Source organism: Hydra vulgaris, chromosome 01, assembly GCF_038396675.1.
Source record: "Hydra vulgaris chromosome 01, alternate assembly HydraT2T_AEP".
In the NCBI taxonomy this organism is placed as follows: domain Eukaryota; kingdom Metazoa; phylum Cnidaria; class Hydrozoa; order Anthoathecata; family Hydridae; genus Hydra; species Hydra vulgaris.
The window spans coordinates 70,825,467-70,892,500 of record NC_088920.1 but is presented as its reverse complement, the minus strand read 5'-3'; the positions used below and the strand labels follow the sequence as shown (position 1 = coordinate 70,892,500).

Genomic DNA, 67,034 nt, shown 5'->3' with positions numbered 1-67,034 from the left:
AAAGAAACAAAAGACTCTGATGCAGATTTTTTAATTGATTCATCTGTAAAAAATGTGCTTATCAACCAAGAACAACAAAATACTTGCAAAGTACGCAAATGCAACTAGAAAAGTTTCATTGGGCCTGCTTGGATTCAGTGTTTTACTTGTCAATGATGGATGTGTGGTAATTGTAACAATAACAGCAAGAAACGTTTTTATGAATACAAATTATGTGAAGTTAATTGTTAATATCTTTTACACTTTCTTTGATATATTAAAATTTTATTCCATGTTCTTTGCAATACAATTGCTCAACAAGCAATAATTGTTTTTTCTACTTTGTTTAAACATGAATGAAATGAATTTTTTTAAATATCTAATAAGTTGCTTTTTATTGAGTTTTTTTTTAAAGTAAATTAAATACATAATACGGTAGATAATTAATTAAGTCAGGAGAGGGATGCTGCTTTACCTTGTTTTACTAAAAAAAATTATCAATCTATTTTTTTAAATGAAATTTATTGTGAGTAATTTTAATTTTTTAAATAAAAATATTTTAGGTTTGTCAATATGAGGACATGGGTATGTCACTTTACAATGAAAATTTCTTATGACATACATTTCTACCATATAAATAGCTTTTTCGATTTCCCTAATGATAAAAACTTCCTATACTGCTCCACTGTCTTGAAACTTACTTGTGTCCTCTCTTCTCCTATTAATTTTTTAGATTTGTCTCATTCAGTAATTTTTTTGTCCCATTCAATGAGTAGTTCTTAATGAATGGGACAAATGGCTTGGTCCAATAAAACTCCCTTTTTTACCAATAGGCCTTTGCGGAACCGATTTTATGTTTTACTATATGATAGTGCAATAGTTAATTGTTATCAAACTATTTTAATGTATAAATTAAACAACTTTATCAACTTATAAAATTTATTTTACGAAAACTGTCCCATTCATTAAGGTTCTCCCCTAAATAATGATTCCTACGCAAAACGATTTGTAAATACTCTACTTCAGAACAGTTTAAAACCTGTAATTAACAAACCAACGCGCGTAACACGCAATACTTCTTCAATTATTGATAACATTATCACTAATATTGCCATGACTTGCCAAATCAAAAGTGGAATATTAAAAACTAATATCAGTAATCGTTTTCCAAATTTTCTTATAAATTACTCTTTAATTCCTGAATCTAAAAATTTATTTGCAAGATATGTAAGACAAATAAACAACCAATCTATTATAAAATTTCGAGAATTATTAACAGAGATTGAATGGAACCTTTTAACCGAGTGCAATGATGCTAATGATGCATACAACTTATTTTTACGGTTGTTTTTTCCTAAACAATACGAAAGATCCTTTCCAAAAATTAAAAAAAAATTCCAAAAACTTTAATTATCCGTGGATGACAAACGGTCTTAGAAAATCATCCTGAAAAAGCAATGTTTGTATGAAAACTTTTTAAAAAATAAAACTTATAACAATGAAATTAAATACAAAAAGTATAAAAATTGTTTTGAAAGAATAAAAAAGCAAATAAAAAAAAGTTATTATTCTAATCTCTTAGAACATTCAATAGGAAATAGTTAAAAGACATGGAAAGTAATTAAAGAAGTTACAGAGAAAAAACAATTACAAAAAAAACACCACTATTCCAAATTGATTAAAGCTAAACTTAAACAGACAAATATTTGAAAAGAAAGAAATAGCTGAAAACTTCAACAAATTTTTTATAAACATAGGAAAAAAATTAGCAGCAGATATAACTCCTGGAAATAAAACATTTCAATCCTATTTTTAAAAAACATACTATGTAATGGATGTAATCGGAACTGTCTCTAAATGAACTTCAAGCATCCTTTAATGCGCTTAAAATAAATAAAAGTGCCGGGTTTGATGATAATAATGTTAATGTTCTAAAAGATGTTTTTGATGTTATTAAATTACCTCTTTTGTTTACCTTCAATCTTTCAATAACAACTGGTATTTTTCTTTTTCAATTAAAAATAGCAAGAGTAGTCCCTGTATACAAAAATGGCGACGATTCAATACCATCGTACTACAGACCTATATTTATCTTTTCTTGTTTTTCAAAGTTGCTTGAGCGTATTATGTATAACAGACTGTATAGTTATCTTGAAAAACATAATATCTTATACAGAAAACAGTTTGGTTTCCGAAAATGGCATTCAACACATCATGCAGTAACTGATTTAGCCAGTCAAATTCTGCATGGGTTTGCTAAAAAAAGTTATACTCTCGGCTTGTTCATCGACTAGTCAAAAGCTTTTGACACTGTTGATCATAAAATTCTCTTGTACAAACTAGAAACATATGGAGTAATAAATGACAACTTAAAATGGCTGCAAAGTTATCTTAAAAATAGAAAATAAGGAGTATCTTATGATTCAACATGTACAAAGTTAGAAACAATAAGCTTGGACCCTTACTATTTCTGATTTACGTAAATGATATCTGCCTATCTTCAAACATGCTTAATTTTGTTCTTTTTGCTGATGACACTAATCTTCTTTATATCCATTCCAATATGAAAACAGTTTTCTTTACAATAAATCGTGAGCTTGAAAACCTTAATGACTGGTTCAAACAAACTCTCTTTGAATATCAGTAAAACTAAGTACATTTTCTTTCATCGCCAATCTAAATCCGATGATTTATGAAACTTCCTCAGCTAATAATAAATAACAATATAGTAAACAGAGTTTCATCACTTAAAATCTTAGGAATAATATTAAACGAACATCTTAAATGGAAAAATCATATTATGCTGGTTGAAAACAAAATTTCTAAAACTATAGGCATTATGCATAAAACAAAACACCTTCTAAGTAAAAAATGTTTAATAGACTTGTATTGCTCTTTTATCAATGGCTGCTTAAGTTATTGTAATATTGCTTGGGCAAGTACTTGCCCTTCAGCATTAAAAAATATGTATATTAAGCAAAAACAAGCCAGTAAAATTATATGTAATGTGCATAAATACGCCCACTCCAAGCCGTAACTCCAGGAAAATAAAGCTCCTAATGTATATGAGGTAAACGTGTTCCAAAACTTGTTATTCATGTTTAAATATCATAATGACATGCTTTCAAAATCGTTTAATAACCGATTTCTTAAAATTAATCAAAAATAATTAACGAGGTGCTCTATCCTTAGTTTTAATTTACCTAAGTCAACTCTCAAAACATCTGATTACTCAATTTCATATTGAGGGCCTCGTCTGTGGAACATATTTCTTAATGAAAGTATGAAAAGTATAACTTCAATAAATTGTTTTAGAAATATAATTAAGCAGTATTTACTTGAATTAACAGACACAAACATATTTTTGTATTTTTAATTAAAAATTTAATTAAATTTAAAAAAATTTAATTAAATGAAAAAAAAAAAAAAAATCGTGTAATATTTATTTATTTATTGCAGTTTGTCGTGTTCTTGTTGTAATAATGTATAAACTTGTTTTATATAACGAGTATTTGTAAATTTATACAATGAGAAATTCGTAAAAAATATTTTACGCTTACTATAGGGGCTTGGTGACAAGACTTCTGTCTTCTACTTGCTCCTGTCGTTATTAATTTTTTTATTTAAATTTTATTGATAAAAATTGTCAAACAAGAACGTTGTAAAATGTTTATAAATGACGAATAAATGTTTCTAAAAACATTTTTATGAATTAAAATAGTTTTTAATAAACTCATAAAAACTTTTATAAGTATTTTATAATCATTTAAAAGTGTTTTTTAATTATCTTTAATTTATTAGGAACTTTTGACTTGCATTTTTAACTTTAATCCTACATATCGGCTTCAGATTTTGCTATTTTTACTAGCGGTTCATCGATGCCTACTTTTAACCGATGCCGATGCCGATGGGTACAGGCCGATATCGATGCATCGGCCCTTAAATCAAATAAGTAGTATATATTGGATATATTATATGTATATAAGTAGTATATATTGAATATGAATTATATACTGGAATGGAAATGCTAGATTCCATTTCAGTTTCAATGAAAACAAAATTTTTGTCTTATTAATTAGAGGTAATACTTTTAAATGAAAAGCTCGTTTTCTAAATATTAACTTACGTCATTCTGTTTGAATTAAAACGATTTCGTTTTTTTTTTATTAAGTCATTACTTCTAATAATTAGCAAATTTAAGGCAAATGTTTGTACGAAATTTAATTATGTAAGATTTCTTATATTGAATGTTTATTTATTATACGCTTTTAATTTAATAATAAACTTGTTTTTAATTTAACTTTAATGTAAATATAATGAAATATTTTAATAGTAAAGAATAACTGCAAGAGTTTCAAATCAATTAGTTTTCTCTTTCAATTCTCATTCATTCAAAGTTTATATAAACTTTTATTTTCTCAAAAAATAACTCTGCTTATCGGAGAAATGATATGCGTAGACATTTAGCCATATTCTTTAGTTACAGATCAAGGATTTAACAAACTAATAATGCATCTTGAACCTCGGTATACCATGCCCTCTAGAAAACATATGACCGAAACTGTTGTTTCTCTTATTTATGAAAAAATGAAAATACAAATTATGAAGGATGTAGCAAAAGCGGATTTTTTAAGTTTCACCACTGACGGATGGACTACACATCACAATACTCTAAGCTTTTATTCTTTAACAGCACACTGGATAAACTTACAGGTACAAAGATATCAAAATTTCTAAAGGATTCTTTAAATGAATGGAAAATACCAACTAACAAAGTGCACTTTGTCCTCTCAGACAATGCTGCTAGTATGAAATTGGCCATAAAAGAAGCTGGTTTAGAAAAAATTCTCTAAGTTGCGCAATCCATACTCTTCAACTTTGTATAACCGACAAGCTTTTTAAGTAGCAAACAATTGTGAATGATCTTATAACTAAAGCTAGAAAAATTGTCTCACACTTTAACCATTCTTCGTCCTCCATGGACATACTACATGAAATTCAACAACAGCTAAAGTTACCCCTACATTCACTTATACAAGATGTAGTCACGAGATGGAACTCAACATTTTACATGCCAGAAAGGTTAGCTGAACAAAAAACCTCACTAACATTATTTTTTATTAGAAATCAAAAGTGCAATGCCTCAAGTCTTACAGAAGACCAATGGTTATTGGCTGAGACGCTTATCTTAGTTTTAAAGCATTTTGAGGCGGCTACACTAGAGATGAGTGAAAACAGGGCATCAGTGTCTCAAATTGTTCCATTTATAGTGTCAATGGGAGCGTACCTAGCCTATGCTTCAGAAAATGCAGGTGAAATAAAAACTATAATAGAAGAGTTAAAATAAGATTTTATTTCAAGGTTTTCCAGCTATGAATATAATAAAAACTTGAACATTTCTACAGTTTTAGATACAAGATTCAAACTGAGTGATGTCATATCAGATGAGGAGAAAGAGACTATAAAATCAAATATTCTAAAACAATACATGAACGTAAATAAAACGGATATTACAGAGAGCCTTATAACTACCGACAACTTAACTCAATCAGATGATGAAACAAACGCTTCATCTGAATCAACCCAAGTATCTAGCTTTCCACTCAAAAAATTAAAAATGGCAGAAAGCATATACAATTTTTATCAAGTTTTAAAAATACTACTTGAATAAACAAAATCAACGAAAGCGAAGAACTGTAAAAAAACTTTTAATAGAGGCACGAATTAATTTTGAGAAAAAGGAAAAAATGTAAGTTGTAATAATTTTAAAATAAAAACTTTGCTAACATTTTGTTCTTGTCTAATTTATATTAAATTATTAAGGAAAAAACGTTATTCCAAATTATTATAATAATAATAGTTATGGAAATAAAATAATATTGATAACATTCATTAATGGATAATATTTTAAACAATAAAAATTAGGATTTTTTATTATAGAGTTGACGAAATAAACTTTTACTTATCACTGCCTAATCTGCATCAAAAAGAATGTCCTTATAAATGGTGAGGAAATTACAAAGAAACATGTATAAAGAAACACTCTAGTAGCAATAATATTTTAGACCTCTCACACCTAGCAAAAAAATATTTAGGAGCTCCACCTTCTTCTGTGTTCAGCATAAGATTGTTTAGTACTGGGGGAAATATTTATGAATTGACACAGTCCCGACTAACTGCAGAACATGGAGAACATCTAGCTTTTGTGCATGCGAATAGGCAATTTTTTGGAGAAATGGAAACAAAAAAATAGATTCACAGCTTTATATAACATATTTTTATGAATTTTCATAACATTATGAAAATTTATATTTCTTTCTAACATTACACAATTTGTTCTATTATGCTTAAAATATGTTATACTTTATGTTTATATTTTTTAAATTTGCATTTCTTGATTTTGAACTTTTTGCATAGTTTGGATCCATAAGTTGTATAATTAAATAAAATTTAAAAAGTACTCGAAACAATCGGCATCGGCCGATAGTTATTAAGGCCGATGCCGATGCATTGGCTAAATGGTCGATGCATCGGCAGGCCGATGCCGATGCATCGATGCACCCCTAATTTTTACAAATGGTGGGCTATTGTTATAAATAAAAGAATCGGTTATTTGCTTCTCAAAATTAGCCTAAATTTTATCTTTTTTAAAGCAGGTGTGGTTTTGAGACATTATTTTCAGACTAAGATTGAGTTTAAAATTAGTGCGACTGTATTTACAGTAATAAAACACAGATTTTTTTTCTTAAAAACTTATAATGTACTAATATTAGTCTTGATTAATTAGAGACTTGGTGCTCAAAATGAACTGAACTTGCGTTATTGAACGCCCCTGTGGTAGTTTTTGGTAACGGAAAAAGTATGTTGCAGATATTTTACAAACTCAATTTTTTTCCTTAATAAATAAAACTTGATATTATATTCGTTTATATAAACTCAGCACTTCCTCGCATTTCAAACAAGATTTTTAACTGCATGAAGTTGGTACATCAAAACATGGAAAACTTTGAAAAAGTCAACGTTTCCTGAAACTTCAAACCCCAATAACTTTTAAACCGCTTTGAATTATGGTCTCAAATTTTCAGGTTTTTCTTATGAAAAGATTTAAAGATATCCCTGAAATTTTAAGAAAATTCATTTACTCAACTATTTCAACTTGCCTCATTGTTATAAAAACAACTCTTAAAAATGCTATTTTGTTATTATAACAGCAAAGTGTTAATAAAAATTAAACTATAACAATTATAGAATTTTAAAGCAACAAAATTAATCGATTAATTGTTTGTTAATTAATCGATCAACAATTAATTTTTATTAATCAATTAACCGTTTACCACCCCTACCCATACGGAAAATTTTCATGGAAAATCTATGAAAAAAACCCATGGAAAAACAATGGAATTTCTATGGGTATTTGGAACACGTTTCATTAAAAATCCATAGATTTTCCATGAAAAATTCATTCCAAATACCCAAGGAAATTCCATAGTTTTACCATCCATGAAGAAACCATGGAATTTCCATAGGCATTTGGACCACTTTTCAAAAGAAAACTCGTGTTTTTTTGATTTAAGGGGTCGTCCATAAATTACGTCAAGCAATTTTTGACCGTTTTTGACCTCCTTTCCCCCCCCCCTCCCTCGTCACAAAAAACGCACCTAAAAAATAAATTAAAAAAAAAAAAAAAAAAAAAATCCAAACACTTAAGAAGCAAGTTTTGTACAAGTCGTCAAAAAACCAACAAACCATCCTACCCCGGCTTATAGCATGACGTAATTTATGAACGACCCATAATGTTATTTCAATTGTCATATTAAACCATAAAAAGTTAAATTTATACTTGAGACTTTATATTCAAATATATTTGCGTGTTTTTTTCGTTATTCGAACTTTTTTTAAGAATACTTGAATAATTTTAAAAATGAAAAGATGTGTTAAGCTTTCCATCAAAATAATAAAATGAAAATTTAATTACTTTTGAATTTGTTTTTTTATACTTCTCTATAATAAATAAACATTAAAAAACATTATACAAAAAAATCGCTAAAACCGTTTTTTAAAACCGACGGTTTTCATTTATATCGGTTTTGACAAAAACTGCGGTTTTCGGTTAACGGTTAAACGGAAACCCTAGTTTTAGTTAATAGCAAAATCCATTTCTCTTATTTAGATTGTTCTTAAGAATTAATTTAGTACCACACTCAGTTCTTTAAGTTATAGTCGGTTTTTTTACGAATTTAGTCGGCTAGTCGGGTATTTGACACAATTCAGTTGGGTGAATTCTCACAAGGCCCTTTTTTTTTTTTTTTTAGTAAGGAACCAGTCGGTATTTTTTAAGAGTTCACCCCCCCCCCCCACCTCATTTTTTTAGTAGATTCATATCTACTAATAAAAGTATGTATTAAATAGAACTATTTTTTTATATTAAAAACTATATATATATATATATATATATATATATATATATATATATATATATATATATATATATATATATATATATATATATATATATATATATATAATTTACTTTTAAAACAAAATTCTAAATAAATACAATGAGATCTTTTCTTAGAGAGTCTATTAAATCTCATTGATTCACTCAAGCGTTAAGTATTTACAAAAATTTACGTAAAAGAAATTCACATAAATTTGCCTTTAAACAATCTAACATATCAATTGAATATAAAAAAGTATTTACAAGTAGCTGTTTAAACATATTTATTTAATATTTCTCGACCACTTTTTAAAATTTTTTTCTCAAATAATTTTTAGACGCTTCTGTTTTGTAAGTGTCGATAAATTCTTTTCATAGAATGAACTTCCGGATTATGGATAAAAATAAAATATACCAGCGTATTTTTGACGTGCACGTTTTAGCATATCCTACAATGAGCACAAAGGCTTTTCAAGTAGAACTGATTCAGAATTAAAATGAAATAAAAGTTGATAAAGTTTACAAATCAAAGCGGATCATTGGTTGCAAGAACTAAACGCTCTTTCCACAAGCAAAAAAAGGAACACTCCCAACATTTCGGGCTGAACAAACGTTATCTACTAATAAACCTTCAACTATAAATGTGCATAACAAAAATCTTCCGACTTCGAATTTGCAGTTTGATAAAAAAGATACCAATATTGTTCGTGATAAATTCGAACCTGAACTTAGTACTGCCCACTCAGAAATATAGAATTGCCCCAGCCCAACTGCAATTGCAGACACAGAATGAAGTTCTGAGTTCTGATTTAGTCGGTTCGTACAAGCGACAAAAATGTCCAATGCTTTTTATACGAACAAGATGCTGAATTGAAAGAAAAGATAAAGAAAAAAGACTATTTAGAGCAGTTGAATAAAAAGAAAGCAAACCAGATAAGAGTAAAAAAAGCAAGAGAGCTGAAGAAAAGAAAACTCATTTCATCGTTTGAAAATAATCCAGAACTACGCATAACTCTGAATGTCAGAGACAAGCCTGATAGGCCAAGGTTCAACAAAATTAGCCTTTACTATTTGAAACTCTTGTGAATACTGCTATGCGTGGATCAGCATCACATGAAAAACGAAATAAGGATATATATAGAAGCATCAAAATGTTAGACCAACTGACCGAACAGTTGAAAATGAATGGTTTCACAATCAGTAGAAGTGAGTTTTACCTTCGTTTCTTACCATAACGCAGTTCATCTCTTGAAGGCCAGCGTCATGTATCAACAGTACCAGTAAAATTAATTAGAGTACAGAGTGGTCAATATGCTTAACACATCAACAGCTTATTTTTTAACTTCTGCACCACCTGGCAGTGATGGAGACGCAAATCCATATGATTGGATGAAGAAAGATTTTGTAAATTTTTTAATCATTTTGCAAAGAACGCACGGCCTTCAAAGGAGCATCTAGTTTTGCTACTGGTTACAATCACTTTTCGCACTTATCATTGATTGCACTAGACTATTCAACAACAAATGGAATTATCATGTTAAGTTTTCCACTCCATTGCACATTGAAGTTACAGCCACTCGATAGAACTAGCTATGGAATGGTATAAAAAGAGTAAAGTGAAATTTGTGCCTAAAACAGAAAATCCTCCAAACTTCACAGAATTGAGAGTTGAAAAGTACTGAGCTATTATTAAAATAAAAATGAAAAAAATAAAAAAGCTTTGCAGAAACATTAAAGATATAAAAATATTATTTAAAAAAGCATCAAATAGTTTTGATTCTTATTCTGTGCGCAAGCTTATGGGTACCACTAAAGCAAAAGCTCAAAATTTTATTAGATTCCCACAGGAATAATTAATTATTTTTTTTTAATGTTTGATCTTCTTATATTATTGTATTAAAATTGTTACTTGGTTCGAAATAAAAATTAAGGAGTACTTTTTTTTAGTTGTTTTTCTATTTTCACATTTATTTCGTGTACACGCTTTATTTAAACAAAAAAAAGCAGTTTTCAATTTAGCTATAACTTTTTTTTTAGATAGTATAAAATTTATGACTGATTTAAATTCATTAGAGAGTTTTGTCATTATTTACTTGTCAGGGAGGGCAATAAGAGCAATTTAATTTTATATAAAAATTTTATACTCTAATTAAACTAAAATTTAAAAAAATAGATACAAGTATCTCATATAACTCTTACTGTTGCTAGTAATTCAAAATGTTTTTTGTGTAAGCTAATTTTAAAGATATATGTTTAAAATGTGTAAGCCTTTATTAGACGGATCAGAGATTTTTACCTTAAAAAAAAAAAAGACATTCAAATTATTTTTTAATGTAAAAATATTACTCATGCAGAATTTGGTAAACATAAAAAAGTACAAGGGGCCGGTTTGTCATACGCCATGGAGGGGGCCAAAAAGGTCTTTTAAATAAAAATATTTTATTTAAAAGACCTTTTAAATAAAAATATTTTATTTAAAAATTATTGGTGCCTATGATGGCATACTTAACTTTGAAGCTTCATTATTCAGTATCCTGAAGACCAATGATAAAAGTTTTGATATGGATACATTCCTTGTTACATCTAGAACAATAATTACCCTGGGAGTTTTCATCAGTTTTATTTTTTTTATAAGTTATTCTTATTGTAAAAAAAAGCACAAGTATGCCATCATAGGCAACCACTGCTCCTATGATGGCATAGGGGAGGATGGGGCTAGTTAGGATCGAGGGTAACTTAATGATTTCATTTAACCTTAGAGTCTTCCCTCGGAAAAGCCAGAAATTACTCGAAACCATCCTAATTTACCATTTCATGCTACACACCAGCATTGTAAAATTTTGCGCATGCGCATAGGATATATTGCGTTTTACGTATATTTTGGACCAAAAAAAAATTTTGGAGTATCGCTTTCTTTTAACTTTACTTAAAAATAAGTTTTTCTTATAAAAAAATAAGGTTTTCCCAACTTGTCAATATTTCAACACCCCCAACTCGTCAGTATGCCATCATGGGTAAAAGTCATCATTTTCATTAAAACAAGCTGTGTCTGCTTTGTTCAAAAGATAAAATTAAAGTAACTATTCCACTAAATGCACAAAACTTGAATATAAAATGCATGAAAATTTCATTTCTGCACAGTTAATAGTAAAATCACAATCTTAAATATATGAAGGAAATAAAACTACAACAGCACATCCCAAAATCGATTTTTGTTGATTATAAAAACAATACTTGTGCACAAGGGACGTTTTTTCACTAAAACTAATGTAAAGTCAGTATAGTCATGTAGGTCTAATCATTTTTTTACCAAAACCAATTTTAATGGAAATATGACCGGTATGCCATCATAGGCGCTATGCCAACATAGGCGCCTTTCCCCTACTTTTTAATTAAACACTTAAAAGCCCTGGTTTCAGCAAATTTTTTCATAAACTTTGAACAAAACTAAAAACTGCCTTAAAAAACGGCATAACATTTAAACGATATTAAAAATCAAATTATTAATGGATATAAAATAGCTGTAAATCCTAGAAATGTATTAAATTACTCCCTGATTTTCTTTTTTACATAACTGCGTTAAGTGCTTTAGTTTAGACTATTCTAAAATTGATCCTATTGCCCTCTGATCTTATTAGCCATTACGCTTTACTCCATTTATTACCCTATTTAACTTTGAAATTGTTTAAGTGGATCAAACAATTAAGATTTTTTGCTCATTTTAATGTGTGTTACAAATTATTGACAAAAGTTACATGTTCAATTTTTTTTTATGGTTACGTTTTATATATTGATCATTGTAATGTTGCTAATTGTTGGCAATAGTCACAAATTGTATTTTTAAATGCTATTTAATATATAGCATAACATATAAATATTAACATATATTATATATGTTAACAATTTTTATAACAAGATGAGATAGTTTAAAACTAAATAAACAAATAATATTAAAAAAAAAAAATTTTCAAATGTGTTGAACATCAGAAATTACACAGTTGTTGTAAAATTTACAGCAACAATTTACTGTAAAATTGAACATGGGTCATTCCATGTCAAATCACCAAATGGTCTTTAGGGTACCACCTCAGACGAGGAGTGTTCCACCTCAGAATATACTCTATCTTATGACATACTTTTAGTCTTTTGAGCGTGAGACCTAAAAAATAGCGTAAGTTATGCTATATTGCAAAAAAATTAAAAATAAAACAATGCTAAAAGAAGTTTATGTACACATTAAAAATACAAGTACACTAGTTTTATTATCTCTGATTGAAATAACTTATAATACCGTCATAATCATTATTAGCAAGTTTGCAGTCACAATCGCTTCTACCTTTGATGGATGGGGCACTAATTTGACAATTTTCTTCGTCAAATGGACAAAAACTGACATAGTTGTGCATCATTAGTTCTTTTTAAGTTTATTTGCATGAACTTCTCATTAACATCTTGGTTTTTTAAATCTTACAAATCTCAAGCTCAAACTCTATTTACCTACAAAGTGTAATGGTAGTTAATGTTTGTTTTAAAGCTAACTATCGATTTGAGTTACAAGTAAATAATTGTATATGTATTTAGACGTATTTGTATAGAATATAAAGACATACTTGTAATTATCAAGAGAATTAGTTTTCATACAAGTTATGTTGAAGTCATGGCAATACTTATTACAGGCCTTCCCGTCGCGAATCCGTATTTTTGATTGGGGGCAGACAATGCTACGGAAAATATAAAAAAACGGCTGAAAAAATAAGCGAGCTACATTAATTTCAGTTAATTTATTAAATTTAAAAGGAACTGTTCCAATGCACAAAGTGTCTAATGCAGTGTTTATTAAATATCATAAAATTTTAATAAAACAAAAAAAAATAATGAAAAACTACATTTTTCAGAATAATGAATGAATTTTATATAAAAACGAAATCACAAAAGAAAAATAAACAACCTTAAAAATAATGCAAAAAAAGCTATTAAAATAATCATTAAATATTAGAAAATGTTATGAAAAATGTACATAGCAATATTTTTTAATGCTTTACAGATAATTTTAAAACCTTTAATGCAGGTTCCTTAGAGGACTTAGGTGAAATAAAGAAACAATAATTTTTAAGAAATATGTTTGACAATATAACACCATGTTTCTTTAGCATGTTCAAGTTATAAATATCTGATATCATCATAAATATATTGCACAACGACTTTCTGCATGTCTTTTTTTTCTCAATTTCAAAAATAATGTAACAAAAAAAATCCCACTGGACACAGCAATCCAGAGGTACACTTAATCCACCTCTGTCCATAGTTTTTGTGTAGTCTCCATACAACTGAAAATAAAATGCAGTGTCAGTCAACAATTCATTTTCACTGACATCGTCTTTTCTTGTAACATAGCCTGCAATATAAAACAGAGTCATTTTTGTACTCAGGGACAAAGGTGCTTCTAGTTCAGGCAATTGATTAATTATATCACAAGATTCTTTACTTCTAAAATAGTCACATTTTTGACATAAATGTTCAATATCAGTAGTGTAATCTGAAACATCAACTTTTAGTTCCAATAAAAGTTTAGCTTTTTCAATTTTTAATTTTTTGACAACATTTTGAACAGTTATAAAATATGTTCCGCCTGAACCTTGTCTAAACTTACTGAATGCTTTTTCAATATAATCTGTTGAAAACTATCCTAACATAACATAAATGAAATTGTTTTTTAACAAATATTTACACATCTCTACTAAGCCATAACAAGTATGCCAAATTGAAGTACTTGTATCTCTAGTTAAGGATTTTATTCTACACCCTTGTTTACCACTCATTTTAAGAGCCATATCTCCGAAATCAAGTAAATATTGCAAATTTATGTCAAGTTCTTCCGAAATAACTCTTTTACGAGAATCTAAAAATCGAGTATCATCGTAAATTTCTTTTACACTAACTATTTTCCAGAATTTAGTAACTTTTTCTAAAAAACAAATGGTCTCATTCATATTACAAGGGTAGATAACTTTTGAATAAGTTTTGAGAGCAGCTATAGTTTCATCACAAAACACTTTTAAACAGTGTGATACATTTTGTCTTTCAAAGGGTTTTGGATGTATAGCTACAAAATTTAGTCTAGATAGTTTAATTAGCTGATCTTTCTCAAAATCAAATAAACATTTAAGGTCACTCCATTTAGCAGTCATTTTTTGATTTTTTTCAAAATGCAATTCCTGTGTTTTTTCTGTTATCCAGTTATTTCTGATCAAAAAGTAGAAAAATCCCACATTTTGTTAACCAAGGTTTTTCTTCAACTCTCTCAAATAAATTAAAAAAAGCTTGATTTGGTTGATTTCCATCACAAATAACTGAAATAACTTTTACATTGCTAGACTTGATTAAATTAATAACATAGCATACTTGCTCAAACAAAAAAGAAGCATCCAAATGACAGACAGGTATCATTTTGCACAAAAAAGATGGTCCACCTTTTAAACATTCAACCATGATACCCAAAACAGTATTTGCTAACAACTTAGGATTATTTTCAGCTTTTCCAAATAGCGAACCACCATGGTAGAGAAGAAGAGACTTTACATAAACCTCATCTACCAATATTATACAATTTCTCTGATTCTCCTCTATATTTGAATATAGAGTGCTGATAAAATAATTATCTGAAACATTCTTCGTCCTATTACATTCTTCGTCCTATCGTCCCGTTTTTACACTTGGAAGTTTAAATCTTTTCTTAACTGATTGTATAGACTTCGAGATGTTGAAAAATAAGAATACGATCTGATGATTGTTTCTATATTATAAATTTTTTTACCTACTTCTGATGCATTCATAGATGCAATATGATCTTGTAATATCAATCTTTGATGATCAACTTCAATGTTGTTCAGATAGCGAGTTGTTTCTTCCACTCTTGACCAACAATCAAGAGTGGTAATATGGTTTTTAGCATGGCTTACTATATAACAGGCCTTGCCAACGTGCGGCTTGCGTAAAAACTGGAGGCAAGATAGTTTTATGTTTGAAAAACTAACAAGCAGTTTAACAAAATAAATACGGGGGTGGTTTTTTTTGTAACAATAATAATTATAAAACATTAATAAATAATTATTATAACATTAACAAAGTAATTTTCATTTAAAATTTTGTTTAATAAAATTAATTTAAGTTGGATATATATATATATATGCATAAATTTAATATTTGCATAAAATTTACAATAACACCCGTAATCATTTTAACTAACTTCTAAATTAAAAAAAAGAGTTAGTTGAGAGGTGAAGGATTAAGCAAAGGATTTAATTTAGTATTTAAAAAATGGTTCGTCGATGTTGTGTAACAAATTGCAATGGCAATTATAATCCTCAGAATAGAGTTAAAACATTTAGACTTCCAAGAAACAGTGAAGAACGAAAACGTTAGATTGTTATAATACCAAGAGATAATGTTCCTGATACTTTTAACACCGTAGTATGTGAAAGACATTGGCCAAAAAAAATTATTCAACTGTTACTGATTATGGAAAGCTGAGACCTCGTGATGCTCCGTCAGTATTTGGTTGTATAAAGCCAAGCTTAGTTCCTATTGTACCCATGCCACTTAGAAAAACATCAAATAGTCTTAATAGTGTTCGCAGGCAAGAAGAGGACGAGTTAGCAATACTTAATTCACAAGAAAAAATAGAAAGTATTATTGTTTTATATGAAAAGTTAAAAACTAATGAATTTAATTTAGCTATTATTTATTATTTATGCAATGATATAATATATATTTAGCCTTTAGACTTTTTAAAGGAAAGCGCTATTGCTAGATTTCTTCTTTGCATATATAAAGATCTCACTTTTGAAGCATTTCATTGTGGAGTTAAAATTAGTGTTATGACTTTATCATCTAACCGAGTTTATATTCTGAACAAATTCCTCATATCCAAGAAGCATTAAGATTTTTAAATTGTTGTGAAATAACACCGAAAAAAGAAGATGTATATCAACAAATTTTGTCAATGAATAAAACATGTATTGGGGAAAAAAAGTATCCAATTGAAACAATTGTGCGAGCATTTGAGTATTTTTCTCTTTCACGATCAGCCTACAATTGCATCAGAGAAGATTTTGAACTTCCAAGTTTATGTAATTTAGGAAGAATTACATTTAAATGTAAATCTTTAGATGATACCACCTATATCAGACAAATTTTTTCTAATCTTAGAGATGATAGACAAAAAACCTGCATTTAACTTCTTGATAAGGTTTATGTTAAACCAATGTTGCAGTATCATGGTGGCATAGTATTTGGTAAATCAGTAAACAAACCTCATCTCTTAGCAAACACAGTACTGAGCTTTTTGGTTGTAACATTGTTTAATGGACCAAAATTTCTTTACAAAATGTTACCAGTCCGAGAACTTGATGCTGAGTTTCTTTTTGAACAGACAACCCTCATTTTTGATGCAACTAAAAATAATGGGGGCAATGTTGTTGCTATTGTCTGTGATGGTAACAGAGTCAATCAGAAGTTTTATAACTTTTTTGAAAAAAAAGAAGCATGGTGTACTAAAGACAATATTTTCTTTTATTTGATTATGTTCATTTATTAAAAAGTATACGTAATAACTGGATCACAGAAAAAACTCAAGAACTTGAATTTTATATTAATGGAGAAAAAAAAATAGCACGGTGGGTTGATGTTATTAATTTGTACAAGCTTGAAACGAAAAACATTGAAAGACAAAAAGTTATCACTTATCTGCAAGTGTTTTGCGATGAAACATTGTCACATTAAAAAGTGATCCAGACCTGCATGAAAATGAAGAGACGATTATTTTCATCCCTAAAGTTGTTGAATTTTGGAAAATTTGTAATGTTCACAGTCCATATGCAGACATTTGTTTGAAAGATTCTAGCTGCTATTGCTTCTGCTAATGATGACAATTTAAGCAAACTTTCTGCAATTGGTGATTTTGCAATACAAATGAAAAAAACAGAAAAAGGAAAAAGAGTCAAGTTACTAACAAGAGACACTGCTAATTGTTTAGCTAAGACCTGTTATGGTTTGGTTCAGTTGTCAAAATATCTTTTAGATACAACTCATCAGGCGTATATTATTAGGCAACTTTACAACAGATCCATTAGAAAAGCTCTTTGGAAAATTAAGACAAGGCTCAGGAGGAACTTATTTTATTTCCGTTCTACAAGTTCTTGAAAAAATAACTATATACTGTACAAAGTTGCTATTAAAGTTTGAGAAAAGTTCAGATGTGTTAGCTAATCTAGGTTCAGATCACTCTTGTCCAAAATGTAAATTTTTACCAAGTGAGGGTATTTGCAACGTTATTGACCATTTACCTGCTCTTTGTGATTCATTGACTGTTGGTATTGAAATGTCATTAGTTTATATTGCTGGGTACATTATTTGTGAAGATGAAAATCCAGATGACACCTTTTATTTCTATGAAGTGTATGGAAATTTTGTAAAGGACATAAATCGAGGAGGTTTAACAATTCCTGGTGACAAAGTCTGTCAATGGGCAACTTACTGTTACATTCTTTTTTATGAAGTATATAATGACACTTGTCCGTCATCACTGTGTAACCTCCTTATGATGCTATCAGAATTTTATTCATTAAGTATGCAAAGACATCATGGATTAACAATGACAAATATTTTATTTAATAATTATTGTCGACTCTATTCACCTCGTTCCCACAAGGAGCCAAAGCAGAAGTTGATAAAACTCAGCACAAAGTAAAATTTTTGCAACGTTTTTAACAAAAACTGTAAAATAGTGTTTAGTAAAATATCTAAAAAGCTTGTATTTACTTTTATTCTCTAAAGATTTTATCTCTTTTTTCTCAAAAATTTATTTTTAATACTTAAAAAACCCAATAATAAGTTTTGTCGTAAATGCTAATATTAAATTATAGCAAAATATAAATCTTTGTATACTAAATTGTTCAAACATAATTAGTTTTAGGTACATTTAAGTTAATTTAAAATTTTTATAAATGTTATTCGTTAGTTATATTACAATGTTAGTTATAAACAAAATTAAAAAAAGAAAGAATTATCAATTCATCTTTTCACTTTTTATAAGTTACTTTTAGTAGATATATCATACAAATATTATATTCATGTGAAAATCACCTAACTGAAAATGTAAACTACTGCAGAGTAATATTTTTAATCTTGCCTCCAGTTTTTTACGCAAGCCGCGCGTTGGCAAGGCCTGTTATATAGTAAGCCATGGTTTTTAGATAATGAAGAAATAAAGCAACGTACACCAGCATGAAAACTTTCAAATTTAAAATTGCTTGAGATATGAACAGCAAACATAGGTATACAGTTAACATAAAAGGAATTTGATTGGATGTGCAAAACTTCATTTATAACAAAAGTTATTACAGGACAAACAAATTTATGATTTTTAATATCTTCACATAAAGAAATGAACATAAACAAATCACTTTTTAAATATTGTGACAACTCATCAAGCTTTTCATTTCTGATAGAAGACAACACTTTAGTAGTGGACCTTGGTTTTAAAAGTTGAGTTGGTATAACACTTGATGGAATATTAGGAAAAATTGAAGGAGGTTCGATTGGTCTATCTTTCCCATTGACACGAGCTTTTAAAAAATTTTCTGGAAAATGTCTTTCACAGACAACAGTATCTGGCTTATTTGGAAAATTACTTCTTGGAATTGAATTTAGCCAACGGTTTTGTTCTTCTTCATTCGAGGGAAGCCTATAAACTGGTACTTTATTTTTAGTGTCGTAGTTTCCTCTACATCCAGGAATACAGCATTTTTTAACCATTTTGTGACTATCAACTGCTCTCAAATCGAAACTATAAGACTAAACTTTACGTAACATTGTCCGCCCCCAGTCAAAAACATAGATTCGCGACGGAAAGGCCTTTAATAAGTATCGCCTTGGTTACATTGAAATCAGTAGGAAGTCCGCGGCATTTTTTTACGCAATAAAACACTTCACAAATTTCGTTTTTGGTAAAAAAATAAAAATTTTTAACCAATAATTGAATACTTACAACTAGAAGACTTAACAACAACAAAAAATTTTTTTTAATGTTTAACTTGCAAGGTTTTATTTGAAGGGTCACTAAAGTCAATCTTGCGTTTCTTAATTACATATTCTTTTTGACCAATCGTCTAGCTTTAGTTTCTCAAGCACCTAGGATGTAATAGATGTTACTTAGCACCTTAGATGTAATATATGTTATTTAGCAACTTAGATGTACTTAGACATTAGCCATTAACTTTTGGGGTGTTGAATCTTGGGTGTTTGTATTTTTGCGTCAAAATGGTGGCGCTGTTAAACATGTTTCAAACTGCGTTCGATTTTCTGTATTATAAGTATTGCAACATTTGATACTTTTGAGCAGGAGTGGTGTTATTGTTAAATTTTAATGTTGTAAATTGGAAAAATCAAACGTGAATATCTACAATTTAAAAAATTGAATGATTAACTAATTAAACTACTCAATTTAAGTAGGTTGAACCTTTTTAATTGTTGGTTGAACCCTTCAGTAACCCGTTGAATAAATTGTTTTTTTTTTCAATCCAACTCGAATTGCATGTTGTAAACACGATGTATGGTCCCCTAGCCAACAATCTTTGTATGGAAGCGATGTTGATTTGTAAACTGTTGGTGCCGTTGACACAGTTACCGACTCTGTAATTAACTTTTTCATCGTTACCATCCGATTTTAAAGAGCGTTTAGCATCATGCCTACAAATTATATATTTTTATTACGAAAATATCAATAGCACTTTGTTAGTTTCTACTATAAGTTGCACTAGTATTTCAGGTTGTTTGCATTTTACTTGGGTTTTACGAAAATATAAGTCATTATGGCGTTTTACGAATGCAGAAGTCATTTTTTTTATAGGTACCAAAAATCTTTTATAATTACTTTTTTAATTTTGTAATGATAGTTATTAATGTCACTAATTAAATGTAATTAGTATATATTATTATACAAACTAATTAAATGTAATTATTTATTACTATAAATTATATTTTACAGTATTAATTGTTATAAAACAACTTTTTTGTTTACTTTTACCATAACTTACTGTTTTAGTAATATTAAAAAGTTTCGATTTTCTAAATTCTTTATTCTATAAATACTCTTCCTAAAAGAAATGTGTAATGTATTTAGCCATAAGAAATGTGTATGTATTTAGCCATAAAAAACTTTTTTACAAAATTAGACTTTTACAAATTGTATATACACGGCTGGGGCAAGAAGAAGACAAATTCAGTCTTATCGCCAAGCCCCTTCAAAACAAGAATATAAATAACAAAAAAAAAGTATTACCGTTATCACAATGTAATATATGCATAAAATACATCTATAAATGCAAATATAAAAAATACTTTTTATATATAATTTTATTTTTTTTCAAACTTTTATTTATTAAGATTTTGAATTTAAAAATAAATAAAAATGAGATAAAACATGAACATCAAAGAAAGGTAAAGATTCAGGTTAAAATCAAAAATAAATATGATCAAAAATAAAGTAAATAACAAGTTAATAAAACGAGTGATTACTCTTATTTAAAAGTTTCAGAAGAAGTATAGTTCGTTGTCAACTATCAAAAGTTTATTTTTTACTTTATTTTTAAATTGATCAAGGGAAGGAATTTTTTTTAACTCATTATCCAATAACGTGTTCCATAATTTAGGTCCTCTGATTGCAATCGAGAACTTAGTAGCATAATAATATGCTTCTGGTTGAATATAATTGTTATTTGAATATCTTGTTGGGCATAAATGATTTATTTTTTCAAAAATTGAGTTAAATAAAATGGGTGCCATTTTATTATCTACTTTGAACATAAATATAAGAACATGATATAAAGTTGAAATAGGTTGAGTATTTTGAATTTATTAAAAAGAAATTTAGTAACAGTAAAATTAGTGTAAACAAATCGATAATGATAACAAATCGAAAACATTGTTTTGAATATTAAAAATGTGAATAAAAAAAACGCATACTTTGGTAACGTATCTTGACACAACCGATGAGATCCAGAAAGTATACTCTTCTATTGTAGCTTGTCTTTCAAATAAATTGTCAAATTCACTAAACACTAATTAAGAAAAATTTTTAAATTAAATGTTAAATGAGATAAAAAGTGATTATAAGTTAATCTTAGGTGAAATCAGTTTACACATGCACATTTTTTTCGAGAAATAAATACAACATATTTACAAATATCGTCGCTTTTTATTGTTCGAATATCAGCAATCATTTGGGAAAGATGTTCGTTGTTGTGGAGAACAGTTTTTGAAGCTTGCGCCAGACGAGAAAGAGATGTCTGACGAAGTAAAGATTGTGTAAAAATATTTGCAACTAAAAATAAACATTTGTAATTACTGGACATTTTTAATAAATCAAACTTTTAAAAAAATAGTTTTAAGTGGATCACGGTTGCGCCTAACTCTGTTCTAGACATCCAACATTACCGTATGCGCCTATCGTCACAGTAGGTACAAAACGCTACTGACATAAAGCATGCAATAATTAAAACGATGTGCTAACAGTATTAAGCAAACATTGTTTTTTTTAATTATTTTTCAATAAATGCACGCTGAATTAAACTTCATATGATCGTTATGTATTTAACAATATAGAAAATGATTGCTAACTACCTGTACTTTCAAACAAAATTGAATTCTTCTAATAAATTTACATTAAATTTAAATATTCAAACAAGTTTGCCAAAAAATAACAAAGTAATCTTTGTTAGAAGCGAATTGCTTTGTATATTGCAGGTATTTTCACTAAACTATTTGTTTAAGAGACTTTTATGGTTTTCAGTTTAATAAATTAATTTTTACATCTAGAATTTATATTCTGTTAATGACGTAATAAAAAGAAAACTTTTAATGTAGCAACTTGAAATGATTTCCTCAGTAAATCATTTCCTAAGGAAATCATTTAATTTATACACGCCTCTACTTAGAATGTATTTTGCGTTAGTAAAAACATTGCAATTGTTTCATATTAGAAACTAGGTCTTTCTATTACATTTAACTGACACGAGAATATAAATAATAACTAAAGATCAAAATATTTAAACAAAATTCATCTTTACCAGATATTTTTTTAATTTGCAGATCGTGAGGGAGATGGTACAATGCCACTTCTAAATATATTGGTAATTGTTTTGCAAAATGTTGTATCGCTTAACTGAGACTGGATGGCAATGGCTGCAAAAAAATTATTAAATTAAAAACAATTATTCTATTACCCTTTTTTCAGTATTATTTAAAATTGTTAATAAAAGTAAAAATAATAAATAAAAAAAACATAATTAAATGAAGACATTGTAAAGAATGACATCGCAGCATTTGATCAATTCAATCACATTTTTATTAGATAGAACAACAGCAATATATGGCGGCATTCCGTGCCAAAAATGGATCAAAATATTCTGTACCTAAACCAATAAAACAATTTTTACTAGATGTAAAAAGACGTAGATCAAGTAAATGTATTCACTTGATCTACATTGATCTGATTACGTGATTTACTTTTTTTTTGTAGATCACGTGATGACTGACTATCTAGTAAGTGGGCCAAACTTTAATTAGCAACTTTATTTTAATGCTGAAATATTTTAGAATTTTGTAACACATTTGTGTTACAAAATTCCCCTATAAAAAAAAAGGTCCTTAATTTCTGAGATATTTTAATAAATAAACCAACCAAAAATACTTTTTGATTGACAAATTAATAACAACTGATAACTACCTGATAACTATCTTTTACAAAAGAATTAAAGTTTTTTGATCACTTGTTTCTTTTTCCATTAATATTGATTTAAAACTACCAAAATAAATAAAAAGTTTTGGTTACGTAGAAATTTCTTCATTAAGAATAATCGACTCTTCTTCGTTTAAAAAACATTTTAAATGATGCTAACCTGCCTTACAACACATTTTCTAAACTTTCTTTGAAATATATTCAAAGCAATATAATGTTTGGTTAATATTATTATTGTCAACTTTAAAAAAAAAAATCTGAAAATTCACAATGCTGTTATTAACCTAATATTTTAATAGATCAAAATATCTGATAGTATTTTCAATATAACTCCTCACATGAGCTTATTGGAAAAAAAATTCCCCATAATGCACATATAAAACTGAATATCACTTTGACATGGTGTCTTTATTAACTGAAAGAATTGTTTTTCCAGTTCACTTGTAACATAACATTTTATCTTTTGAAACGGTACTAACCATTGATGACTTGATACTAACCATTGAAAACTTGAAACAAAGATTTAAATGTATTTTTTTAAAAAGTTCATTATTACATACCTAAATTCCGCCTTATTTTTAAAACTATAATTTCTCTTTTACCATCACCGACATCCACACATTGAAATTTAATTTTCAATGGCATTGTAGTATAGTTTGTAAAAGTTGTTAATCAATATTATTATAAAATGTCGAAAAAAAAATTTTTTTTTATTGATTCTTATAAAATATGCAAATGACATCAATGGGGCTAGGTAAATGGAACAGGTAGAAGACTTTTGCCTTCAGTACAAAAGTATTGGAACCCACAAGTATTGGAACTTATTTCATTAAGTTTCAATAATCAAATAATAATTTTCAATATTTCAAATGCTCTTGATTTTAATTGTTTCATAAAAAATAGTTTAACTGTTGAATCCTGTTGATCTACTCAAATTTAATTATTCTTTTTTGGAAGGATCTTAAAAAAAGTATTTTTTAAGATCCTTCCAAACATAAAAAAGTTTTAAAATCTTTCATCAGGTTCCAAACATAAAAAAGTTTTAAAATCTTTCATCAGGTTCCAAACATAAAAAAGTTTTAAAATCTTTCATCAGGTTCCAAACATAAAAAAGTTTTAAAATCTTTCATCAGGTGATTATTTGATTATTGCTGCTTCTACTACTTTTGGCTGTTCAAAAAAAAATTGATTGGTGGGCTGTTCAAAAGAAACTTGATTGGTGGGCTGTTCAAAATAAAATTGATTGGTGGGCTGTTCAAAAGAAAATTGATTGGTGGGCTGTTCAAAAGAAAATTGATTGGTCAGCTGTTCAAAATCAAATTGATTGGGCAGTTGTTCAAAAAATATTGATTGGCCAGCTGTTCAAAATAAAATTGATTGGTTGCTGTTCAAAAGAAAATTGATTGGTAGGGTTATAGATAGTTGGGTGTTAAATTTAAAGGGCCAAAATATAAAACCGAAAACCAATAAAATATCATGAAAGACATTTTTAAAAATAACAAAATGGGATCAGTTGTTTTAAAAAATAAAGATTGCTTATTGAAACAGCTGGTGCCTAATTATGAATATTTAGAACCTTTCAGAATAATTTGTTGATTTTGAATTTTGTTTAGCTCTTTAAATACAGAACCTTAACTACCAACTTTTTTTTTGTTGTGTCTTAATTAGATTTAAAAGGCTTTCAATTTAGAAAGCCTTTTAAATCTAATTAAGACACAACAGAAAACCACTTTAAACTACTTTAAAGTTTGTTAAAGTAAGAACACCCTAGAGTTCCACTTTAACAAACTTTAAAGTAGTTCTTTAATGTTTTTTATTTAATTCATTATGATATTTGCAATTTTAAAGATATTTGCAATTTTTCTTTTAATTGAATTTAAAAAAAGTTTGAAATGCTTGACTTAAACCCCAAATAAGGCAATTAAGTACTGTTAATTAAGTACTTCTGTCAATTAAAAAACTTAAAATTTAAACAGTATCAAAACTTGAAAAAGTTTTTATATAAAAAGTTGAACTAAACAAAAAACAAGAAGTAAATAAGCAAATATTATGAGTATAATTTAATTACACTCAACTTCAAAGTTTCAATACAATGACTTTTAATTACTCTTCACAAAACAGCAAAATAAAAAACAACAACAAAAAACACTTCTATCTAGAAAAGTAAAATCTCCTTGGACATAATCTAAACTTAAACAATCTTACTTTAAAAAAACACATTAAAGCCTAAAATAGGCTTTTGATTAATAAGGTTATTTTAAATAGCTTAATTCAATTTAAACAAAACATGATTAAAATTTGCACTAATTGTATTTTATACTAAAATAAAGAAGTTCTATTACAGCTTTTAACGTTTCACTTTTTATGAGGAAAATAGAGGCTAACTTGCGAGACTTTTCTTCAAAAAAATCAACGTCTTCCTTTGATAAAAACGAAAACAAAACAAAAACAAAAAAGAATAAGAAATAGATGGCTATGACTTAACTTGTGTTTCAAAAATTTATTGAGAGGAAAACAATTTTTTTTTAAATAAACATTGGCATCGCAAACCTAATTACAAATTTGACTTCCATAGAGACTTATTTCCATAGAGTCTTCCTTAATAGCTCAAAATAGAGAAGGCTATGGAGGAAATTGTGGTGGATTCTATTTGCTTATTCAATTTCCTTTTCAATAACTAAAAAATATTTTACCTCTGCAAAATTAGCTCTGAATATTGTATCCAAAATTCTTTGACAGTGAGCTCTGTACATGATCAGAAGAGTTTTTACCTATAATTTGATTGATTGTTTTAACTTTAAGTATTAATTTTACTGACTTTAAATAAAGTCTATAACTCTATAGCAGAAAAAAATTATAGTCAAGATGATCATTTTTAATACTTAACAAAGTTTAAAACTGAGATAAGGAAAGTTATATTTACCTCAGATATAATTTTATAACTTAACAACAATTACAACTTTATTAATATCATTTACAGTTTAAGTAATAATAAAGTATGCAACTATTCAATGTAAGTATTAATCAATTTTGAAAGTTACCTTATCAAGAGTGGAATTGTCTTCAACAATAACTGAATCAAAAGATGGAAATGGTGGTAACAAAGCTCCATTGGATAATAAAAGATTTTCATGGTCTCTTGATGGTTCAATTATGTCAGACTTTGAATCCTGTTAGTATAAAATAAAAATATTGTGAAATAATGTGTATTCTAAATGGTTTTGACAGACTTGGCATTTAAAAGAAATATGTTGGTCATAGTACCTTTTTAGCAACAAAAAAATAATACCAGAATAAAATAACGTGGTATTAAAATGTTTATATTTATAATGTATTAGTAACATATTTATAACTCATTAATAACTTAAATATAAATCTGCTAAATCTTATAAATAAAAACTGCTTGTAAAAAGACTTCAAGTACAAATAAAAGAGTAAAAAATGAAAGTAAAAGTGACTATCAAATAAAAATAAAAAAGAATTTAAGACAAAAAAGTGTTATTAGTAATATTACATTAATGTTATAAAAATATAGTTGAAAAATTAACTTGTGTTTTTTAACTAAGCAAAATAAATAATTAAATATAATTTTTATAAATAATTATTTTTATAATATTGTTTTAATCATTATGAATTATTTCATAATTATGAAAATGAACTTCAATGGTGAAGAATTCAAATAGAAAGTTGTACATTAAATGACAATCATTACAGTCAATCCACTCCTTTCATTTTTGCCTAATTTAATACAGTTTTTAGAGTTAAAATTTAGAACTATACAGTATTTAGTTTAATGACAGTTTACTAACAGTGTTTACATTAATGAACCTTTTCTCTATAATAAATTTCTGTATTCCCTCCACCGTGTAAGTATAAGACTTTTCTAGTCACATTCTTGTTAATATTTAGTTAACATTAACAAGCATATGTGATAGCGGTTGTAATTAAAAACAATTTTTATAATAATTAGAATAAGCATTATTATTTTTAATAATAATGTTTATTCTAATAAATATAATAATAAATATTTTTAAAAAATTACATTTTTTTTTGATGTTTCCGTTAGAGTAGACTGAACCTTCAAATGATTGAATGAAATAGTTTGGTCATAATATACAGATGTTTTTTTAACGCATATTCCAAAATAATGATACTTCGATTTTCCGCGTGTACCCAATCGTCGTGTTTTTAACTCAGGAAATGTACTTCTGATTATCTATAATATAACTTTATAACTTTCTATAATGTATAACTAATAATAACATCATTATCAAAACCTGTTATATTCATATTATAATACTATTATTAATAATATAATAATATAATTATACCAGGTTATATAAAATTTTAAATGATTATTATTCATTGTATAATTATAAACTTTTTAAAACAATAATAATAATAATAATAATAAAAATAATGATAATAGTAATAATAATAATAATAATATATATATATATATATATATATATATATATATATATATATATATATATATATATATATATATATATATATATGTATGTATGTATGTGTATATATATGAGAGAGAGATTGAGAAAAAGATACCTTTCCAAAACTAGCTGCATTAACTGGTGTGATATTAGTACTGTTACAAAAGTCTAAATAATGATTGTAAAGAGCTATACGTGGTAAAGATACCCCCTCTAACATTTCATAGTTTTCATGCAGCCTTAAATAACAAAAAGTTAAAACTTATGACACTTTGGTATAAACTATAACACATATATATCTATATGTATTTATATATATATATATATATATATATATATATATATTATTCATATATTTGGATATATGATTAATTCATATATATATATACATATGTATATATATATATATATATATATATATATATATATATATATATATATATATATATATATATATATATATATATATTAATAGACATAAAAAAAGTATGTATAAAGGTATACCACTGTGTAGTGACCGGTGATTGCAGTTTACTAAATGTAAAATTTTTGCATGGATTTTCCATTCTACTGTTTTAATCTATTTAATAAACGAAAATCTATAAATAAAAATTAAATAAATTATTTAGCCATAAATCCTTATCAGGAAAATATCCATCAAGTCTAGAGCAATACATAATAATAATTTTAAAAAAACTTAGCGCGAACAGAATTTTGTTTTGATTTGGGTTTTAAATTCTCTCATGTATCTAAAATATATATAAATATAGTACTTTTACTGTAATGGAAGAACCCTTTCTTTGCAGGCAAAAAGTAATGAGTACAATCCCTACATTTCCTAGTATTATCTCTTCGCACAGCAACCTTATTTGTCACAGTTGTTTGGCAATTAACATTTATTGTGTGCAAATACATCTTACATAAATTCAAACGGGCAGTTTTTTCACTAGCTTCAAAAATGAAGCAACTAGAAGTTTTTTAAATTTTAAATAAAGTTTAAATAAAGTTTTTTATACGATACCTAAAAATTTTAAAATGATTGATAAATATTCTTTATTAACTTATTATTTGATTAATAATTTAATTTTAATAATGATTTTAATATGAATAATTTTTTAAATGATTAAAAAATAATAATTTTTAGACTGTTTTTTCAAAGTTTAGAATTTGAAACAACCTTCTTTAAGTTAATAATTTGAAATGTAATAATTGTAACAATAAAATCTAAGTTATAATACTTAACAATTTTGTCATTTTTTGAAATGAAGATATGAATGTACAACTTTCATAATATTTCATTCAAATTTATTCAACAATGGTGCACTTCAAATTTAAACCCATCTATTTGCCATATTTATGAACTAACAAATAAAAAAATGAAATCAAGCAAAAATTTATATAATTGTCAAAAATCTATTGAATATTATTAAGTATTTTTGAATATTAATAAATTGAATATTATAACATGAAACTTTGAAGGAAATCAAAAGTTTTATTAGATCTTGTTAAAGATCATATAAAAGTTGTAATATTTACTTTTGATTGAAGAGAATGCACCATTAGATAAACATTAAAAGATCCAAAAGTTTATCATCAAAAGTTTCATCATTTATCAATGATAAAGAGAAGCTGGTAAATGTGGTATCACCATATCCATAAATTAAAAAACATAAACGGAAAGAAACTGTAGAAAAAAATATATGGAAAGAAACTCTAAAAAAACAAACAAATTAAGAGTTTTATGTATTGCAATTGTTAGCAATACAAGACAACACTCATAAAAAAAATTTGAATTATTTGACCTTTGAGTTCCTACAGTTAATTTATAAAAAAAATACTATAGATTATTACTAAATGAATAATAGATAAACTAATATTCATTTAGTTACAACAATTAAACAGAAGCCCAAGCGTTACCACAAAAATCTGTTTTATTTGAAGTTTTTTTGAAGCCAAATTGTTGGGTACAAAATTTTATTAAAAGTAAATATTGTATTAAAAAGTAAACTGCAATAATGTTTTGAAGAATGTATTGACTTTTTCTAAATAAACACTGTTGCCTGCTGGTCAGGATGGAAGTTTTAAAAAAGCAATTGAGAAGCAAAGAAAATAATTGAAGTAAATGAAACAAATTGAATTCACACAAAGAAAAGCAACTTTGATAACAATGACCATCTTATTGTAGACCCACATCATTTATTCAATTAATTTTTATTTACAGCAGGTTACACATACAGCATAACAAGGAACTTATTTTTTTATGTGCATTGCAATTAATTCAATGAGCAAAAGATTTGAAAAAATAAATTTTATTTAGGAATGTTCTAAATATTATACAATGTTTAGTAAAATCAATGTAATCAAAATAATAATTATTTTTTTGAATTTAAACTTATTATTACCAGAAATAAATTTAAGTGAGCTCACCTATGAATATTGTTAACTTTATTTTGAAAAACGGAAACATTTTATCAATTGCTTTCATGTGATAAATGTGTTCAAAATTATTTTACCTTATGTCCTGGATTTTTGATCACTTATTGGTTTAATTGATTTTGACATTTTTGAATAGATTTCTGACTAATTTCAATCAATGTTCATTTTGAAATCACTTTAGCCTGTTGATGACTAATACTTTTTAATTAAATGAAATTAACCTTTTTTTTTTTGAAAATGCATATTTTAATAATAAAAAAAAAACCATACCGTACCTGTAGACTACCAGAAAGATGATCAAATGAATGTAAATTGCTTGAACATTATCTCTTTAATTATAGACATTATTCTCTTTAATTTTTTAAAACTTGGTAACTTAAAATGAAGATTTAACTGATGCAGAACTTTGTAAGATATGTTTCAACATTTATACGCTTGTTTATTTTCTCTCGTCACTTGACTTTTATCAGGAGATCAAATTTTTCAATTAAATATGAATAAATACATGTAGCACAAAATAAAATTTTATATAACACAAATGTGTAAATGTTTTGCAAAACTTGCAGATGCATAAAACTGTCTGAAATATTGGCTTTATCAATAGACTCAGCATAAACAAACAAAAACTGTCCATTATTTTATTACTCTTGTCTGTATAATTTTATCAACTAAAGTAACAGGGGGTATTAGGCCCCATGGGGCATTAAGCCCCGTTTCCTCTGTTCATATAATAGAAATGGCTGGTGTTATTGTTTTAAGAGAGAGGGGCATTAAAATCTGCATGGTAGAGACTGACTAACAAGTAAGGAAATTTTTCATAACCATTCTAAGGTTTTTTACCAACAGCATTGATTTTTAATTAGAATTTATAGATGAGTGGTTTTTCCATCTAGTTTCCAGTTTCCTTCAAACTTGATAAAAAATGTGCTCATTTGTTTTGACTTAAAAAATTATTGAAACACAATTATTCTACTTTGAAATTTTTATATTTTCCACACAAATACAAGTACATATAAGTTTTTAACTATCTGTGTATGTTATCAACGAGCTAAAATATTTGTAGAGAAAATGAAGGTAGAAATCTTAGCAAAGTAAAATGGCAGTTGGATGAATGAGACTCTTCATAAATAGCTCTAAAATTCACTTTAAAACTAAATTTCTATTTAGGATTTTAAATGGATAGTATTTCTAAAAAAAATATGGTTCTATTGGGTAATAATTAGTTTAATTAGTTTATAAAAATAAATGTTTCAATTATCAGGGGGCTTAATTCCCCCTGTAAATCTCAACTGTTTAAAAAGATGATTAAAACAATCAAATAACATTGATCAGATAAAATAAAATTAATGTTTTAATTTTATAAATAATTACACAGATATAGTTTAAATTGAAAAGAAAAGTTATTTATTTTTAGAAATAGTTTAATTTTTTCTTTAAATATAGCTTTGATAATGGAGCTTATTGCCCCCTTTATTTAGCAGAATGGTTCGGACATACAAAAAGAATAAGAAAGGAGGAGGGAAAATCTATGCAACTAGCCAGACAATGACAGATGCCTACAATTCTGTCATATGTAAGCAGTTGTCTGCTAACTAAGAATCCAAGCACTATTAAAAGTACTTTCCAGCACGAGTGCTCACAATGGTTTTGCCTCAACAACACTGCTATGTGTATTGGTGTCAACATCATAATCATCTGCAACACCATCAATAGAATCATCATTTATATCTTCAGCAACTGCAGAAAGACCACAGACACTATTGTCTACTTCATTTTCAGAAAAGTCATTTAATGAAGATTTTTATCTCAAAGAACTGCAGCCCAGATTTGCAAAAACTTCTGGGGATGCTAGGTTGGTTAGAACCATCAGGTTTCCATACATAGAAAGTCTAACATGTGATCAATGTTTAAAGCGACTGAGAGAAGAAGCAGCAAAAAAAGATAATGCTCCATGAAAAAAGACCACAACAAAAAGAAGAAATCTTCAAGTCTGAGATGATAGGAACAGTGATGAAGATGACAACATTATGTCTAAAGTGTGGTATTCACAGAGGACAAGGAGAAGTGACTTATGATGTTTGGTAAATGCACATAAATTCCAGCTTTTTTTTCACTTTATGACTGTAAGTTTTGATGTAATTTTGCTGGATAAAGCTTTTGTACATATAAAAATATGTATTTTTTATAACTAAAAAGTAGTTCCAGTTTGAATTTAATATTTATTTACTTATTTCAAATAGAGAAAAGAAAAGTTATTGAAAATATGGGGCTTAATGACCCCTGTTACCCTAATGTAGTAAAGACTTTATGACCAGTGAACTAAACTAAAATTAGAAAAGCCATTTCTTTTCGTTTAATTTGTCACATAACTGTATATGCAGCGTTATGTGCATATTTTTGGAGAGTGGGTTGGCTCTGTATGCGTGTATATTATTCATCTTTTACTTCGATAACAACTGGATACATGTTTCTTTAACCTTCTAGAAGGTCAAATGAATTCAATGTCAAGGTAGATAGAACTCTATTTACCTTGACTTTGAATTCATTTGGATTGTTCGTATGAAATTATCACTTTCTTATGTTTACCAGATTTCTTAGCTTTCGCTTTAATTAACCATATATTTTTCTATATGTACAATAAAACAACAATATTGATAATAACTTTTGGTCCCGGTGCCATGTTAATATTTTACTCCGTTAAAATTTTACTTTACTGTAAATTTTTAACGTTGTAATTTTACTGCGCAGTAAATTTTTAACGTTGTAATTTTACTGCGCAGTAAAATTTAACTGCGCAGTAAAATTTTACTGCGCAGTAAAATTTACTGCGCTTGTTATTTTTTTACTGTCATCAAGTAAAGAAGAAATGTTAAAGTTTGTGGGAGGGGCGGGTAAACATATGCATTTTTTTTATAAGTAAGTGTACTTCAATTTATCTTCCTATGAAACTTTTATTATTTAATGCATACATTAAATAATAGTTTACTTTTAATTCACTTTTTTATGCAAAGTTATGCATTTTCCCTTATTCTTAACATTAATAATTATTATTTATTTTTTTATTCTTAGCATTAATAATTAGCATTTATAATTAGCCTTAATAATTAATATAATAATATAATAATAGCCTTAATAATTAATATAATAGCCTTAATAGCATTAATAATTAGCCTTATTCTTAGCATTAATAATTAGCATTAGATTTTAATTCACTTTTTTATGCAAAGTTATGCATTTTCCCTTATTCTTAGCATTAGAAGATTTTACATTTGGGAACATATATCAAATAAATTTTCTAATAACTGAAGGCCATAATTTATTGACGTATATATCTGACGAATGGGTTCAGATATACTTCCAATAGGACTGTAAATACTTCTAAAATAATATGAAAAACAAGTGGAACCAACAACATTTTATTTCAGTGCAAACTTTTCTCACTTTAAAGTTTTTAGTGACAAAACAACATTAAAATGATTATTGTTTTTTATTTTCTAAAAGAATAGTATGAGATTTTAGTTGGTCAAGTTTAGTGGAAGCTGGATATTTTAGCCATATCTATTCCACCGCTATATCAATTCCAATAAGATTTGCAGTACCAAGAATCTCTACATCTGTAGCCCATATGCCATCTACGGATATACCACTTTTGTGAGATAACTTTCCACGTCATCACCTAAATATCCTGATAAAAGACTGGAGCAAGGTTCTGTAATCAAGTGTTTCACAACCAGATCGCGAGCAAATACATGTTGACATTCAGTACCTGGCAGCAAAAACGAAATTGCTCGGAAAAAAAAATTTCCATCAGCTTTACATACATGCATTTTCAAAGGTACATCAGTTTCTTATGCATTAATAAGATCTGGCGTAACAAGTATTTTGAGAGCAAGTTTTTCAGCAATTTTCTGTCGAACATCTTTGGAGGGATGTTCCATTAGGTTGAGGTGGTGTTAAAATTAATTTTTATCACCACATTCTGAAGATAATTCAGACATTACTTTCCTTTTCAATAAATGGTTTAAGATGATGTAGAGAGTATTTTTTTTTTTGCAATGTGTTATTTCCTTTATCGTTACTCAATAAGCATGTAGAATTTGATAAAATATCAAGAATCTCATATGGATCCAGCAACGAGAAAGTCATTTTTGCACCTTTCCTATCATCTCGTTTAAGATTTCTTAAAAGTTTTTGACCAACACAATACTTTGATGCTGTTGCATGCTTTCTGTCATAGTCAATTTTTTGTTTCTTTGTGAACAAACAATATTGTTCATAGCTTTTTCTTCAATTCCTCTTTTCATTTCTAAAGCTTTTTGTAAAACCTCTTTATCATATACAGGATTATATTCATCATCATTGAGTTTATCTATGTATTTTACATCGATAGGAAGGCAGGATTGTTGGTTGTAAATAAGGAAAAATGGTGAGTACCCCATTGAATCTAACACGTAGAGCAAAAAGGATTCCATCTAAAACTAACACCCAATTTTGAACATTTTCATTTAAGATCTTAATAATTGCTTTTTTAGTTGTTTGATTCTGTTTTTCTACAAGGCCATTGACTTGTGGATGGTAAGCCAAGGTAACATGCTGCTGAGTACCTGTCATGTCATGTAATGCAATGGATACAGAGTTTACAAACTCCGGACCTCGGTCATTGATTTGTATTTTAAAACAACCATATCTGCATATAATCCTATAGAGAAAGGATGCTACTGATACTGCTATTTTGTTGCTTAGAGGTTCAGCTTCAGTCCATTTAGAAAAATGATCAATAAGAACAATCACAAATTTGAATCCATTCGATTCAGGTAATTGAATTAAATCCACACCAACTTGCTTCACTACTTGTTGTTCCACTTTAACAGGTTTTAAAGCAGGAGAGACTTTAAGATTTCTGTTGAAGGTTTTCTGACATCGCTCACATTGATTTATATGCTTTGTGATATCCCCCACTATTAAATGCCAAAAAATCTTGAAGATATTTTCTTTCTAACATCATTAATGCCAAGGTGACTGGCTAATGCAACAGCTTTCTCTGAAGTTCCTAGACCCTCATGAACTTCTTTAACTATGTTTAGTTGCTCTTCTCGATCTGTTACCACAATCACCTAAGAGAAAAAAAAGTTTGTTTGTAGACATTTAAATAAAAACAATAATTAGAACCAAAAAGTGTTTTTAATTGTTAAATTTTTTTTTTGAAACTTTGAATTAGTTAAAAAGTTTTTCTCACCATGTCAATATTTTTTTTTGCAATACATCAACTTGTTGTCTATAACTGCAAAATTTTAAAATTGCCTTTTAAAGTTTGCCTTCTTTCCTCTCTCGTTTACATCTTCAGGAAACTTTTTGCCATTCAAATATTTCCTGATATCACAAAAGTTAATATTTTTGTAAATCTTGAAAACGCCGAAAAAATAAACGCTAAAAACCGTATATTAAAAAAGTCAGTAAAATAATAACGATAGCAGTAAAATTCCAACGTTGAAATTTTACTGCGCAGTAAAATTTTAACGGCAGTAAATTAAAAACGTTACACCGGGTAATTAAAACGTTTAAAACTTGTACACGCTGACAAATTTCGCAGCGGCTTTGCAAGGATGATATGAATAAAACAGGCCCGTAGGAATAAAAATGAGACGACTGAATAAGCACTTATGCCAATTCATACTTATGCCAATTTTACAAAATTGTTCGGCGCATTATGTCAATTCGCACTTATGCCAGTTCACACTTATGCCAGTTTTTACAACGCTTCGCACTTATGCCAGTTCGCACTTATGCCAATTCGTGCTTATTCAGCCTCCCGACAAAAAATATATTGGGAGAGGTGGAGGGGGCAATAGTTCTGGGTAGGTCAAATAGTAGTAGGTTAAAGTTTTTTGTCAAAGGAACTGCCGAAAATACGGATAACAAACTAGAACCTTTCTATCCTTTTTTTTCTTTTACTTCCTAATTTGTGATTATTTGTTTTTTTCTAAAAACTAACTTCAAAGTTATTGATTTGAAAATTGTTGGGGTGGGGGACAAATCCCCTTGCTGGTCCCTCCCCTCTCTCCCTCTGTTTAACACGGGCCTGTAAAAGGTTAATTTTAAATTTAAATTGATTTATTTAAACACTAAAATACAGATAAAATACAGAAATACAGAAAAAACAAACCATGTCGTTACACTAACTTCTTTTTTATTTTTGTCTTTTTGTGTGTGTGTTTTTTATAAGGTGCTCAAGAAGTCCTTACAGTCTTATCAATAGTCAGTTTTTATGAACGTCCTTATCATAGAAGGGTGATACTTAGATTCTGCGTTGTTTTTAGCTAGTTTGTAAATATGTTTCTTTTTCTTAATTTCAACTTTAATTTTTTGATAAGAGGTGCATCTTGTAATTTATTTTCGACGTGGCATATAGTTTTTGCTGATTTTTTTTTTTTTCATATAGTGTCAAATTTATGAAGTAGCAAGTTAGCTGTTTCATTGAGGGCACTGGTTCATTGAGGGCACTTCACCAAATCACTACAAAACAGACTATAGTAAGCTAATTTAAAAAGTTTACTATAAAGCTAGGCTGCTTTCGAGATCCTTTTAAGACTTGAATGGCTTTTTTTTTAAATATTGTGAAATCCTCTTTTTTTCTTTCCAGGAACTTTAAAGACTATTAGTTTAGTTTTATTGGTATTTTGCAGATCAAGTTTACTGGAATACTTTTTCAACGACTTAAATAATTCCGGTCTAATTTCATCTCTTTAAGGAACGCTTCTTGTTATTCATTTCCAAAAAGTAAAATATTTTCCTCTTAATTATTCTTTACTCTTTGGTATCTGAAAAAATCACTTTTAAATAAATCATAAATTGATAACTGATAGCAAAGCTCTCACGGCTATAGTGATGTCTAAATCTCACTGCGTGATGACGCTCATCACTGAGTGATGTATTTTCCAACCATAATATGAAATTTGAAGCCATTTTTTAGTTGTTGTGTTTTTTATTTTATTTTTAATTTGGTCGCTTTAACAACGCTAAACTGGACTAACTAACAACACTGAACCGGACTCTTTATTAGTTGCTCTTTATTAGCGTGTTTACAAATAGATTTTTTTTCATAAATTAAAAAAATATATTAAGTCACGTTGTTTTTCGTTTTGTTTTAAAAATATGGTTGAATACTAGGTTGCAAATAAAACTCATTTTATAAAAATGCTAAAAATGCTAAAAATTCGAAAACTTGATTTCTTTGCATACTTATTATGCATTATTTAAAAGAAAATTTGTCTTAAAAAAGAAGTGTATTGGAAGTATTTTAATATAAACAGAACTCCTCATTCGTACAAACTATGTAATATTCACAAAAAACGCATAAACAAGCACCATTACAAGCAGGGTGAGCTGATTCGAGTACATCTCTACCATAGACACGGTTGTTTATTGGGAAAGTGTGAATTTCTAAATCTTGTTTTTTTCATAATTAATTTTTCTCAATTAGGGGGATACCATAGGGTTATTTTGGGAGAATTTTTGTTCCGATTTGAAAATCTTGTGGTGTCCCCTTTAAAGAAAAGTTTTTTAATTTAAAGGCACAAAATATGTCAAAATTCGGGCTAAATAGTCTCAATAAATTACGGCAGTTGTCTGTTAATTTGTTTTAATTAAAAATTTGATTTATAAAATCAGTAGTTAAACAATATTAAGATTATAATGCGCAATAATTTTATTTTCATAAGTTTGACTTGATTGCTGAATGCTAACTTGAAATAAATTTGATCCTACAAAAAGAAAATAGATATCCATCTCAAGGATTAACAGGTTTCATCTCAAAAAGTATTTTGACAGCGTGGCATAGAAACCTAAACAAAACATAAAAGCTTGTTGTTGTTTTGTTGTTGTGTCTAAGAAAAATGGTGATAAAGAGTTATTGTTGCTGAATACAGTTTAATTAAGTTGTATAAAGATTTTCATGGGTTTCATTTATATTGAAAAAAGCAAAAACTTTTTTTTTTGCTGATTATGATATTATAGTACCTTTTGCAGATATATATATATATATATATATATATATATATATATATATATATATATATATATATATATATATATATATATATATATATATATATATATATATATATATATATATATATATATATATAAATTAGTAAAAAACACTTATCTAACTTTTTTCTTCAACTTGAAGTTTCACCATTGCTGGATCATCAGGAAGAGTTACTATATCTCAAAACAAATTCAATTTATAGAAAAAAATATTTTACAGGAAGTTTTAAATTATTATAAAAAAATTTTAATTAATATATTTTTTGATTAACGGGAAGTTACAGAAAGTAATTATTAAATAAATTTCTTTGGAATGGGGATAGTTTAATTTGGTCATTTGTTTTTATGATTTTTTAAGTGGTATTTATATTACAAAATTAACAACTCTATTCGGAAAAAATTAGGTTTACATCAGTGGAAAAATACCACTGATGTTATAGATTGGTTTTCTAAAATTAACAATAAAAATGAATGCACATTTATACAATTTGATACTATTGATTTTTACCCCTCAATTACAGCAGAAATTTTAGATAAAACAATAGAATTTGGAAAATCCCATTTAGAAATTACTGAGGACACTATCCGTATAATTAAGCACTGCAGAAAAACTTTACTCTATTTTAATAAGGAAACGTGGAAGAAAAAAACCACGCACGAATGCTTTAATGTAACAGTGGGAAGTTACAACGGAGCAGAAATTTGCGAATTTGTAGGTTTATATATTTTAAATACCCTAGCTAAAATAATCCAAATTAATCAATTAGGTCTTTATCGTGACGACGGTTTAATAATAATCCATAAAAAATCAAGGCCACAACTCGATAAAATAAGAAAAGATATAATAAAAGTTTTTGGCTTCCAAATTGAAATAAACATAAATTTAAAAATAGTGAATTTTCTTGATGTCACATTTAACCTCTTAGAAAGTTCCTATAAGCCCTACAAAAAGCCTAATGACGAATTATTGTATATTAATGTGAATTTGAACCATCCCCCTCAAATTCTAAAACAAATTCCAATTTCAATTGACAATAGGCTAAACCAAAACTCTTCTAATGAAAATATTTTTAACTCTTCTAAACGCGTTTATGAAGATGCTCTTAAAAAAAGTGGCTTTCAAAATTTCGAGCTAAAATTTGAAAAGAAAATTGCAAAAAGCGATCCAGCAATGGTGAAACTTTAAGTTGAAGAAGAAAGTTAGATAAGTGTTTTTTACTAATTAATTGCTCTGTTCTTTAAGAACATTGAGCACTTTATTTGTAAAATACACTAACATAATTTGCATATATATATATATATATATATATATATATATATATATATATATATATATATATATATATATATATATATATTTATAACAACAATTATAAATGTATTCTATTGAATAGAGTGCTCAATGTTCTTAAAAGAACAGAGCAATCTAATATAATATATATTTTAATTTTATTTAGGTGCCCTAAGAAGTCCTTACGGTCTTATCACAGAGCACCGCGGATGAGCATTTGATTGGAAGCTCACGCCTCCTTCTAAGCTGACGTCGCATGTGCTCAAATATATATCCGCACTGTGCCACAGCTGGTTATGTGTATATACATATTTAATATAAAACATTTGAAAGCACATGCAAAACATGCAAAAATCTCAAATAAAAAAACTAGAAAAATGTAATGCCGCTAATGGTACTATAATATTATAATTAGTTAACACAAAAACGAAACGACGGGCAAAAACCAAACGACATGCAACTAAGTTCTTTTAATCAACTTCCAATCCGTTCTTTTAATCAATAAAATTAGTATTAAAAAGAAAATCAACCAATAACTTTTTAAGACTATATTTAGATAAAAAATTTGTCCTGGAATTCTCATATCAAATATATCAAAGATATTAAAATCAACATAAGATATTAAAATCAACATAAGATATTAAAATTAAAATCTCAAATAACACTTTCAAGTTTTATAAAACAAAACCTTTTTTTTATAATGCATAATTAAAATTTAGCAGCCATGGTGCACTGAAAAAGGTAATGAAAAAGGCGTGAATTTCCTTGTTAAATACTCTTTGATGGTGCTCTGTAATTAGACTGAAAGGCTTCGTGGAGCACCTTAAATACTGCCCGAAAAAAAAAAAAGTTTTAGGTTTATTTACAGCTACTTACATCTTTTTTACTGTAGCACTGCTTGTACTAATCACTAGAGTTATGACAAAAAAAACTTTTTGGTTTGTAGTAGGAATCAATTAACATTTTAATACTGATTAAGAAATTCATATTTATTTTGATCAATTCAAAAAAAGATTTCTGAACCAAAACACCCAACAATATGTTCACACACCAAAATATCCAACGACATGGTCACACATCAAAACACTTGACGACATGGAGGGTGCCATATATTCCCAAAAATATTTCTTTCCAAAAATATATCAAATTGGATCTCAAAAGATGCGGAATTTTATGGAAAGTTAAAAAAAAATAAAACTTTTATATAACATTCAGTTTTTTAAAAAATTTTTAAAAAAAAACTTATTGTTAAAAAGATTTTTAAATTTTTTTATGACGTTTTTTTTAACAATAACTTCTTTAAGAACATTTAAAAACGATTGGTACTTAGGAAATCTCGAAAATACTTCACCTCTTTTGAGGTTCAAATATACTTTAGGAGAAAAATATTTCTGATAAAATAAGACACCCACCATGCCATTGATGCAGGAATTTTTATTTGAACCAGCTCTAGTAATAATTTTTAAATAATTAGGTTACAAAAGTTTATCATTTGTGACTACAGGAAAAAAATTTGCATACATTTTTTAGTCATAACCATACTAATCTCATTATATTAAAAAGAATAATTTATAAAATGTAAATAATCTATATAATATAAATAATATATAAAAATAATATATAGTTTGTTACCATGTTCCAAATTTTACCATGCTTGCAAGGTAACATTTGGACAATTGGCTTATTGCGAATCATTCATACGCGAGCTTTGGGCTTTAAATATTTATAAACCTAATATTCATCATGGGACCCTAGTGACCAAGTGTTTTGGTTACCAAGTTACCCACGTCCCTGGTAATATTGCGCTTAACTTATTTCTTCACGCAGCGGTCTTGTTCATCAATGTTTGTATTTCGGAGTTATAGAGTTGAAAGAGGTAATCACAACAAAAAGTAGCGTCTTTGACTGTAGCGACCTTCATGAAGTTGGGGGAGGTAAATTAAAATTAAAAAAAAAAATAGGCGATATTAATAAAGTTTAAAGCGTGGCTTATCTCCATCAGCATTTTAAACTTATTTTAATGGGATTTTCATAAATAATCTACAGAATTTCAGAGAATAACTTTGTTGTTTCCATAACTCATCTTATAATAAGTTCTTAGCGGATTCAATATCGTGGACTTTTATTTGGAAAAGTTTTCTTTTTTTTTTCGAATAAAAATCAAAACTATGCTATAGAAAATTTGATGGCTCAACCGAATTGGCATTTACTTAACATTGACTTCGATATACAGAACTTTATCTTTTTTATATTTTCTTTCACTAGTTTAAAAAAAAGTAAAATGATTGTTTTAGTTAAAACAAATTTTGAACTTCCTTTTAACTTACACCCTGAAAGTTTTTGTCAAGTTTAATGTTTAATTATCACCAGGACACAAAGTTAGTTAGTAAAAATAAGTATAGGGAAGATTGGGGAGAAGTGGGACGCGGGTGAATTGGAGCAGCCTGAAATTTCTAATCAGAAGTGGTGCCTCAATACTGTTATTTAATGTAAACAATTTATTTTCAGATCTTACAAATAAAAAGAAAACCACTTTTGATCGAATTAAAAAAGAAACTAAACGGTTGTTCTCATTTATGGATCTCACTATGCTAGATTCAAAATGTTTCTTTCAAATAAAGTAAAGCTCTAATAAAAAATCAAAATAGCTTAAAAAAAGTTCGTTTAAAAGAATGTTATTATCACAATTCACCATAGTTACATAATAACATAGTTTATTAATGATATTACTCTCTCAATATAAATATATCTTTATATCTCTTTTTTTACATCTTTTTTTTATATTATTTTTTTTACAAGTATATAATCGTTTTTTTTTTGCAACTGCAGCTACCTTCTTTTTCTTTTTGCAACTACAGATAATGAAAGCATTTTAGCAATTACTAATTACTACTTTGTATATTTACGCCTACGTAATATGATATTTATAAATCACGATTTTATAAAAATGGGCTCGGTGATAAAACAGAATGTCTTCTTATTGCACCAGTCATTACTTATTTTTGTTGTATATATATGAAAAATGTATTTATTGTAGAGGGCAAAATAAACTTCTTAAAAAAAAAAAAAAAGAGATATATTTAGCAAGAATTTTTTTTTTTGAAAATGATTCAAAGTTTTAAGGTTAATTATTAACATTTAAAACTGAAAAATTGAAAAATTTTTAATACTTATTTATACCTCATTATTTATAATAAAACTCAACTTTTTTTTTTTTTGATTACTTTAATAGTTATTTATACTTTTTCAGTTTTTATTTTATGTTGTAATTTATTTCTTTATTTAATCGAATAAAAATAATATTTCGGTGGAATTCCTCCGAAATATTATTTTCTGAAGTGTTTTAATAAAGTTTAGCGCATGTTTACTAACTTATTCATTATGTATGAAATGTATCACAGAGGTTGGTGATGAAACAACTTGTCTTCTTCTTGATCCCATCAAGTTTTGAACTACTTTAATTTTTTAAATTTTGACAGCAAATAAATTAATTTTTAAAAATAATAATTTTAACAGACAGAATTTTAACTAAACCTAAAGCGCACTTTTTTTTATATCAACTTATTTTAAGTATTTTAAATTATAAAGAGAAATTACTGTAAAAATGAAAAAATTATAAACATTCATTTTTAAGAATTGATCAATATTTTATTTTATCCTAAATACCCTTCCATAAGTATACACCCTATTCAAAGTTTTTTTTATTAATTTAATACTATAAAAAACTGCAAAAATAATAAATAAATTGCTACTCCTAACTCTCGCTCCAATAATAAACTTGTTTTATGTTAACCTCACCCTCCGCTTTTAATCCGTTTTTATGGATGTTTGCAACAAAATAATAATTGGTAATTATTTATTGGAAATAAATCCGAGATGAACTTAACATACAATTATATCCCAAAAGTTTTGATTTATATAAATTATAAATAAATAAAGATGCTTTATGCAACAAAAAGTTGCAACTTAATTTTATTTGCAAAGTGCAACATACTTATACTTTTTAGACGTGGTTTCCCAGTTACGAAAAAAATATCTAAGTAACAGAAGAATATATAAAAATACCTGTCAAAAAATTAGTCTGAATTATGCATAACAACTGAATGCCTCTCTTACTTCTAAGCAACATAACGTTTATTTATTAAGTTCGAGCGCTTAAAACATCGCTTCAAAGGTAACGTGTCTTTTAACACAATAGTTGTCGGGTTTTTTACATAGATATCAATATTTAAAAAAAGAGCATTAAACAATGCTTATTGAACTGATAAATATCTTTCGCAAGTAAATAATCTCCATAGAAACAAAAAGTGTTTAGGGTTTTACTATTGTGTCGTTACGTTTGAATTTTCTTTATATTCAGCTGTTTCTCGAGTAAACAACCTAGTACACGAAAAATGAAAGATTTTGTTCACTGATGCCTTAATACTGTGTATTCCTCATTTATTTTCATTTTTTGGTATTTTTATTTTGTTATTTATCATTTACCATCTAAATAACTATAAAATAACTTAAAAAAAAAGGAAAAAAAAGAGCGATGGAGAGGAAAGAAAGAAACAAGGAAGAAAGAGAGGGGGGTAGAGAGAGGGATAGAGAGAGGAAGAAAGAGAGAGGAATAGAGAACAATGTGAAAAGAGTGTAAAAAGAGAGAAACTTAGTTATAAATGTTTTAATTTAATTAAGACGAAACGAAAACCAATTGCTAAGACTAAAATATAAATAATTTATTAGTTTGGAGATCTTTAGTTATCTTTCTTTTCTTTATTTGTTTACTTAGAGATTGAAAAGTAATTATTAGTTAAGTTAATAACGAATTAAGCGAGCTTATAAATTTTTTTGATAAGGATTTATTTTCGTGACAGTATTTTGATATAATTTTCGTTCGTTAATTTAGAAATTCCTTAGGTTTTGGATATATATATATATATATATATATATATATATATATATATATATATATATATATATATATATATATATATATATATATATATATAATAAGGTACAATAAACAATTTTAAAAATTTATTATTTTTATATTATTATCATTTAAATCTGCAGCTTTAAACCCTTATCTATCAGCTAAATTCCTAGAGAGAGAAATATTCTTTGTTATTATTATTATTCCTAGAGAGAAAAATATTCTTTATTATTATAGTCTAAAAAGTAGTTTAAGGGTTTATTATAAACATGAATTTTGGATTTTTGCCAGTTCTTACATGAAATAATTAAATATAAAAAATAGAGTATACTACTGTTTTTAGTACATAAAAACTTTATTAGTATAAATCTTGGGTCCATAACATTGCAGCCCGTCACAAAAGTTCCATCTTTAGGTCGCAACTTTTGTAGTGTAACTTTTTTAAGTAGTGGTCTGGTATTTAATTTCCATTTGATATAAAGCGCTAGCTATAGCAGTTTGGTATTTTATTTGCATTTAATAAAAAGCGCTTACTTATCAAGCGATTGCTAGATTTTCTTTTGTAAAGGTTATTTAGAGTAAAACAGGTGCACAATGATCATACAGTTTTTTCGATCGAAATCGAAACGTTAAAATATAAAAAAGAAAATATAATATTTGTATAACAAAAACAACAGCGCAAATCTAATTATACCGTCAATTGCAATTTGTTGAAGTAATTGAAATCTTAATTTTCAATTTGTTTATCTTTTGCTTTGAAATTTTACGATTGAAAATTCAAAAACTTAACGACAAGTTTTTGAAAGTTTTAACGATTCTTAAAGTTTTTCGAATTTCAGAGTCTTTAAGTTTTTCACTTTAATGTTAAGACGTAAAGTTTAAAGAGCCAAATCTCCAGTAGTTTTAAAACTTGGAGTAAATTTGATTCTTATTTCGATATGTAAATTCCGTTTGTTTAAGCTAGAATATGGAATAAATTTTAGAAATAATTAAAAATTTCGGATAAAAGAATATTAATTTTAATTTCTTCAATCGTAATAAGGAATTTATCTAATGGATTTCGAAGTTACTGTTATATAAAGTTTAAATAAAATAAACTTAAAAATATTTAATTATTTACGTTAAAATATCATTAAACGAAAAGTCGTACAAATAAAAGTCGTTTAAGAAGCTATAAAAACTGCTTTAATTGATATTGAAGAAAAAATGAAACCATAGGTAATTCATAGATTTTTTTCTTAACACTTTATAATATATTATAAAAATCTTCTCAAATACTCAATCTACTATTAAAAATCTATTTAACCAATCAGAAAAAACCGTCAAAACTTTGAGGCCTCGATTCAAATTGTGTGAATAAAAATAAATTTTTACGAACAAGAAATTTTCTGAGTAAATACCGAGCTAATTTTTTAAGATCTACTTTTGTTTGATTATTTTTCTATTATTAACACAAATTTAAATTTACTTAATGAAATGAATTTGTCCAAATGCTTCAACATTTGGACAAATTTATGTATTTCTGGAAAAAACGAGGAAATTAGTTGCATGCGTGTTTTATACATTAGTAAAAAGGAGTCTATACTAAATGCCATTAAAGCAGTGGAAGAACAGTATCAACAAAAAAAAATTAATTAAAAATAATAAATTAGGTGATTTGTAACTCTTAACAGATGGTTAGTTACCTGAAGGGAACAGTGTCAAATCTGTCAGTTATTTTTAACTGATGTTTAACATGTCTGATTTAGGTAGCAATGACATAAATGATTATCATGATTTAAAAGTTTTCAGTTTTTATAAAAATTGGCTTTAAAAAATGAATGAGCCAAACATGTAATCATGTTGCTGCAGCAATGATTACTACTGAAGTTGTTACTGTAGGAGTGGGTTTAACAAATCTTGCTTGGACAGTTAGATCAAATGTCTTGTACAAGTTGTTGTTACATGGCACCATCATGTTTTATGGGGTGGGCAACTCATTTAAGTTTTATTTAACTTATCGAGACAATAATAAAATTGATGCAACGTAACTGCAACGTAAATTCACAAATTGTTACAATAACTCAATAACAACAATGTTGTAATCTTTCGTTGCAATCTTGCAATATTTCAATGTTACACTAAAAGAATTGTTTCATTTCTGGATGTTGCATTTATTTTAAATCTACAAATGAAGTTCGATCTAATAGATAATAATCTTGTTGACTTTAAAAATTACCACAAGATTTTTTGTGTGCAATACATTTTTTTTTTTTTTTTTTTTTTTTTAAATTAAGGTTTTACAATAAATTGTGTATGCATAAACTGCCTGTCAACCTAATTATATAATACTTGACAATTACAGAGTTTGTATAACTAATAGAAAATGAAATGTGGATTAGTCGTAGAGAAGCCATTCATTTTTTAGATGATTGTCTAGAAGCAGTTTAAACGTTTTTAGAGATAACACTGATACAATGTGATTAGGAATAGAGTTCCATTTATTTATTATTCTTAGAGAAAAAAAATTCATACGTAAATTTAATCGCAAAGAAAAAAAAGACTTCTATCACTATTGTTGTTTTTGCACCATTTGTAGACGTTGATTAGGTCTGCACGAAATAGCCTGTATTTTACAGTTGTCATATTTAACGCCAACAATCTTTGTTCATACGGTAGATCCTGTAATCCATTGATTCGTTTCGAAGCTCTTCTTAACACATTTTCTAGTTGCCGTTTGTCTTTGAGAAGTCCAGGGTTACAGATTGATCCACAGTATTCTAGGTGAGGGCGGACTAGTGCTGAAAATAGTTTTTTGAAGGATAATAAGTCTGGATATGATTTAAATGTTCTTTTTATAATTCCTATTATTTGTGTGGCTTTGTTGACTTGAATAGTTGTGTGTTTGGAAAATAATAAGTTCGAATCTATGTGAACACCTAAATCTCGTTCGCAATTTGTCGTTTTAATGTTTACTCTTATATTTTTTTCTGGATCATGCATATTATAAGTATGGGATTTGTTGTTGTTTCCTAAGTGCATTACAGAACAATCAATGTTAAATTTCATTCCCCATTTTTGAGACCATGTAACAAGAGCATTGATGTCAATTTGTAATTCTTGCGCAGATTGAGTATTTTCAATAGAACGGAAGATTTTGGTATCGTCAGCGAAAAGAGCAGCTTTTGATTTGATTACTTCAGGGATATCGTTGACATATATAATAAAAAGTAAAGCTGAAAGGACGGAGCCTTGGGGAACTCCACTTTTAACGGGTACCCAGTTTGAATAATTTCCATTAACAACAACTCTTTGTCTACGGTTTTTTAAAAAGTTTTTAATCCAATATAGTTTTGATCCATTTATACCTTAAGCTTTAAGTTTAGAAATAAGAAATTTATGTGGAACTTTGTCAAAGGCTTTTTCAAATCGAGATAAATGTTGTCGATGAGAATATTATTATCAAGTGATGACGTCCAATAATTAATTACAGTTAAAAGTTTAGTTAAGCAGGAATGATCTGGACGAAATCCATATTGGCGTGGACTTAATAAGTTATTTTTAATCAGGTGTGTCATAATATGATTTTTTATAATATTTTCAAAGATTTTTATTAAAGTACAAGTTATACTGATAGGTCTATAATTAAGTGCTTTTGATCTGTCTCCTTTTTTGAATATGGGTGTAATTGTGGCGTCTTTCCATATTTGGGGTATTGATCCACTCTCAAGTAAAAATTTGTTATTATTTATTTTTGTTAAAAATAGTAGATAGATGTTTAGACATTTGAAAGCAAGTTTTCTTAAATATTATTGGGTGTAATGCATCAGGGCCTGGTGATTTAGATGAGTTTAGACTTTTGAGGTATGTTTCGATATTTTCCGGACTTAGATCAATATTGTTTGTTAGTGGATTTACATTTTTATATGTTAGGTTAAATGGCGGTGTTGCTGTTATTTTTTTGTTTGAAAAAGTATCAGCAAAAAGAATATTGAAAAGATGAGCTTTATCTAGATCAGTAGTTGCAACAATATTATTGTATTGGATGTCAGGGAATGCTTCTTTGTTTTTTCTTTTTGATTTGACATACGAAAAAAATGCTTTTGGATTTTGGTCTATGTCTCTCGCCAGTTTTTTTTCAAATTCAATAATTGCTTTTCTGCACGCTGCTTTTGCTTTGTTTCGTGAAATGCGGTACTCATTATATGTTTCTTCATTTCTGTTCAATATATATTGACGATATTTCTCTCGTTTAAATTTAAGTTAATTGATTGTTTGAAAGTCAATCCATTTTGAGCGTTTTATATTATTAAAGTTAGATTTTGGGATATTATTGTTGATAGTAGTTTTAAGTTTATTGAAAAAGATACTCCATAGTTGGTCTGAGTTGGATGTTTGACAGAGTTTAATATTTGCAAGGTCTTCATTAATTTTGTCATAGTTCCCTTTTGTGTATAAATGCTTTGTATGGTATTGTGGTATATTTATAATAGATTCAATCGATACAGTAAAGTAGAGTGGTTGACAATGACTTTTGCCAATGGGTGCTAGATGAGTTCAATTGACCTCTTATTTACTTCTGATGAAAAGGAAATCATGTTTTCATCAGAAGTAAATAAGAGGTCAATTGAAGAAGGACTTTGATTTTGTCTGATGTGTGTTGCTTTTGAAATATGTTGGGTTAAAAAAGAATCGCGAATATTTTCAGTAAATTTAATTGATTTAGAGGAATTTGTAATAGGCTGTTTTGGATTTTGCCAGATGATATCTGGGTAGTTTAAATCTCCTATAATAAAAATGTTTGGATATTTTTTTGAAAGTTTGGCAATGTGTTGATTTATGCAGTTAGTGTTTTCATCGTTACTATTTGGTGATCTGTAATATAAACTTAACAATAACTTAGAAGTTTTCGTTGCAATTTCACAACTGAGCGATTCAGATGGAAATATATCTAGGTTTATTAGGGATGACTTTAGTTTGCTATGTATAAATATTGCTAAACCTCTTCGGCAAGAACTATTCTTGTGATTTGTATGTAGTAAGTAACTTTCAATAGCAAACTCGAGATCATTAACTTCAATTTTTTTATTTTTAGGCAGAGTTTCTGTTAAAAAAATAATTTCGGGTTTCAGATTGTTTACAATTTGTTTGAGCTCGTGGCGTTTATTTAAGAAGGAGTCGATGTTTGTGTATATAGCTTTGACGGATTTAATTTCAGTAACTTTTTTAATGGTTTGAAAATTAATCCAATTTTTTATAGTTTTTTTATATTTTTTGTTTACTAAAATTAAGTTTGATGACTTCGTTGCGCCTAATGCACCATCGAAAGGGTGAGTTTGGTTCATTTTCAAGGAGTATTTGGTTTTTCGTATTTCTTTCTTTTCTAAGTTGAGAATCAATTTGCCTTTCGGCGAGTGTCATATCTGGATTAATGAAGACGTTTGTATATTTTATCTTTTTGCGTAATTCCCTAGCGGCAAGTAAAACTTTATTACGTTCGCTGTTTTCAGGAAGTACTGCAATAATGGGCGGAGGAGTTTTTGAGCCTTTGAGTTTTTTTTAATCTTATAATTTTAAAAGGTTTTTCATTGCCTTTACCAATTTCCTCAAATATCTCGTCAATTATTTTTTTGTCGTCGTTGTTTTTTTCAAGTTTATTTATTTTTTTTGATTCTGGAATTCCAAAAACGATAATATTCTTTTCACGCTTTTTTTTTTCTTCCTGTTCAGATAATATAGTTTTGGTAATTGAGTTTACAACAATAGCTTTTTCTGCAGATTTATTTTTGTTATAAAGATTTGACCAAAATGTAGCTGAACTATTTTCGGTTTCTTTTTTCGATTCTTATAATTCAATTCTTTTTATAAGTCTTTGAATAGTTTCGTTTTGATCACGTATAATATCGGATAGTTCCGAACAGCTAAGTTTACCTTGCTTAATCATGAATATTGTTTTGACGTCGTGTCGATTTTATGAAATTAATAATGAATAAATAATAATAATGTAAAATATGAAAATAATAACAGGATAATAATAACAATAATAGTAAAATAAAATTTACAATTTAAAAAAAAAATCTGAAAAAAAAAAAATCTGAAAAAAAAAATTATTGTGTTATATTTATTATGTTATATAAATTTTATAAAGAAAACAAAAAAAATATATATATATATCGACTAGAAATTTAATGGAAAAAAAAAAGAAAAATAGAGAAGTTTATAAAAGTTTGCAAACAAAACGACAAGAAAAAAAATTTTGAATAAAAATTAAAAAAAAAAAAAATAGTAATAATTATGTTTCTTACGTATTCAGAAAAAAAAAAATACGGCTTGTCACGTTGAATGCGGAAGTTATGTATTCACTTGAATCACGTTGAATGCGGAAGTTATGTATTCATTCGGAAGTTATGTATTCATTATGAAATTATAGCTATGGCGTTATGGAAATAACCAGTGAAATAGTTATGTTGGTGATAGAACAATAACCTTTTTAAAAAAGTCTTTTTTTATTAAAAATAAAATTCTTAAAAAAAATTATTAAATGCATCACTAATTTTATCACTAATAAGTGATAAAATTAGTGATGCATTTAATTAGTAATGAAATTAATAAGTCTATTCAAGTAATCTATTTATTTATATATAAGAATAAAATACCGAAAATTTTAAAATACAAAACAAAATGTGTAATATACAAGAACTATAAAAAGCGAGTTTAAAACTGAAAAATATAAAAATCAGATAAGATAAAGATTTTTTTTTAGGTGCCCCAAGAAGTCCTTACGGTCTTATTACATAGTACGGCGCATGAGCATTTAATTGGAAGTTCACGCACCCTTCCTAAGCAATGTCGCAAAACTTGCCCAGAGTTGGGGTTTGAACCACGGAACCTTTGTTCTGAGGCAAGCGCGCTACCTCAAAAAAAGCGCGCTACTACTGCTTATAAGTTTCATTAGTTTTGTACATATGTTATGTACAAAACATAATACACAATGTGTATTATAAATACTCTGATTAGATAACTACCTATATATTTTAGTTAAATAACTCAATTGGATTAGTAGTGTCTTGAATCACGCCAATTACATAAAGTGAAACGAACAAAGTGTAAGAGATTAATATTACATGAGAGTAAGACGAGACGAAAAGCGCTCACATGTGCTCAAATCAAGGCCAACGACACCGGGGGGCCGGAAGGCACGTGCCCCTCACTTTTTTTTTTAAGAATTTTTTTTTTTTATTAGAAAATTCTACATATAGAAGACTTTTTTAAGAATTGACGATTACCTCATCCCCTTCCCTCCACTTCAAAACCCGTGTCGTCGGCCAAGCAAACAGTTGCGATTTCACAAAAACAATTTTTTTAAAACGACTTTGCTAGTGTCTAAGCTTTGGAAGAAAAGTTATAAGAAGTGAAAAGACGGCATGGCAAAATGTGTGAAAATTGCATTAAATATTGTTATTGTAGAGATATGTCTGTTTTTACTTGGCTACGTTTGCTAGTACCTTTTTCAATGTAAAATTTTTAATTTCTCAAATTGATTGTTTTGATTGGCTAGATGCTTCAAGGTCTTGTTTCAATGAGTTAATTTTTTAAACTAGAGAATCAGATGTTTAAGTATAACATACTTTGCACATATTTAACAATGACATAAAATTATTCTCAGCTTAGTGGTGGTAAAGAAAATGTTTTATTATTATATGTAATAATAAAACATTTTCTTTTTTTTTGCACATATTTAAGAATGACTGACTAGCATAAAAATGTTGACAGCTTAGTGGTGTTCAAGAAAATCTATTATTATTAGTATTACTTTATATTATCTTTAGTCGTATAAAACTAATCGTTTCATTTCTGTCTGTGCTGTACTTTTATTTAAAATTTTTTAAAGTTTAATATTTAAAAACCTTTATATAAACTCTTTCTTTATGTAGTATTAAAATTATAACGCATATGTCTGATAGGATGTAGTATTACAATTATAACGCATATGTCTGATAGGATGTAGTATTACAATTATAACGCATATGTCTGATAGGATGTAGTATTACAATTATAACGTATATGTCTGATAGGATGTAGTATTACAATTATAACGCATATGTGTGATAGGATGTAGTATTACAATTATAACGCATATGTCTGATAGGATGTAGTATTACAACTATAACACATATGTCTGATAGGATGTAGTATTACAATTATAACACATATGTCTGATAGGATGTAGTATTACAATTATAACACATATGTCTGATAGGATGTAGTATTACAATTATAACGCATATGTCTAATAGGATGTAGTATTACAATTATAACGCATATGTCTGATAGGATGTAGTATTACAATTATAACACATATGTCTGATAGGATATAGTATTACAATTATAACGAATACGTCTGATAGGATGTAGTATTACAATTATAACGAATATGTCTTATAGGATGTAGTATTACAATTATAACGAATATGTCTGATAGGATGTAGTATTACAATTATAACGCATATGTCTGATAGGATGTAGTATTACAATTATAACACATATGTCTGATAGGATATAGTATTACAATTATAACGAATACGTCTGATAGGATGTAGTATTACAATTATAACGAATATGTCTTATAGGATGTAGTATTACAATTATAACGAATATGTCTGATAGGATGTAGTATTACAATTATAACGCATATGTCTGATAGGATGTAGTATTACAATTATAACGCATATGTCTGATAGATGACGTCATATGATGATGTCATCTGATAGGATCTAGATTAGTAAATAAAGTTCTATCAACAAAATGACGATTAAAACAAAATTAACAATTTATATAACGAATACTAAATTTTATATACTTCTGGTATTAATCGACCTCCATTTGCTGTATAATTTTTGTTTGCGTTAATATATTTTCAAAATGGTTTTTTAAACATTTGTAAAGTGACTAAATTTGTATTCTCCATATGTTTTTTTTTTTTAAATCTATTGTTTTAAGATTTAATGCAATTGTTTGTAGTGAACTAACACATCTTTTCCATAATATATCATTTCGATATATAAAATTTTAAAAACTAATTGAAATAAATTGTTAAACAAAAACAATTTAAACAGTTTAAAAGAAGAATTAAAAAGTTTTCGAATTTTTTATTTTTTATTAAAAGAAAAGTCAAAAATTGCTGAAAATATTTTGCTCCAGAAATAAGGAACAAAAAGCTAAGAAAAAAAACAAGAAAAAAAAACAAGAGAGGCAATGTGATTTTTAAAAACACAAAAATTTCTTTTTAGGTTTGGAACAAAAAAATTTAGAAATACGCATTCTTTAATTTTTTATGGGAAATTTAAGTTTTAAATTATTTTTTGTAGTTAAAATAAGGGGCGGTAAAATGTGACAATTTATTTTATTTTATTTTAAGTATATTATTTGTTCCTTAATATTACAAGTTCGTAACTACATAATAAAGATTCGTTATCGGTGAATATATAAATAAAAACAAAATTTTGCAAAGTGGTTTTACAAAAGTAATAAATTCACTCTAATACTGTAAAAAGAACCTGAAAAACTTGCATAAGACCATGGTCTTATCTACAAGAACCGTCGTAAATATAAAAACATATTCATAAATTTTTACATAAAATCATTACATTAAAATGGTATTCAAATGTCAGATAATAAATATGCAAATATATTTATTGTTTTTTTTTTTTTTTTTTTTAAAAAAAATGTAGTATTCTATGTAGTATTACAATTATTACGCATATGTCTGATAGGATGTAGTATTACAATTATAACACATATGTCTGATAGGATGTAGTATTACAATTATAACACATATGTCTGATAGGATGTAGTATTACAATTATAACGCATATGTATATGATAGGATGTAGTATGATGATGTCATCTGATGGGATGTAGATTAGTAAGTAAAGTTCTATCAACAAAATTAATGACGATTTAAACAAAATTAGCAATTTATATAACGAATACTAAATTTTATATACTTTTTGGACGGAACTTCAATATTTTAATGCTTCAAAAGTTGTTAAAATTGAACAATTTTCGAAAACGCCGTGAGGTTTTCAGTAGCAAGTTTTTGATTTATGAATAATATTAAAAAAAAATTTACCTTTTTACCTTAATTTTTTTTTTTACCTAACAACCTTGTCACAGAGCACCGCGGAAGAGCAATTAACTAAGAAGTTCACACCTCTTTCCTTACTGATATCGCGAAATATGTCCAAAGCTTGCTTTGAGGCCTGGATTTTTGAGTTAAAGTGGATGTGCGATAAAAAATTTTATTCAATTTTTTAAGTTGTAGCAACGACTAAGGCTAATTTGTAATAAATTTGTATATAAGTAGTATAATTTGTAATAAATGAATAGAATGTTGTCCATGTGACCATCAACATGTCGCCGAATACAGTTGTGAAGTTGTCATCTGAATCTGGTAAAAACAAGAAGAAGAAAAAATCTTTTTTCAGCAGGTGGTAAATAAATAAGTTTCACTTCCTAAAATACACCATTTTTTCAACTTGAAAGAAAAATAGTTCAGAGAGCACTACCTTAAATTGGTTTTCGTCACTTGCTGTCTGCCAGATTTTTTTTTGCTGGTTGCCTTTTAAATTTCCACTCAGATATTTTCTGTCCATTATTGCAAAAATAAAAATCTTAATTTATAATTTATAAACATAAAAAAAAAAAACTACTAATAAATACAATAAAACTAATACTTTAAAAAATACATATAAATTATTTCATAACATATTTATCAATAAATATGAATAAATTAAACAAGTAAGAATTTTGGTTGATATTATTTGTTCTCAAATAAAAAGATTTTTTCAAATTAAATTGCAGTAAAAGAGAAAACAAAATATAAATTAACAGTTTTGTCTTAAATAAATAATATAATAATAATCATTAATTCAAAAGTCCATTTTATTTTACTTTTTTAAACAAATAAAAAAAATATGAAAAAAGTTAAAACATGTCGAACTTTTTCCCAACTAGTTCTAATGTATTAAATAATTTGAGCAGCCGCGGCACAGTGGTTAGAGTTCTGGCTCAGAACCCAGAGGTCCGAGGTTCGATGCCAGCTCTAGCCAAATAAGCGGTTCGGAACATTGGTACGGAAGGAGTCGTAAACTTCTTGTTAAATGCTCTCCCGCGGTCCTCTGTGATAAAACCGTAGGAACTTCTGGGAGCACCTAAAATAACTACAAAAAAAAAAAAAAAAGGAAAAAAAAAAAGTTTTCTGGTATTAATCGACCTCCATTTGCTTTATAACCTTTGTTTGCATTAATACATTTTCAAAATGGTTTTTTAAACATTTGTAAAGTGACAAGTAAATTTTGTCTTCTCCATATGTTTTTTTTTTTTAATCTATTGTTGTAAGATTTAATGCAATTGTTTGTAGTGAACTAACACATCTTTTCCATAATATATCATTTCGATATATAAAATTTTAAAAACTAATTGAAATAAATTGTTAAACAAAAACAAAAACAGTTTATAAGAAGAATTAAAAAGTTTTCGAATTTTTTATTTTTTATTAAAAGAAAAATCAAAAATTGCTGAAAATATTTTGCTCCAGAAATAAGGAACAAAAAGCTAAGAAAAAAAACAAGAAAAAAAAAACAAGAGAGGCAATGTGATTTTTAAAAACACAAAAATTTCTTTTTAGGTTTGGAACAAAAAAATTTAGAAATACGCATTCTTTAATTTTTTATGGGAAATTTAAGTTTTAAATTATTTTTTGTCGTTAAAATAAGGAGCGGTAAAATGCGACAATTTATTTATTTTATTTTACTTAAAGTTTTTTTTTGTTCCTTAATATTACAAGTTTGTAATTACTTAATAAAGATTTGTTATCAATCTATCAATCAATAATTTATTTCTGAAATAAGATTTTACATTCAAAGATGTTTACAAATAGTAAATTTACTAATATAAAGTAAACACCTGCTAATGTTAATAATATCTAATTCAAATAAATATAATGCTAATTTTCATAATATATAATAAAAATAATATACTTTATTAACATAAAAATAACGGTGTTAATAATAACTTATAACATAAAAATAACGGTGTTAATATTACTACTAATAATAATAACAATAATAATAATAATAATAATAATAGTAATAATAACAATAATAATTTTCATTATCGGTATATATTATATACCGATAATGAATTATCGGTATATAATATAACAATCGTTAGCGCTAGTCTTAGATGCTAATAAAATAAAAACAAAATTAAATTATAAAATAAAAACAAAATATTGCAAAGTGGTTTTACAAAAGTAATAAATTCACTCCAACACTGTAAAAAGAAAATCTTGCATAAGACCATGGTCTTCAAGAACCGCCGTAAATATAAAAACATATTCATAAATTTTTACATAAAATTAAAATGGTATTCAAATGTCAGATAACAAATATGCAAATATATTTATCGTTTTTTTTTGTTTTTTTTTTAAATCTTTACACAATTATTACTAGTGCAATGTTGAAATATATTTATATATTATAAAATGTAAGAAATTATATATATATATATATATATATATATATATATATATATATATATATATATATATATATATATATATATATATATATATATATATATATATATATATATATATATATATTTATTTATACTGTTTTTAGGTGCCCCAAGAAGTTTTTAGGTGCCCCAAGAAGACCTAACGGTCTTGTTACAGAGCACCGCGAAAGTGCATTTAACCAGGAAGTTCACGCCTCCTTCCTTACCGTGACGCGTAAATATATCCAAGGGTCGTTTCGAACCTCGATCTCTTGCTTATAAAGCAAACGCTCTATCCACTGCGCCACGGTCGCACAATATATGAAACTTGCAAAGTATAAATTTAGAAAAAATTAATAACTAAATTTTTTTACTTTAAAATACTCTTTTTAATAGTTTTTTAAAAACAATTTAAGTTTTTTAAATCAGCATTGTTTAAATTAATTAGTAAAAACTTAATCCAGATATGTGGTCCACGATCAGCCATTTTGAATTGTTCAAGCTTATTTTTGCATGAAGGCTCTAACAGGGTACTATTTGTACGCAATAAATATTTGTACTCTGTTTTTATTTATAAAGACTATAGAAAATTGAAGGAATTTTTTGCGATTATACATATGACTTAGAACATTATATGCATTAAATTCAAACAATGTTAATAAAGACATTTGTTTTAAAAGAGGTTTTGAATTTAAATTAATCACACGTATAGCATGTATCTGTTTACGATAGAAAGGTTCTAGTTTAGTTTTATAGGTACCACCCCATGCTATATTACCGTTGTTTAGGTAGCTTTGAACAAAGCTACAGTAGATTTGTTTGAATAGTTTTTTTAATAAGTAATGTGACTGGTATATTACTCTATTATGTGCCAGAAAAAATATATGCGGATATTTTAACAGACATTTTTTCAACTATTGTATTTCGATATTGAATGTTATAGATACTTTGAAAGTACATATATTATTATTATTATCATTAAATTTCACATAAGTATGCTTATAAAGTTGTGTACGTGAGAACGCACTCACTTTGCGTTTTACACTCAACAGCAGCTTTTGTAAGATCTTCGATTTTCTTGGTAGCTCTTATCCATTTATTTTTGAAGTCGTAGATGTTTTTAGTTTATTTTAAAGCGTGTACACGCAATAAGTGTGAAAGTAGAAAAACGACTTAAAAAAGGTACTCATCAACTTTAATTTAGAACTAAACATTAGTTTTAAAAATAGTTGTAAGAAAATAAAGTATTTCAAAGAAAATAATTTCTAAAGTAAAAAAAAAAAAAAAGAGAAATTAATTTTTTTAATTATTCATCTAACAAAATTTTAAACTTTTGTTTTGGCGGTACGCATAAGCTTGCGCGCAGAGCAACAATCGAAACTATCTGATGTTGTTTAAATGACATTTTCAAATCTTTAATACTTCAGCATAACTTTTTTTTTTTTAAATTTGTGTTTAATAATTACCCAGTACTTTGCATTAATTTTCAATTCTGGACAGTATGGAGGATTTGCCATTTTACACGTCACAACTTTCACGTCATTTTGTTTATAACATTCCATTGCCAGTTTGCTATCCCAGCAAACATGACAACGTTGAATCAACGTTGAAAACCGGTCGCAAAAGATGTTGCGGAAACGTTGACAAAGTAATCGATTTTGCAAAGATATGTAACGTTGTTTAATAGACGTTGATTAAACGTTATTGCGTAACGTTGAAAAAACGTTACTAAATGACGTTACAAAAGCGTCGCAACTAAACGTTGAAAAAGCGTTACATAAAAAGCGTTGTATTAACATCGCAACTTAACGTTGAAAAAACGTTACTTAAAAAGCGTTGCATAAACGCTGTTAAAGCAGTCTATTTTGCAAGGATTTGTAACGTTGTTAGTAAAACGTCGATTTAACGTGACTCAAAGACGTCGAGTAAAGGTTGAAATATAACGTTGAACCAACGCTTAAATGCGCTGTATAAAATATCGCCAAATATTATTAAACGCAATTAAACGTGGCTATAATATATATTGAATTGGCAAATAAAACTAAATTGTATATTTGAACTAATTGTAATTTGAACAATAATTAATACAAACAGTAATATACAATGATAAATATAAAAAAGCTTAAAATATACAATTTATAGATATATATATAAAAATATAAATATTTTCTTTAAAATTTATGTGTGTGAGTGTTTGCATATATATTTACGCAATATATAAAACTACAATTAACAGGATATCGCATCGATAGGCCAGGATATCATTGAGATACAGAATCTAAATCAAAAAACAAAACTTGTACCATTAGTATTCTGAAAGCAAACGTAAAAAAAAAATGTTATTAAATTAGTATAATTATTATTAAATTTAAAAAGTAAAAATAAAAATATATATATATATATATATATATATATATATATATATATATATATATATATATATATATATATATAACTTATTTATATATATCATTTATAATTATAGGTTCAGGTGTCACTCCATTGACTAGTTTTTAACTATACGAGTGACACCTAACCTTATTTATGTGAGTTTATAAATTTTATTGTAAATTTTCATATTTTATGGTTAAATAAATGGATTATTATTATTATATATAAAATATATAGATAAACAAATTACATATATATATATAAATTATATATATATATATAAATTATATATATATATATATATAAATTATATATATATATAAATTATATATATATATATATAAATATATATATATATATAAATTATATATATATATATAAATTATATATATATATATAAATTATATATATATATATATAAATTATATATATATATAAATTATATATATATATATATATATATATATATATATATATATATATATATATATATATATATATATATATATATATATATATATAACTTTTGTCACACAGTGTATATATATATATATATATATATATATATATATATATATATATATATATATATATATATATATATATACACACTGTGTGACAAAAGTTATCGTACACTTTAAAAAAATTACAAACTCTTAATTTAGAATAAAAGAAATGCAAGGAACAAGTTAAAAACTGAATAAAAACTATTTGATTTATAAATATTTAAACAAAAATTGAAAAAACAGAACTAGAAAAAAATTTTATTTTAATATCTTGATGAGAAAGCATGAAAAGTAACAAAAAGAAGGTGACAAAAGTTATCGTACGCTTTCAAAATAGTACACTTTGATAAATATTATGGGAACTAAACTTATATTTTAGTATCGTGTATTTTGTCCTTTAGCTTTTACAACAGCAGCAAGACGTCTTGGCATCAATTCAACGAGTTTTTTTGTAATAGACGGATCGATTGATTCCCACGTCTTTACAATTTGGACTTTTAATTGTTCAATGGTGTTTACACCTGTTCTATCTATTCGTCTATCGATTTCATCCCATAAATGTTCTATTACATTCAAATCAGAGCTTTGAGGTGGATGATTTTGTATGTCCCAACCTTTTTTTCCCATAAATTCCATCACATCTTTGGCCTTATGTTTGGGATCATTATCTTGAAGAAAAACGAAGTCATCACCAATACCAAGATTACGTGCTGATTGTTCAACATTTTCTTTAATAATACATTTATAGTAATGTTTATCCATATTTCCTTCAATAAATACTAACTTTCCAACACCTGCTGCCGACATACATCCCCAAACCATTACTGATCCATTTCCGTGTTTAAATGTTCAGACTAGTTCCATTTTCTAAGCAATTTTTTGATGAACGCCATACACGAATTCTACCATCAGATCTTTTTACATTAAATTTAGACTCATCTGTCCATAAGACTTTATTCCAGAATGAGTCTGGCATATCAATGTACGTTTTAGCATAGTTTAATCGAAGCTTACAATTTTTATCACTAATACAAGGAACCTTTCTTGGAACGCGACTCACTATTCCTTGTCTTTTAAGACTTCGAATGACTGTTTTTGGACTAATTTTAACCCCCAAATCGTTTTCTATTTTGCAAGCTAAAGTTTTGGCACTTACAAAACGATTTTTCTTGATTGTGGAAGCTAAGCTTCGTTCAGCACGCTTATTCGGTTTTTTTGGACGACCACTTCGGGGCAAATCAGCTAATTTTCCTGTTTTTTTGAACTTGTTAATAATTGAAGAAACTGTGGATTTTTTAGAATCAACAATTTTTGCAATACAATTTAACGATTTTCCTTCATTCCAATGCTTAATTATTAGCTTAATGGGTCTTAACCCATTTCGAGCTCATTTTACTTTTTTTTAACCAAAAAATTCATTTAAAACAATTGAAAATAATCTTAAAGTATTTATAGTTTACTTTATTTTCAAAAATGTATGAAAAATGGTGGACATAACGGTTTGGAGTTAAATAAATATTAGTATACGCCAAGTGTACGATAACTTTTGTCATCATCTTTAATGTACTTTTTTCAAATATTAATGTTATTTCAATATAAATTCCAAAAAATTCAGAAATTACCAAAATAAATACTATTAAAAAAAAAATTATAACAATTTTCATTAAATATAGCAGAAAAATTGTGTCTATATTGAATATTATTTTTTTTTTCTTAGCGTACGATAACTTTTGTCACACAGTGTATATATATATATATATATATATATATATATATATATATATATATATATATATATATATATATATATATAAATTTGCTTATTTGAAGTAATTTTCATTTCCTGTGAATTTTCTTTAACAAACTCATGCAAATGCTGTTATGCAGAAATGCAGTTATTTGAACCTGCAGTTGTTTGAAACAATTTTGCTCCCCTTGAAGATAAAAAAACATATTAAAGGAACAACAACAAAAAAAAAAAAATGGACTATATTTTCAACGAATTGTAAAATATTTATTAATTTACAAGGATAAAACTGAAGTAGCACCAAATTCCAAGGGTCTTTTTCTTTTTTACTTTCTACTTTTATTAAAATTTGAAAGAAACTTAAAGTAGGTCATTTTAAAGAGCATATTCAGTTATTTGAGTTTTGGGTTATTCGAAAAAAATTCTTATACCCCTTGGAGGTTCGAATAACCGGGAGTTTACTGTATATATATATATATATATATATATATATATATATATATATATATATATATATATATATATATATATATATATATATATATATATATATATATAAATTCCAAGGGTCTTTTTCTTTTTTACTTTCTACTTTTATTAAAATTTGAAAGAAACTTAAAGTAGGTCATTTTAAAGAGCATATTCAGTTATTTGAGTTTTGGGTTATTCGAAATAAATTCTTATACCCCTTGGAGGTTCGAATAACCGGGAGTTTACTGTATATATATATATATATATATATATATATATATATATATATATATATATATATATATATATATACAAACAGTCACAGGCAAAATTAAGTAGCAATAATGATAAAATCGAAACCCAAACAATAAAACAAAATTATTTACGTTAGAATCTATAAAACTGCAAAAGTTTTATGTTTTTTTTTAAATTTGATTCCAGAGAGAAAAAAAAATATTTATAACTCTTTTCAACTCAATGCAAAAGTAACTCTATTAAATGAACTTTGCTAACTTACAGTTTTTCTGTCTAAAATAAATGTGACAAAAGTAAGAAACATCTACATTTTTATTAAGAAAAATAATGCTTTGTCAATAACTATTTACTTAAAAGTATTAACATCAAAAATATTTTGTTAAAGTTATTAACAATAAGCATTTTAAACTATACCTTTTGGAATTTATTTTTAGAAAAAGTTAAAATAATAATAATGGTTTATCATCAAAATTATTCATTGGACATCAGATCTCGGGTCACTTGTGATCGAAAAAAGGGCCTAACCTACAAGCAATGTGATGAAAAATATCAAATATCAGTAAGTGGTGTTATGAAGATGTGTATAAAATATGAAGCAACTGGTTCTGCCAAAAATCGAAAAAGACATGGTCGCCCCATTAAGACTTCAACAAGAACCAATATCTTAATTGCACTGATAGAATAAAAAAAAATTAACAATAACCTCAAAACAGATTGTTGAAAATCCTTATTTAAATGTTTCATGTCAAACTGTACAGAAAAGACTTTATTTAAGTGGTTTAAAAAATTAGGTGGTTTAAATAAACCTTCTTCAGAAAAGTATAAACAAAAAAAAACTAAAAGCATTTGCAAAACTGCATATTAACAAGTGTGAGGCATTTTGGAACTTAGTGTCATGGTCTGATAAGAATAAATGTCAAATACTTGGCTTAAAAAACGACAAAGAGTTTGGCGCAGACCTTGTGATGCACTCTTAGATAGAAATCTTACAAAAACAGTCTAGCATGGAGGTGGCTCGCCTATGGCTAGGGGATGTTTTGATTCAAATAGTGTGGGACGACTGGTGAATGTTGAATGTATAATGACAGGGAAGTTGTATGTTGATTGGCTTTCAAAAAATATATGTCAATCCGTTTAAGAATTGATCGCAAATTTTTTTTTCACCATGACAACGACCCTAAACACACATGCAAAGCGGCACAACAGTTCCTAAAAAAAAATTAAAGCTAACATCCTTAAATGGCTGCCACAAAGTCCAGACCTTAACCCTGTTGAAAATATATATGGGAAATTTTGAAATCTAAAATAATTGTAAGATAGCTCATTTCATTTAAGTTACTTTTACAATGATTTAAAAAAAATTATAAATATTTTTTTTCTTGTTTACAATAAAATTTTAAAAAACATAAAATTTTTGCAGTTATGTAGATTCCAACGTAAATAATTTTGTTTTTATTGTTAGAGTTCTGAATTTATCAACAATGTTAATGCTGTATATATATATGTATACATAGATATATGTATAAATATAAACATATATATATATATATATATATATATATATATATATACATATATATATATATATATATATATATATATACAGCGCCGTACTATCGCAAGTGCAACAAGTGCAATCGCACTGAGCCCCCTATTAAATAAAATAGAAAAACTTCTCCAATACCATAAATTACTACGAATTAAAAGAAAAAAAAATTTTTTTTAGTTTCTGCATAGGGCCCCCAAAAGTTACAGCACGGCGCTGTATATATATACGTATATACATATACATATATATATATATATATATATATATATATATATATATATATATATATATATATATAACCCTTAGATGTTGTCCGAAAGTTTTTTCCATATTTTGTTGACAAAAAGTAAAAATTAAAATGCAAGACCGGAATTTTTTTTTTTTAATAATGATAGACTGCCTGCCCCAACCAAACCCTCAGTCGATGTAGCAGCACTCCCTTGCGGGTCAGGCTATTTGTCAGTCGATGTAGCAGCACTCCCTTGCGAGTCAGGCTATTTGTCAGTCGATGTAGCAGCACTCCCTTGCGAGTCAGGCTATTTGTCAGTCGATGTAGCAGCACTCCCTTGTGAGTCAGGCTATAAGATAGTCGATGTAGCAACACTCCGCGCATGATTTACAGTAAAAAAAATAAAAATAAAAACATTTTATTAAAAAAAATAAAAATAAAAACATTTTATCAAAAAAAATAAAAATAAAAACATTTTATTAAAAAAAATAAAAATAAAAACATTGTTTATATTGTTAAAAACATTCTGGTCAATTAAATTTGCGTTTTTGTGGTTTTTTTATATATCAATTAATTTGTAATTAAATTAATGGTTTTGACTTTCGTCCAAAACGAAAATGTTGGACGAAAGTCAAAAGTAATTAAAAGTGACATATGTGTTAGCGTAAGAATCACTTTTTTCCTTCCGCTCTTCCCAAAGCCAACAAACTATAGATCTATATATATATATATATATATATATATATATATATATATATATATATATATATATATATATATATATATAGATATATACATTTTATGGAAGTCAAATTTTACAATTAAAAATAGTCACAATTCCATACATAAATTAACTAAATTAAACTTACTTGAATAGTTGTAACTATAAACCATCAATTTAAATTATATAATGTACTTCGTTCATAAGATGGAAACCAGTTAAAAACATATCATTCCTCTATCTTTGATCCAACAGAACTTTACTAAATAAACTTACACCTAAAATCAAATTATAACATGTCAAAAAAATTTAAACAGTGTTATTAAAATCAGATATGACTAATAGTTATTATTAAGTTTTATTTATTCTTCACCATATAAAAAGTTAAATGCAAAGAGAAACACAATCATTCACTAACATAATTACTTTCATTATTTTTCGGAGTCATCTGTAGTCGTAAAATTAAATCCTTCGCCTACTTCTTTATCTAAAAATAGATACTTATAAGTAATTATTTAGTAAAACCAATATAAACAAAAATGTAAAAACTAAAATATAGACCCAGTGCAAACAGATTACGATATATATTAAGGCAATCATAATACAATAAACAGATTCAAAATTTTACTTATCCCAAAATAAAAATAAGATTTATTAGATGTTTATTTGATATAGTACTTCACCATTAATATAAAACCATAACAGTTTTTTTATTCATATAAAACAATTAAAATAGCAATGAGTACTGTAAAATTTAATGACCACCAGTAACTTTAATACTTTTAACTCTAAGCTTGTTCCATGAATAACTAATTGGAAAACTATTGTAGGCAGCTTTTATTGCATGAACACCAGTTGACAAAAATAACCAACCATTTTCTACCCAACAACATAGAGCAACTGCCTCTGCTTCAATCTGTTTTTAAAATAAACAACTTAAGCCCAAGATTGTGAAGTCATTGTAATAGATCATCTGAAAAAAAGACATCATTTGTTTTATTTACATATATATATAAATATATATATATATTTATATATACATATATGTTTATATTATATATATATATATATATATATATATATATATATATATATATATATATATATATATATATATATATATATATATATATATATATATATATATTTATAAACAAATATATATGTTTATATGCATATATATATATGTATGTATATATATATATATATATATATATATATATATATAAATATATATACATATACACGCATATATATATATACATATATATATATATATATATAATATATGTATATATATATATGTATATAAATACAAATATATATATATGTATATATATATATATATATATATATATATATATATATATATATATATATATATATATGTATAAATACATTTATAAACAAATATATATGTTTATATGTATATATATATGTACATATACATATATATATATATATATACACACACACATATATTAACATATATATATATATATATATATATATATATATATATATATATATATATATATAATGTATATATATATATGTATATATATACATATATATATATATACATATATATATATATATATATTTATATATATGTATATATATAAAATATATATATGCATATATATACATATATATGTATATATATAAAATGTATATACATCTTATATATATATATTCATAATTACATGCATTAATACATAATATTAAAATAAAAAAAATATATATCAAAGGTATGTGATAAATAATAAATGTTAGAATTAAATATACAAAACCAACTCTAAAATTAGGACTAGAAATATAAACATTTTAAACAAATATATAAAATGTATATATTTCTTTTATATATATTCATAAATCTACCCATATATACATGCATAAATACATATTATTAAAATAAATAAAAATATATGATAAAGAGTAAATGTTAGAATTAAATATATAACACTAACTCCATAACTAGGACTTAATACTTTTCCTATTAAAATTGGAAGTTTTTCAAAAGGATGGAAATAAAACTTTTTATCCAAACGTGTTTTTATACAAAAAAAAAACATAATAATGCATACTTTCATTATTGGTGGAAGATTTTATACTGAATTATTTGCTTGATAATTAGGGTAAGGTGTTTAAAGTTTTTTAAATAAATAAAATTGAGTCTGTTAACAGACTAAATTTAGTCTGGCTTATTATGTTTTATTAATTTTGATATTACTTAAAACATTTGTATCTTGTCAAAATTAAATGCT

The 67,034-nt window shown here is 26.6% G+C and overlaps 1 protein-coding gene and 1 long non-coding RNA gene across 10 annotated transcripts; both read right to left on the bottom strand.

Moving 5' to 3' along the window:
• Positions 1-12,341: 12,341 nt before the first annotated feature.
• On the bottom strand, positions 12,342-43,652 carry LOC136075565 (transcription factor RFX4-like). 7 transcript variants are annotated; one of them, XM_065789077.1, is made up of 15 exons: positions 43,506-43,643; positions 28,172-28,266; positions 27,783-27,906; positions 27,256-27,429; positions 26,255-26,383; positions 25,907-25,984; positions 22,774-22,887; positions 22,543-22,657; positions 21,657-21,797; positions 21,440-21,534; positions 20,757-20,790; positions 20,512-20,571; positions 19,935-20,164; positions 12,708-12,913; positions 12,342-12,575 (listed from the first exon to the last, which is right to left on the bottom strand). In XM_065789077.1, exons 2-8 carry the CDS (start codon positions 28,231-28,233, stop codon positions 22,634-22,636), a joined length of 705 nt encoding a protein of 234 aa, XP_065645149.1. In that variant the 5' UTR covers positions 28,234-28,266; positions 43,506-43,643; the 3' UTR covers positions 12,342-12,575; positions 12,708-12,913; positions 19,935-20,164; positions 20,512-20,571; positions 20,757-20,790; positions 21,440-21,534; positions 21,657-21,797; positions 22,543-22,633. The 7 variants fall into 7 exon arrangements, with proteins under 7 accessions (XP_065645149.1, XP_065645153.1, XP_065645151.1 ...); XM_065789081.1 differs by lacking the exons at positions 12,342-12,575; positions 12,708-12,913; positions 20,512-20,571 and having other exon boundaries at positions 19,417-20,164; positions 28,172-28,247; positions 43,506-43,652; XM_065789079.1 differs by lacking the exons at positions 12,342-12,575; positions 12,708-12,913; positions 20,512-20,571 and having other exon boundaries at positions 19,417-20,164.
• Positions 43,653-59,010: 15,358 nt separating this feature from the next.
• On the bottom strand, positions 59,011-65,749 carry LOC136074969 (uncharacterized). 3 transcript variants are annotated; one of them, XR_010635614.1, is made up of 4 exons: positions 65,530-65,749; positions 65,186-65,254; positions 64,916-65,045; positions 59,011-59,176 (listed from the first exon to the last, which is right to left on the bottom strand). It is a non-coding gene; the product is annotated as an uncharacterized LOC136074969 (long non-coding RNA). The 3 variants fall into 3 exon arrangements; XR_010635612.1 differs by having other exon boundaries at positions 59,012-59,176; positions 65,514-65,749; XR_010635613.1 differs by having other exon boundaries at positions 59,013-59,176; positions 65,548-65,749.
• Positions 65,750-67,034: the final 1,285 nt, after the last annotated feature.

Excerpts from the sequence above, each read along its gene's own strand:
- LOC136075565 (XM_065789081.1), bottom strand. The coding sequence starts at position 28,233 with ATGGAAAATCCATGCAAAAATTTTACATTTAGTAAACTGCAATCACCG. Across the intron at positions 27,907-28,171 it reads TCACCGGTCACTACACAGTG|GCTGCATGAAAACTATGAAA; the intron begins GTATACCTTTAT and ends TTGTTATTTAAG. Across the intron at positions 22,658-22,773 it reads GCGATGTCATTCTTTACAAT|CCATTGCCATCCAGTCTCAG; the intron begins GTCTTCATTTAA and ends ATTTTTTTGCAG.